The following is a 64,322-nucleotide window of genomic DNA, read 5'->3' on the forward strand; positions in this document are numbered from 1 at the left end:
ATGGAGACTTCCATGCCCACACATTTTGGGGAGATTGCAGATCTTAAAGCACTATAGAAATGTGAGTTGTTGGTATTATTTACTTATCTGTGCACAAGCGGTATCTCATGGTAGATCGTAATCACCTTGAGGGCAGCAGCTGCTTCATATTCATCTTTGTGTCTCCAGCACACTATTGGCATTTAATAAACACTTGCTGAACTGACTCTACAAAAGGAAGTTAACAACAACAACAACACTTGCCTGGCCCATCTCAGGGTTGTGGGGAGGGGGCATCGTGCATTGCAAAGATCATCCTGTACTTTGTACCCTTAAAAAGCTGCATGGCTAATGTTTTTATTGTAATTTTCCCCATACATAGCCTAAGAAGCCTGAGTGAATTATTCACTGGGAGAAGGTCCTAATAGGTTATTCTTACAACATTTCCTGAACAAATCTCAGGAGGTCAGCCCTTGGTGTTCTCAACCTTAAATCCTTGATGTAGGAAAAGTGCAGAAGGTAGATTTGCCCAAGAGGCCCCTAGGGAGATTTCTCACTGAACTCTGGAGGAGTCTGATTCCCCCTGTCATTCCTTTCTTCTTATGAGATGATATAAAGGAAAGGCCACCAGACTGGGACACAGGAGACCTGACTCTAGTCTAGTCTCTCACACTGCATAGCTGTGTGACCCCAGACACGGCTGCATCTCTCTGAATCTAAGCTTCCTCATCATGAAATATGAACTACTGGTCGACCTTAAAGCTCTAACATGCTAAGCCTAGTGCACAAGGATCTGCCACAAGGGGGTATGTGCTTTCCAGAAATGATCATGCCTTATCCTTTCCTCAGCTGTAAAGAAGATGAAGGACTCATTATAATCAGCTTCGTCTTTCCCAGTTTTTCAGTTTTATCTGTGCTGGACTGCATGATCTAACAATTTCACCATTGCTAAAAAACATGAGAGGAGACAGTTGAGATAGCAAGATTGGGTCTGATCTCTTATTTACCCATCAAGCAGTGGTGTAATGAGATGAATGTTGAATCTAGGGGCCAGAAGACCTGGGTTTGAATTAGCTGTGTGACCCTGGGAAAAATCACTTGACTTTTGTGGGACCCAGTTTCTCTATTAATAAAATGAAGGTATTGGATTAGATAGTTTCTGTCACTTTTAACTGTCTAAAATGATTCAAGAGCAATGTTTAAGAAACATGGCTCAAATATCACTTCCTGCTGTGAAGAGAGGACCCTAACCACTGAAGACAGTGCCATCTGGCTAAACAAGGTCATATTAGCCAATGCCAGAATAGCTAATAAAGGCAACTTAGAGCAGTGGTCCTCTCTGTCGGGGACAGAAACCTGGGCCTACATGGAGACTGAAGCTGATCTAGGGTGGCTGCTCTTGTGGTCTTAGGGGTTGGTGGTGTGATTGGGGGAGGGAAGGGGAGGGTAGGCAAATACTGTACTGATGGTGAGATTTGAAGAAAGAGGAAGGTGGGAGAGTTTTCTGCCTGTTGAAACCTGTGCAATGTGAGATTTCCAAAGAGATTTCCCTTACTTTTTAACCCTCATTACTCCCCCAAAACAAGGAGCAATCTTTTTCTCCTTAACTCACTTACAGTACTTTGTCTTAAACTCTCTTCTCCTTTGCACTTATTACTCAGGGCCTGGTGTTATAGCTACTTGTATATATGTATATATTTGTATATGTATATATAATATGTATATATTTCCCCTCCAGACTGTAAAACTACTTTAGAACAGTGACTGTATCATTTTTATCTTTGCACCTCCCCTGCTTCCCTGAGGGCCTAGCACAGCTTTTTGCTAGCACCTCCCCCACCCCACCCCAATTACCTTGTATTTACTTTAATCTTTTTCTGATCTTGTCAAGCTTTGGTGTTTTTGTTTGTTTTGTTTTGTTTAACCCCACTTTGATGCTATTAAGGAGAAGGGGTGCATTCATTTCTTGAGAGGCTAAAAGAGTTGGGGAAATTTTGGGTTTCCCAGTCGAGTTAGGGAGTGCTCTAACTGAACCCAAATCTACTCAGGCTGGGGGTGAGATGGTGGGGTGGCTTCTAGGAAATTTTTAGAAGTTCTTGGAAAGTGCATCGGACCTTTTTGTACAAAAATACTCAAAATAGCCCTTTTTGCGGAACCAAAGAATTGGAAACTCTGGGAGTGCCCATCAAATGGACAATGGCCAAACAAATTATATAGAATATGATGGAACACTATTGTGCTATCAGAAATGATGAAAGGGACACTATCAGGGAAACCTGGGAAGATTTGTATGAAGTGATACAGAGTGCAGTGAACAGAACCAGGAGAACAATTTCTACATTACAAAAATATTGTAAAGATAACTTTGAAGACTTGGGAACTCTGTTCAATGTAATGTTCAGTCATTTTCAGCCGTATCTAACTCTTCATGACCCCATTTGGGGTTTTCTTGGCAAAGATACTAGAGTGGTTGGCTGTTTCCTTCTTCAGCTCATTTTTACAGATGAGGAAACTGAGTCAGACAGGGTTAAGTGACTTGCCCAAGGGTCACACAGCTAGTAAATGTCTGAGGTCAGATTTGAACTCAGGAAGAGGAAAGTCTTCCCAGTTCCGAGCCTGACACTAGCCACTGCACCACCTAGCTGCGAGATCAATGTAATGGCCGATCACAATTCCGGAAAACATGATAGAACAGACTGTCTTCTCCTGAGAGAGGGGTAATGGACTCAGTGCAACTGAGACATATATTTTTAGACAAGCCCAGTGTTTTTCTTGACTATACATATTTGTACATGTTTGCATTTTTGATTTGTTTTTGTTTTGCTTTCTCAAGTGGAGGGGGAAAGGAATGCAAAAGGGACAAAAAATGAATCTTTGAAAATAAAATAAAATTTAATTAGAAAAAAAAAAGAAAATAGGTCTGGGATTCAGCTGGTCCCTACGATTTTCTAACTGTTCCAGAATCTTTCTTTCCAATGAGTCCTTTGGGGTGACATAACTCAGCCTAAGCAGAAAGAATCTGAGGATGTGCAATGTACCTGTCTCTCTGCTCCTGAGTCTGAATGTATGCAATGAAAACAAAACAAAACAAAACAAAACAAAAACTGAGTCAATCTGAATGTCATGGCAATAACTGGAATGGGAGAGATTTGGTCCAGAGTTGTATATTATGGCATGGTAGATAGAGAACAGGAAGACCTGAGTTTGAATTTGGCTTTAGACATTTACTAGCTGTGTGACTGTGGGCAAGTCACTTAACTGTTTGCCTCAGTTTCCTCATCTGTAAAAAGGGTTGGAGAAGAAAATTGCAAACTGTTCCAGTATCTTTGCTAAGAAAACCCTAAATGGGGTCATGAAGAGTTAGTTAGACATGGCAGAAAATGACCAAACAATAACAAAAGTGTCAAATATTATTTTCAACTACATCACCTTGTTTCTCATACAATGGGAGAAACTCTCTCCCACTTTGTAACCACAATGGACACCTTAGAGGAACCTCCGCTACTATTCCAGAGGGTGTAGACTCTCCCCTCTTCTCTCCCCTCCCATCTCTCATATCATATCCCGGCCCAAGAATCCACACTGAGTAAAGGTGATCCAAAGTTGCAATTTATGGAGGAGAATGATATGGGCTGGAAGGAGGCTGATCGCTTTGCATTCTGGTTTCTTTCTGATCTGGACTCCTCAGTTCCCCAAGGCCAGAGTCTGGGCCTTAGGTGGACTCTCCAAGGCCCACTTCCATCCCTAGGTAGCCTGGGACATTGCCAAGGCCTTCCTAAAGGGGCTAATAGTACCCTCCATTCTTGTTCTCTCTGCAGGTGAGGAGTCCATCAGTACCTTAGGTCTGATCCTTGGAGTGGGGCTGTCACTACTGGTAGTGTCCATACTTGGTTACAGTCTGGCCAAGTGGTATCAACACGGATACTGCTGGGAGGGTGAGTACATGCCAGCACCCTGGGACCTCTGCCCAGTCCCTTGGGGTTCACAGTCATCACAGCTGGGGTGGAGTAAGGGTGTAGGCTGGTTAAAGCAGCATGAGCTGTGCTCCTACCTGAGTAGAACACAAAAATATTTCCTGTGGTTGAAATGGTTGGAGATTTTGTCAGGCAGCTGACTGTTTGAAATGTGTGTGTGTGTGTGTGTGTGCGTACACAGAGGGATAAGGGAGGGTGATGAATGAGGGAGTCCAAGATTCTTGCTGCATCTTGGAAACATGCAACCTTCTGTTGTTCCTGTCAACCAGCAGTGCAAAAAAGTAGGGGCCTGTGGAACCTTGTGTAGGCTCTAAGGCAAAGGGCACTGTAGGGTGTATTCTATCACCCCCATCCTCCCAGTCAGTTAGGTGGGCATCTCCTTCCCTAGAAATTGGTCTCTGGATCCCCTCCTTGGCTGGCCAGCTCTTACAGATTCACTGGGAGTCTAGTGAAGTTCTTTGACAGGACTCCCAACTGCTGTGCGTATTCATATCTGGATACCCCGAGGACTGAAGTAGTTGAGTGCTTCTGGAATACATTGGGAATCAAAGAAGTAGGGTAAACCCTTCCCTTCCCCCCACTTCTCAGGATTGTAATGGATTTAGTTGATAAGCCTGAGCCCTCCCCATTTTAAGATGAATGTTTTATACTGGTGACAGTCACTCCACCAGGTAGAAAGGTTTCAGTGACTTAGTAAGCCTTTTACTCTGGGTGGCTCTGTCCCTGGGAAGATGGCTAACTCTAGGACAATGAGAAATATCCCACAGGATACAGATGAGGTTCAAAGAACCTGGGACATATCTACAACACAGCAGGAAATAAATTCCTTCCAGGACCTCAGTTTTCTCCCAAGATCCAACCTGTGAACTAAGACTATCCCAGTAGGTACATGCCTCCCTATGGATGGTGCTAATTCTCTGCTGTCTGTCTGTTTTGTCTTTCTAGGGCCCAACTTTGTGTTTAACCTATACCAGATCCGGTGAGTAGACTTCGTCTCTGAACAAGCCCAACTGGCAGGGACATTGCCAGTCAGGCTAGTACAATTACAGGCTCATGGGAACAAAAACTTGACTCTAGGAAGGATCTTGGAGGTTATGTAGATCTTCCCACTCATCTTAGAATGAGGAAATTTAGATTCATAGAATCTGAATGACTTGTCCTAGGATTTGAACCCAAGTTCTCTGACTCCAAATCTACTCTGTGGACCACACTGGCGGCCATCATGCTGTCCTGCCAATGAAAAAGAGAGTGTTCATGTTTTCCTCTTCCCTGACTACTCTCTCCTTTTTCTGCTCCTATACAACTTTAAGGGGTCATTTTTTTTTGTATTCCAAAGGAGGGCTAGATAGGGATCTTATTGTAGGGATCATTATAGCTCAATACTTGAAAATATCCCATTAATAAAAATTAGAACACAAACATACCTATGACAGGTCCTGATACCACTGACCCCTTTAGCACCCGAGGATCTCAGATAATCAGAAATATTCTTCTGTTAGGGCTCTACTGAGGTCATTAGCTTCTCTGGGCCATTATAGTTCCACCTGTAAAATGGGAGTAGGGTGGGGTTCAGTGGCCTGACTGAGGTCTCTTCTAGTATAAATCTATGATCCTAAGACCCATTCTGTCTTGCCTTCTTTCCCTTACCCTGATGGATTGAAGTTACTGTCTCGAAAGAAGATCTAGCAGTCAATTATCAGTATTAATCAAGCAAGCCCCCTGGGGATATACCCCCCCCCCCGCCTGAAATCGTCATGGGAGAACTACTCGTTACTCTTCCACACCCTGTCCCCTGCCCCCAACCCAGTGAGAGAGGATTCTTGGTGTCCAGACTTTCTCCCAGTTGTGTAACCTAACTGGCAGGGAACCCAAAGAAAGTCTGGGTTCCTGTGAAAGCCTTCTTCCCACCTAAGTTCTGCTCCTGCCCCTATTAACAGAGACTTTAGTGGAAAGAGCACTGGATTTGGGGTCAAAGGACCTGGCTTCCAAACCCCAAGTACTTTGATACTTATTAGGTGTGTTACTGAGTAAATTACCCTCTCCAGGACTTATTTTCCTCGTTTTTAAAAATGAGATGTTTGTATTAGAGGATCTCTAAATGTGTATTTAACTCGAAGTCCTAGGAACCTATGAATTAATGACAAGTTGTGTCTCTTATTCCCCAGCAACCTGAAATCTGGAGAGCTGGAGCTGGGTCCTCCCTTCACCATCAGTGGCCACCTCAGCAACACAGAAGGTGGCTATAAGCAGTTCTATGACAGGCCAGTCTGATGTAGGGGAATCCCCCAGTTCAGGGGCCTATGAGAGGTGAGTAGGGACCCACCTTCTGAGAGCAATGAATTTAACTTGCAAGCTCAGTGTGTGTGTGTGTGTGTGTGTGTGTTGTCTCAGGGCAAGGGGTCCTTCTGTTCTTCAGTGCTTGATTTCCTCCAGCATTTGGCCTGTTTGGTCTCCAGTGGGTTCATACCTCTTCCTTTTATCCTTGGAGAGAGAAATCCCTTCTGTTTTTATTTATTCAATAATGAAAACACCTTCCCTTCACAGTTTTTCCAAGTGTCCTCTCTACTTCTCCCTTTGTCTACCTTTACTTAGTTCTCCCAGCTTCATTTGCCATCTACTCCTCTCCAATTCCCCCAGCCTCTCTCCATCTACTCCTTGCCAAGTTTCTCAACTTCTTTTCATTTTCTCCTCCCCAGTCTCTCTCTGTTTTCTCTTCCCCAATATCTCCCGTCTCTTTTCCATCTATACCTCTCCACTCTGCCTAGCTTTTCTCCATCCCCCCCCTTCAATGCCTCTCACAATTTACTCCTGTTCTCTCTTGGACCCTCTTTCTGCCTTTCCTTTTCTCTCTCATAGGAAGGGAAGAGAAGAAGGGATAGTCAGCTAGGGAGGAATGCTGCAAACAGAGGCCTCCTACCTAACACCTTCCATCTCGATCCTTTAGGAAGAAGCTCATGCCTCAGCTACTGTCCTTGCCTGGGGGTTCTCCTCTCTCTTCAGCCTTCCAGCTCCCTATGACCGTGGGGGAATGGCCCTGGTACCCCTCACTGGGGAATATGACGAATCAATCCTCATCAGCTTGAAAGAGGAGCTGGGTCTTCTGACAACGTGGTATTGCTAGAGTTAAAGAGAAGACATCTACCCTTAGAGAGAACGGGTACCCCATGGGAGAACTGAGGACGAGTAGTGCTTCTTTTGGTGAATTCAGTCCACCTTTGCGCCAACAAACTCTAGCCTGACATGGGGCATTACCCATTAGATCTCTTTCTTTTGTTTTTTCCTTGGAATCCCCTTCTTAACCTTTTTTCTTCTCACTCTAAAGGAGAGGAGACACCCACCCAGAGAAGAATAAAGAGATAGGAACTCCACCCCAAAGCATCTTTCAACTTAATTCCCCCCAGCCTGAGAAATCACTAGTGCCTTTAACAAGAAGGACCAGCTCTGATCCTTGGCCTTCCTGGCAGGAGATGATGTGGTCCTGGATTTGGAGGTGGGGAACCTTAGTTTGAATCCTGCCATTTATGACTTGTGTGACCTTGGGCAAGTAATTTAATGCCTCTAGGCCTCAAGTTCACCACGTATAAAATGAAAGAGTTAGATTAGACCAAAAGATGCCTTCCATCTCTATACCTATGAACCTTTTATGGTGAGAAGACTCTGCTGGATCTTTCATCTACTCTGCTCATGTACTGTTAGGGCCACATTCAGAGGCAGCTGGGTGGTACAGTGGATGGAGTGCTAGACGCTTAATAGCTGTGTGACCTTGCAGCAAATCCTTTAACCTCAGTCTGCCTTAATCGTATCTGTAAAATGGGGATAATAGTCACACCTACCCCCCAGGGTTGTTGTGAGGATCAAATAAGATAATATTTGTAAAGTTCTTAGCCCAGTGCCTGACAAATAGTAGGGGCTTAATAAATGTTTAATTCATTCCATTCAACTGGTAGGGCTCAGTTCTCTGAACTGATGACTGGTTGCCTCAGGGAAACCATGCCACTCTATTAGTAGGTGAATTTATGAGTTTCTGTGATAAAAATAAAAATTCATCTTGTGATAACCAGGCTTCTGTTGATAAGCCTCCTCAAACTTAGCTAGGCTGTTCTTCCACCACCAGGCCCAGTCCCGAGCCTTTCTACCTGATAGGTCAGTTGTCACCTGACAGTCCTCTAGGATTCAGGATCACTGCTGCACCACAATGACACATCAGATGTCAGTGGCGCTGTTGATGTTTCCCTCCAAGTCCAACTCCTAACTATCTGCAGTGATGTAGATGGCTCATAACAAAGGCTAGTTTAAAACAATCTTTTCTTTGATTCTGAGGGGTTACAGATCAACTTTTCTAAGAATATTTTATATTCCCCGGGCACCCACTGCACCTCACACAGTGGCTAGAACATTGACCTTGGAGTCAGCAAGATCTGGTTTCTAAACCTGCCCCAGACACTTACTAGCTGTGTGACTCTGGGCAAGTAATTTAGCCTTTCTGGGTTGGCCTCAGTGTTCTCATCTGTAGAATGGGGGTTTCAAACTACATTGGCCTCTAGATTCTCTTGCATTTGTAAATCTATGATTCTATGATAATGATGCTACATGGTGGAAGGAGAATAGATATTCCACAAAGTGTGTAATTCATACATGGATAAGCCACAATCGGATGTAGGTCAAGTATTTGTACAAAAATATTTATAACAGCTCTTTTTGTGATGGCAAAGAATTGGAAATTGAGCAGACGTCCATCAAATGGGGAATGGCTGAACAAGTTGTGGCACATGATCTTAATGTGCAGTAAGAAATGACAAGCGGGATGATTTCAGAAAAACCTGGATTTAAAGACTTAAAAGAACTGATGCAAACTGAAATGAGCAAAACCAGGAAAACAATGTACACAGTGACAGCAATATTGTATGTTGATCACTTGCAAATGCTTAGCTATTCTTAGCAATACATTGATCCAAGACAGTTATGAAGGACTTATGAAGAAGCGCTATCCACCTCCAGAGAAAGAACTGATGGAGTCTGATATGCAGATCGAAGCATACTTATTACTAAAAAACACTTCACACTAAAAAAATTTTTACTTTATTTTTCTTGTGGGTTTTGTTTTGTTTTGGTCTGTGTTTTCTTTTGCAACATGACTAATATGGAAATCTGCTTTGCCTGACTGCACATGTATGATCTATATCAAATTGCTTGCTTCTTAAGGAGGGGGGAAGGGTAAGAGGGAGGGGAGAATTTGGAACTCAAAAGTTTAAAAATGAATGTTAAAAATTGTTTTTACATGTAATTGGAAAAAAATAAAAAATAAAAATTTTCAAAAAAGATTAATAGATAAGAAGCAAGTTTGTTTTGTGGGTGCTCCTTCTCTCTGTCTCATGAGGGCAGATGAAGGACCACCAGGAATGGAGGATACACTTTCCTGTTGCCTTTCAGGTTGTCTGAAGCAGTGCTGAAAAAGTGACTTTCCTGAAGTGCAGATCTGAGCTCTATCCCCACCCCCCCAATAAATCACAGTGGCTTCCTTCCTATTACCTCCAGGATCAAATATAAAATCCCCTGTTTGGATTTTGGCCCTATCCTTCCTTTCTAGTCTTAGGCTTTACTCCCCTCCATGTACTTTACAATCTTAATGTTCCTTGCAAACACTGCTCCATCTCCCATCTCCATGGCTGTTCCCCACATCTGGAATGTTCTCCCTACATACCTCTGCAGGAGGCCTTTCCCAGCCTCTCCCACAGTTAGTACCTTGTCACTGAGATCACCTTCTATCTAAATTCTGTATATCTTCTATCTACAATTGTTTTCATGTTGCCTTCCCCGTTAGAAAGTGAACTCCTTGAGACCAGGAACCATGCCTTTCTTGGTATCCCCAGAGTTTGAGGATAGTGCCTGGGGCAGAGTAAGTGCCTAATAAATGTTTGTTGAATGATTAACTGAAGTTTCACAGCTAGAATCTATTCCCTACCAGTCATTATCCCCAATACCAGCATCAGGAAATAGTTACTAAGCCCAGAAACTGAAGGAGCTACAGAGGAGGAAGGACCACACTCAAGAATGAAGGATAGGAATGGTAATATATTATCATCATTATTACGACTCTTGCTTCCCCCAATCTCTTTGACATTTTTGGGTCTGAAGAGCACTTTTCTCACTAGCGCTATCTGTCTTTACACCCTGAATTGGATCAAGAAGACTGGCCTCAGGGCCCTGGGGCTGGAGGGGTGGAGTGGGTGCAGAATTTTCTTCAAGACAATCAAATTTTTCTGTCTGGATGCCATATTTCATATTGAACTGAACCTCTGGATTCTGGATTCTCCATTACAGACTTATCTCCCTTGGCACTGGATAAGGAGTTGGGGCTGGAGTGGGGTAGGACAGGAGCTTCTTGTCTCCTCCTTTCCACTGGGGAAGTTGAACGGTTGAAGAGGGTGGGGTGGATGACGTTTGTGCCTTCATTTTCAGTTCGTTAAGGCTGGCTTCTCTGTCCTTTTTGAATTTTTGGCTCTAGTGAAACTCTCTGAAGTGTCCCAGCCTTTTCCTAAGTTTGGTTTGGATGTTATGGTCCATGGCAGGGACCATCCTGGCTCACAGGTCCTCAGGCTACTTGAAAAGGGTGGGGTGAGGGACTGTTGCACAGTCTCATTTGGGCTCCCTCCTAGGTTTCAAGGCCTAAGGAGAGGGATGCAGGAGGGCCTTGTTAGCACTGGGAAAAATGGAGAGTATTTCCCCTTAATCGGGGGAAGGAACTGAAACTAGGATCACTTCCTCTTCTTAAGGCCTTGCTGACACCCTCCCCATCTCTCTTCTTTTCCCAGTCCCCTAGGAATATCTACTCTCCTATAACTTTGGCTTAGTATGTCAGAGAATCATTTCCTCTATGCTTATGGAACCTGTGGCTAAGTGGCCCATACCCCATGACCTTTTCTATGGATTCCAAAGTACTACTTAGCATTTGACATTAAACTGGCAAATGATTTGTCCAGAGTCAAACATACAGTCCCCTCTATTACCCTCTTTGTTTTCTATCCAGGCCCTAACTCCCTTTTTTTCCTACAAGAAGTTTCCTGTTTATTTGGGGAGATAGGCACACTGAAAAACTGCTAGTTGGTCTCATAGGTCCCTTCAGTCTCTGAAATTTCAAGCTTCTATAAGTGCCAAAAATGAGCTGTATAAACATTAAAGCTATAGAAGGTCAGGGAAAGGAGAAAGAGACCCTTGTTGGTTAGGGTGATTGGTCTTGGCTGTAATTGGTTTTGGCTAGGTCTTTCTGGAAAACTGCCTGGCTGATGTCAGGAGGGGCAGTGGAGCCCAGATGAGCCTCTCTCATCTACTTCTCTTCCACATTCAGATAAGACCTTACAGCTCATCCAGGCCCGTCTTCTCATTGTGCCTCCAACAAACCGTCCTCATTTCTACGTCTTTGTTCATGATGTCCTCTCTCCCCACCCATTTTCTCCTCACCCCAGCTTGGAATATGATCTCTCTTTTCCTTTTATCTGATTCCTCTTTAAGGTATTTCAAGGTCAAGGTCAAGTCTCACCTCCTTCACAAAACCTCACTTGTTCACCAAGACCCTTAAGGATCTCTCCTTCCTTCCCCTGACCTTCTATACCTCTTAATGTCTGTATAGATCACTTTTGGCACTTAATTATGGAATTGTGAAACTTCAGAGTTCAAAGGGACCTACGAGATGACCTGTTATTTTTCCTGAGTGCATGCCCTATCTCCCTGAATAGGCTGGAAACTTCCTGTAAGTGGAGACCCTGTGTTATACTTCTTTTGTGTCTCTCACATACCGAAATGGTACCTGCTCAAAAATACTTGCTGCATTATGTGAAACTGGCATCCTGTGCTACTCAAAACTACATTGTCAGAAGCAGCTAGGTGGTACAGTGGTTAGATCACTGGCCCTGGAGTCAAGAAGATCCAAGTTCAAATCCAGTCTTAGACATTTGACACCAGCTGTGTGACCCTGGGTAAGTCATTTAACCCCAATTGCCACTCCACCCCAAACCAGCCAAAAAAAAACTGTATTGTCCTTCTTGTTAGAAAGGTGTGTGAGACCTGAGGAAGTAGAGTAGGAGCTGACAGTTGAGCAGACATGCCTCAGAAGCTGATTAGGCTGACACAGTTTCATTGACTGGATGTACTCTCAGCAGGTGGGTCTCAGGACACTGCTGCTTACTCCTCAGCCTAGAAAATGACAAATTTGATTTGGATGAGAGCAATCTGGAATTATGCCCGAAAGGTTATTAAGCTGTTACTACTACTTATCAGACTTATGGATAGGTGAACAATTTATGAATAAATAAGAGATAGAGAGCAGTGTGAGGTGTAAACTAGATAATTTCAATGACATTAAACTAAAAAGGGTTTGTACAAATAAAACAAATATAGCCAAGATCAAGAAGAAAGCAAAAAATTAGGGAAAAAATTTTATAGACAGATTTTCATTTGAAGGTCTCATACCTCAAATATATAAAAATTTTGTCAAATTTATAAGAATATGAATCATTCCCTAATTGATAAATGGTTAAAGGATATGAAGGCAGTTTCCTGATGAAGAAATCAAAGCAATTTATAATCATATGAAAAAATACTTTAAATCATTATTGATTAGGGAAATGCAGATTAAAACAACCTTGTGATATCATTTTATACCTATAAAATTGACTAAAATGATTGAAGGGGAAAGTGATGACTGTTGGAGGGAATGTGGAAAAATTGGGACACTAATTCACTGTTGGCGGAACTGTGAACTGATCCAATTGTAAACACATAGGTTCCTAGTTTCTTGGTCGACACGCTTTTCCCTAGTAGTCAGTGATATCCAAATTTTTGGATTGGTTGACGGGTTGTCAGCTAAGTTAGGGATGTGCTGGAAAACGTTTAATAACTGATTCTCTGGGGGGAAATGTACACAAACCACACTTTTAGGTTTAATCAGCTTTATTAACATCTACCTTGAAGTAGAAGGTTTATTGAAAGTGTAACTATCATTCACACAGACTAAAGTAACATAAGGAGATAGGGATTTCCACCTTGCCTTCATCCTATGGCCATAGTCTGGTCTTGGGAAATAGTCTGGTCCACATACATAAATGCTACCTAGGTAATAAGTTCTGTAGAATCTACTTGACCAACAAGGGTGGCTTAAGGCCCAAGCGCTATTTAATTTTATAGTGTGGCACATGAAGGAACCTGGAAACAATCTGTATCAATCAAGGGGAAACAGACAGCCCCCTCCCCCAGGTACATTTGAATGCATCAGTAACAAATAAGTCAGCTAAAGATAGACATAGGGACTAGAATCATTCCCCAATTGTCAAAGGCTTCCCTTAGAGATCCATCAGTCATTTTAGGTATTTCTACCTATGTTTCCTGCATCTTTCCTCTGGGAGAAGGGCCTAGTTTGAGCATCTTGCATCATTAGGTAACATAGTATTTTAGAGGGTATTTCCATAGGAACAATGTCATAGAATGGTGGCCTCAATTAGCATTTTGATCCTCTGTACCTTTCACCACAGATCTTATAGTTCACAGGATTTAGAGCTAGAAAGAGTTAGAAATCATAGTCCAACACACTCATTTTTTTAGTTTTAAAATTAATTAAATCTTTTTAATTAACAAAATTTTATCTCTTAACCCCCACTGAGAAAAAAAAAGAAAACAGAACCCCTGTAACAAGGCATAGTCAAGCAAAACAAATTTCAAAATTGGCCTTGTCCCCGCCCCCAAAAAAATCTTCACCCTAAAAATATCTCCTTTCTGTCAGGAGACAGGTAGCATGCTGCATCACTCAACCCACTCCTTTTACAGGGAGGCTGATGAAGTGCTTTGCTCAACATCACATAGATGGCAAGTAGAAGAACTGGGATTGGAACCCAGATGCCAATGCCAAATTCTGGGATGCATATTGTTATTGCCTAGTGTTGCATGTTTGCGTATGGGTCGTATCACCCCTACTAAATTGTAAGTTCCAGAAAGCACAGACCTTCATTACCTGATTATCTTTGCATCTTTCCCAGGGCCCAACACAGTGCCGCAAGCACGGTCATCCAGAAAATGGGGAAGTGAAGGGAATAGGCATTTATAAAGCTCCTAATAAGTGATAACCTTTTTTTTTATACACAAATGTCTAATTTGATCCTCACAGCAATATTGAGGATTTGGTGCTATTACTATCCCTGCTTTACAGTTTAAGTATCTGAGGCTGATTTTGAACTCAAACCAGTCTCAGGTCTGAGTGAGGTCTTTAAGTCAGGTCTTCTTGACTCTAAGCCCAGGGCTCTAACCACTGAGTCACTTAATTGCTACTGGCCAGATAGAGGAGTAATAAATATTTGCGGCTGATTGATTCTTGGTCCTTTTGAGATACCTGTACCTCCTGTTTTTTAGCTCGGTGCTTTGCATCCTTTAATTCAGTCTATATTTTCACTTCAATCATACACACTTGACACTCAATTCTTAGTTATACTATTACAACTACTACTAGTAGTAATAACAGTTAAAATTTTATAGCATTATAAAATTTTCAACAAACTATATATGTATATATATGTATACATACATGTATACATATATACCCACATATGCTATATGTGTGTATATATACATATATGTATATATACATATATGTATACATATATATATATACACACATATATATGAATCTTGGGGAATGGAGAAGTAACAGATTGTAGTGGTTAGATTGTTGGTCTTGGAGTCAGAAGACCTGTGTTAAAAATCTGGCCTCGATACTTGCTACCTGTGTGACCTTGGGAAAGTCACTTAATTTTTGTTTGACTCAATTTCTTTAACTGAAAAATTAGGATAATAATAGTATCTACCTGCCAGGTTGTTGTGAGAGTCAACCCTCACATAGATACAGAAAACATTTTGTGAGCCTTAAAATACTATATAAATGCCAGTTATCATTATAATAATCATATAAACACAGCTATATACATGGAATGAAATTCAATGAACATTATTAAATGTCTATTACATATAAGTCCCTTCGCAAAACATACCACCATCTGTGCCTGAAAGGAGCTAATAATTTAATAGGTGGAGGTAGGAGTGAGGAAAATATGGTGAGAAAAAGGGATAATACAGGGTAGATTCTATAAAAGGTTGAGAGGAGGTCTAGGCAAGATGCTATCAGAAATATGGATAGAGGAAGATTTCCTTCAGCTGGAGGAATGAGGTATGATTTCATGAAAGAAGTGGCAATCGAGATAAGCCTGGCAGGAAGAAGATTTTTACTGGTGGACGTGTGGAAGGGGTGTCTGCTTGAGCAAATACACAGTCGGAAGAGGGAAGGATGAGATTAGGGAAGAATGAATAGTACAGTTTGGCAGGAAATAGTGTGTGAAGGGTGGTAAAGTGAAGTAAGACTGTGAAGAAAGTTTGGGAATAGATTGTGGAGGGTCTTGAATGCCAGGTTAAGAAATTTTTACTTTACCCTTTAGTAATAGGGACCCATTGAAGATTTTTGCAAAAAGGAGTGACACAGTCAGACCTGTGTTAGGAAGATTATTTTGACAGCCACGTGAAGGATGGATTGGCAAGAGGGAGAAAACAGACAGAGAATCTATTCGAAGGAGGCTGTTAGAAATTTCAAAGCCAGTACTCCAGTGGTGGTAATGAGAGTGGAGACACATGAAAATTATGGCAGAGCAAGAATTGATAGGAGTTAGATAACTGACTGAATGTGGGAGCTGAAAGAGAGGTGGCTTTGAGGTTTTACACTTGAATGATTGGTAAAATGGTGGTGCCGTCAACGAAAATAGGAAAGGGGAAGTTTGGGGGAGCGCAGGTTTTGGGGAAGCTGACCAATTCAGTTTTGGAGAAATTGAATTTGAAATGCCAACAGGACAATCAGACAGTTGAAAACGTGAGACTAGAGCATTGGGTTGGAAATTCAGGGTAGATATATAGATCTGGGATTCACTGCTATACACATAAATAATTGAAATCATGAAAATGCATGATATTACTGAAAGAAAGTATAGAAAAGGTTGGTAATCCTTAATTAATTAATTGATTACTTAATTAATTAATCCAGGCATTATCTTGGACTCTTTTTTCTTGCTTATTCCACATATTTAATCATTTGCCAAATCTTGTAGTTTCTCCCTTAGTAACATTTCTCACATCCAACTGACTAAGCCCTTCTCTTGGCTCATACAACTACCACTTTAGTTCAGGCTCTTATCTCTTGCTTAGATTGTTATTACACAGCCCCCTAATTGGTCTCCTTGCCTCAAGTTCTCATTCCAGTCCATTCTACACACTGCTGCCTAAGTAATTCTCCTTAAGTACAGTCCTAACCGTGGGACTCTCTTACTCAGCTAAGTCTGGTGGTTCCACATTGTCCCTAGGGGAAAAAAAATCCCTTTGTTTAGCTTTTAAATTTCTTCTTGAATTTCCCTCTCTCCTCTCTTCCCATTCCTTCCAATTTTCCTGTTGAATTGAATGTATTTATATACCAGACTCTGTGCGTGGAGTGATTTGTGTATATTGTACCTTCTTTTCACCATATCAGATGAAAGTGAGGCTCAGGTGTCACCCATTTTTCCTACCCCTTCTTCTTTGTGTAGCCACTGCTTACCCCAGTTATGTTAAATGACTCCACATTCTCTTCCCCCATATTTCCTGGTATATTCCTTTCCCCTTCTTTTTCCTTTCTTCTTTTAAGATAATGAGAACATAACAAAACCACTCCCAGGCCCTCTGTCTTATTTAAATCCCTTTATGATCCCTGCTGACATTATGGTAATGAAGAAACACATGTCACTACCTTCTATTAGAATATGAAGACTTTCATCTGTGTTTAATCCTTTCCGGCTCTCATCTGTGTTTCATGTTTCTTTTGATTCCTGTGCTTGTATTTCAAATTTTCTACTCAGTTCTAGTATTTTAAGTCCTCTATTTTATTGGTGGTTCATTTTTTTACCCTATAGTATTATTTTTTTTACCCTATAGTATTATACTAAGTTTTGCTGGGTGAGTGATGCTTGATTATAAGCCTATATCTTTTTACATTTTGGAATACTATATTTCAAGGTCTTAATAGTAGCTAATAAATCTTGCTTGATCTTGACTGGCTTCTCAGCACTTGACCTCTTTCTGCTTGCAGTATTTTTGTTCTTTGGCTCAGGAGATTTTGATTATGTTTGTTATTGTTATTTGTCATGGTTATGTTATTTTTGTTCCTAGGAGTTTTCATTTTGAGATTTCTTTCTTTCTTTTTTTGGGGGGGGGGTAGGGAGGCAGTTGGCATTAAGTGACTTGCCCAGAGTCACACAGCGAGCAAGTGTCTGAGGCTGGATTTGAACTCAGTTCCTCCTGACTCCAGGGCCCGTGCTCTATCCACTGTACTACCTAACTGCCCCTATATTTTGGTATATCTTTCAGGAGTTATCTGGTGTATTTTTTCTATTTTCACTTTGCCCTCTGGTAGATCGGGGCAATTTTCTTTCATGATTTCTTGAAATGTGTCTGGATTATTTTTCTGGTCATGGTTTCCAGGTTATTCACTGATAGTTCCATGATCTCTCCTTGATCTGTTTTCTAGTGTACTTGTTGAAATGAGAGAGCTTATATTTTCTTCTATTTTTTTAGTCTTATGACTTTCTCTTAATATTTCTTTTCGTTTCATGGAGACATTAACTTCTGTTTGGCCAGTTTCTGTTTTTAAGGAGTCTGTTACTTGGGTAAGGTTTTGTATGTCTCGTACTAATCTGTTAGCTCTCCTTCCATGTCTTTCCTTCAGAGCTCTCATCTTTTTTTTTCAATTATCTCTTTTGGTATTCTGGTTTTATTTATAAAATCATTTAAAAACATTTGCTTAATTTCTTCCAGGAATTCTAGCAGACTTTGTGTTCAGGTTGTGTTCTTGTTTGAAACTCTCCTTGTAGAGATTTCAAAGTCATTCTCTCCTTTTGAATTTCTCTATCTTCATAATAGCTTTTTATGGTGAGAATCTTTTTGTTGTTGTTGTCATTTTTTTTTACTCCTCCCAGCCTTACTTCCCTAATTGGGACTTTGTGAAAGAATGGCTCTGCTCATTTCCAGAGGGTATGTTTGGGTCTTGTTTGGTCTTGCTTTGTATTCTGAGATCTTGCTGATGCTTTTTTTTTGGGGGGGGGTGAGTTCTATGTTCTTCAAAGATCTCAGGGATAGCTCAGGACAGGGACATACCAACCTTCAGTGCACCCACACAAAATGATCTGATCTAGGGTAAAATCTTTCTTCCTCATCTAAACTTTGCAAGCTCTTGCCCCTAGTTTGGATCTGGTTGACACACTTGCTCCTGTTTGGAGCCTAGTAGGCTGCTGTTGACCCTAACTCTTGTCAGTTAGCTGGAAGGCTCTACAGAGCTCAGAGCTACAGGAACTTCAGGCTTCCTCTTGGTCTGAGCTTCCTGCCCTGGTCACTCAGCTGCGTGCTTTAGACGGCCCAAATCTGAGACTTTGTTCTGGCAACAGAACCACATAGCTGCTGCTTCTTTCTGTTCTCTTTTCTTATCCAGTGCACAGCTTCAGACCATCAGCTAACTTCTCTTAATCCTGGTTAGCCACCTCAAGGCTCAGATCCTCTCTTCAGTCTACACTGTGTCTAGGACTGAACTCTCATACCAAAGCAATAGAGCAATTGGCTTTTATTCCTATGCCCTACACAGTGACAGGCCTATCCCTGCATTCATGACTGCTTTTTGTCCCAATATACAGCTGAATGCCCCAATTCAGTTCCCACTCTTGGAATTTCCACTTGTTGCCTTATTATGCTTAGTTCCCCCTGTTTACAAAATCATTTAAAACATTTGCTTCATTTCTTCCAGGAATTCTAGTTGACTTTGTGTTCAATTGTGTTCTTATTTGAAGCTTTACTTGTAGATGAATCTCTTCTGGATTTGTGTCTTGGGCATCTGTAGATGCCCATTTACTACTTATAGACTGTTTCTCTGTGCTGATCTGGGTTGGGAAAAGGACTCATTTTGTTTTCTCCTTGAATTTCCCAATCACCATTTGGTCTGGTGCTCCTTTTCGTCTTTGTTGGAGTAATTGTGGGAAAGAGCTGGGCTATATTTCTTCCTACTCCACTATCCTTGCTGGTTTAGCTCTGCTTATCTTTTTTTAATTAATTAATTTTTAGTTTTCAACATTTGCTTTTATAAGATTTTGAGTTCTAAATTTCCCTCCCCCCTCCACTCCTCCTCCCCAAGACAGCATGCAATCTGATACAGGCTATACACATATGATCATATTAAGCACATTTCCACATTAGTCATGTTACGAAAGAAGAATCAGAACAAGAGGGAAAAACCATGAAAAAGGAAAAACAAAAAACAACAAAGAAGGAAAAAATAGTATGCTTTGATATGCATTCAAACTCTGCGGTTCTTTCTCTAGATATGGACAGCATTTTCCATCATGAGTCTTTTGGAATTGTCTTAGATCATTGCGTTGCTGAGAAGAGCTAAGTCTAACAAAGGTGGTCATCGCACAATGTTGCTGTTGCTGTGTACAATGTTCTCCTGGTTCTGCTCACTTCACACAGCATCAATTCATGGAAGTCTTTCCAGGTCTTTCTGAAATCTGCCTGCTCACCATTTCTTATGGAATAATAGTATTCCATTACATTCATATACCACAACTTATTCAACTATTCCCCAATTGATGAGTATCCCCTCAATTTTCAATTCTTGGCCATCACAAAAAGAGTTGCTATAAATATTTTTGAAGGTGTGGGTCCTTTCTCCTTTTTATGATCTCTTTGGGATACAGATCTAGTAGTAGTATTGCTGGATCAAAGGGTATGCACAGTTTTATAGCCCTTTGGGCACAATTCCAAATTGTTCTCCAGAATGGTTGGATGAGTTAATGCATTAGTGTTCCAATTTTCCCACATCTTCTCCAACATTTATCATTTTTCTGTTTTGTCATATTAGCCAATCTGTTAGGCGTGATGTGGTACCTCAGAGTTGTTTTAATTTGCATTTCTCTAGTCAATAATGATTTAGAGAATTTTTTCACATGACTATAGATAGCTTTAATTTCTTCATCAGAAAACTGCCTATTCATATGCTTTGACCATTTATCATTTAGGGAATGACTTATATTCTTATAGATTTGATTCAGTTCTCTATATATTTTAGAAATGAAGTCTTTATCAGAGACACTGGCTGTAAAAATTGTTTCCCAGCTTTCTGTTTCCCTTCTAATCTTGGTTGCATTAACTTTCTTTGTGCAAAACTTTTAAATTTAATGTAATCAATTTTGCATTTCATAATGTTCTCTATCTCTTGTTTGGTTATAAATTCTTCCCTTCTCCATGGATCTAACAGGTAAACTATTCCTTTCTGCTTATCTTTTAAAGTCCTATCATAGCATGGCCTTAATCTATCTTTTCATTTTCACTGGATATTATTTCCTCTCCCATACTCTACAGTGCAGGCAAACTGTCCTCTCTGTTTCTTACACAGAATGCTCCATTTCCTATCTTCCTGCCTTTGCACTGGCCATCTTGCCTCTCTGGAATACCTTTTCTCACTACCTCTGCCTCACAGAGTCTCTCACTTCCTTTAAGATGAAATTCAAACACCATTTTTCTCGTGACACAAAGTCTTCCCTGAGTCTCCCAAATAGCTAGTGGCCATCCTCCTAAAGTACCTTGCATTCAGCTTCTTTGTATTATATTTGCATTTATTAACTTTGTATTTATACTATATGTATTGTAAGCTCCTTCTTTCATTCTTTGTGCTTGTGTCCCCAGCATCTAATAACACAGGGCCTGGAACATGGAAGGTGCTTAAGAAATATATATTGACTGATTGATTGAGAAGAGAAATGACTGAGGATAAAGCTTTGGGGATCCAGAGGAAGAAAGCAAACCATCAAAGGTGACTGAGAAGGAGCCATCAGATAGTCAGGAGAAAAGCAAAGAGAATTGTTACAGCATCAACGGGAAAAGAAAGTATCAAAAAGGAAATGGTGTTCAGCATGGCCATAGCTACAGAGAAGTCAAAGAAAGAGTCCATTGGATTTGACATTCAAGAGGGTATTGGCGACTTTGGAAAGAACCATTTGAATAGCACAGTGAGGGCAGAAGCCAGATTGAAGAACATTGAGGAGTATTTGGGTGATAAGGAAGGGGAGGTCGGGAATGTCAACTAGTCATTCTAGAAGTTTAACAAGGAAGGGAAAGAGAGAGAGATAGGGCAACAGATGGAAATGGTTTTTATACCCTTCAGGTAAGGTTTTTATTTGTTTGTTTAGGATAAGGGAGAAATGATCATATTTGTAAGCAGATGGAGAAATAGTCAACAGAAAAAAAGAGACATTGAAGATGAGAGAGGGAGAAAGAGAGGGAAGGAAATAGAGAGAGGGGGAGAGGGATGGAGAGAGGAAGAAAGAAACAGAGAGGGGTGCAGAAAAGGTGAGAGAGGAGAGATAGGGAGGAAGAAAGGAGGACAAATAGGAGGAAGGGGAAGAAGGAGAGAAAAAGTGAAAGAGAAAGAGAAGAGGATCCTAGAGATTATAAGAGAAGGAAGTAGAATCAAAAGACCTGGGTCTGAATTCTAGTTTTGCCATTTCCTGGCTATATAACCTTAATCTTTATGGGCCTCAGTGTTTTCATTTATAAAATAAGGATTTTAGACTAGATTATCTCTAAGGTCCCTTTCAGCTCCCAAAATTCCATGATTTCATGGACCAAAGGTACAAATGAAGAGGTTAGCCTAATGTATACTAAATATTTTGCTATTAAATAAACGCCACTTATTATTATCATCAATATTATTGTTACTATTTATTTCATTATTATTAGACTTGGCAAGGCAAAAGACCACCTTATTCTTTGAGACCAGAGGGCAGGAGAAGGTACCTAAGGAGTCAGGTTTTGAACCATGGAAGAAATGAAAGGAGGGAGCTCACCAAGATAGCCTCTTAGTGAGAAGGCACGGTCATTTACTGAGGTAGATGGAATGTGGGGTAGAGTTGGAAACTTGAGGATAAAGGAAAAAATTTGGATCATCTGCTTTGGGGAGTATGATAAGGAGTTACTCAGAAATGACTAAACAGTTTCCCACATATCCAAGGGACCCAAACTGAGATGAGATAGAATATATTTGTAGATTTATAGTGGATCCTGCCAACATGATTTCATGACTCTGCACGGATTATGCCATAGAAAAGCTCAGCAGTTCTGAGGTTGGAGTGTTGAAGGCAGATGGTGGGAGTATTCCAGGGCTGGGAATTAGCACAATTAAGAAGAAGAAGATAAGGAGTAAGAGTTTCCCGGGCAGAGGACGCTGCATTTCAAAAATGACAGTGACAAGAGAGAAATCAAACAAAGAAAAATAGTGAATGACTTGGAGAATGAGAAATGGTCATGGGACTGAGGGTTCCTAGGAGAGTGAAGAGCATGTTCACAAGCATTGGGATGGGACTTGTGATCAGACGAGAAAGTTTTGGAGCTCTGAATTTTTGAGATCGAGCAGTTACCAGTGATGGTGAGGTTTATGATGTGATCAGTGCAGCAGTTGACTGAAGGCGAGTGTGAAGGAGGTAAGAGGGGAAGAGGAAGTTGAGCACGACACCAGCTGTAGCCCAAGGAGATCAAAGCCAGAAAGAAAGTCTCTGGGTACGCCAAAATACTCATAGCAGCACTTCCTGTGGTAGCAAAGAGCTGGTAACAAAGCATATATCCATCAGTTGGAGAATGGTTAAGCAAACTGTGTCATGGAATATTACTGTGTCATAAAAAACAACAAACACAAAGAATTCAGAGGAACATGGGAAGGCTTGTTTATTTCCTATTTATCCTATGTGAAGCTTATTTGTAAACATTTGTCTGCTTGTCGTCTCCCCCATCAGATTGTGAGCTCCTTGAGGGCAAAGATTGTCTTTTGCCTCTTTTTGTATCTCCAGCACTTAACAGAATGCCTAGTGCGTAATAAATACTTGTTGACTGACAGATACAAATACAGAGTGAAGGAAGTAGAGCAAGGAAAACAATATACACAATGACTAGAATGACATAAATGGAAAGGACAACAACAAACTGAGAACTCTGACTGTGATTGTAATTGCCAAGCTGGGCCTTAGAGAAGAGATAAGAAATGTACTGCTCTTTCATCTTTGCAGAGGTGGAGACACTGTTGAACTGTGTGCACAGTCAGATTCTGCTGATGTGTTGATTAGTTTTTGCTGAACTGCTTTTTAAAATTATGCACTTTTTTATACTTTGTTACAAGGTTTGGCTCACCTCCGTGAGAGGAAAAGGGAAGGGATATATTTGGAAGTGAAGCAAAGTAAAAAAAACCCAAAAATATTAAAAAAATTAAAAAATTAAAGAGTACGTGGGGTAAGAGGGTTATGTGCATAAATATTGCTGATACCAAGGAAGATGGCAGGGAAAACATGGAGGGGAGGACTCTAAAGCAGGCATTTAAGTGGTCAGAAAGTTGGAGGAAGGTGCTACAGAAATGCTTGAGACTGGCTCGATCTAGGAGGATGTTCTGGAGGCTAGTAAATGACAGCTGCAAGGATTGTGACATAGTGATACAATCTGCCTGAGGGAACCTCAGAAGAGAAGGGATTGTTTTATGGTGGTGGTGGTGGTGGCATGCATCTGAAAGTGGCAGTGTGGGGCAGGTAGGACACAGATCACCTGTTCCTGTGAGTCAAGGAGTGGTCAGGCTTAAAGAGAATGGAATGGGACATGCCATCTTCCTGTTAATACCAAGAAGGGCACAGAGCTTGAGAGGAAGAGATGGAAGACAAAGGAGATCTGATGAACCATCAATCAGGGACTTCAAAGGGTGTGGTGGAAAAGGTGGGCAGGAGATAAAGGAGGGAAAGTGTTGATTTGCATAGGAGTGAGAGCATGAGGAGTATTAGCAGGGGAAAAGGAGTCTCATTTAGTTAAACCAGTGGTTTTTAGTGTCAGGGATCAGAGAAGCAAGTGGTTGGGGGTATACTAGCCATCATGAAGAGGGGAGTGCCAACTTGTAGGATAAATCAGTCCCAAGGTTCTAGAATGCTGCTGAGGGGAAATCTCCCCAGGTCCCATTAGTCAGGCATACATACACACATGCATATTTACATGCATACATATAAACATATCTGCATATATACATATATGTATCTAGTTTGGTGTCTGCATCTTGGCAAATGAGAAATTGATCAGAGCTCTGCAGCTACTTCACCTGTAATTCTGTGGGACAAAGAGAACAGTATTTTCACGTCATGAAAATGGGGAGATGATAAGCAAACAAATATTTACAAACAAGCAGCATATAGGACAAATAGGAAATAAATAAGCCTTCCCATGTTTCTCTGAATCTTTCATATTTATTGTTTTTTATGATGCAGTAATATTTCATGACACAGTTTGCTTAACCATTCCCCAATTCATGGATATTATGCTTTGTTTACAGCTTTTTGCTACCACAAAAATGTATGTTTTTATACATATGTATATTCACACCCACCCACATATGTGTATATTTACAGCTACTGTCAGAGTTAACGTATGGACATTGGCGAGGGGAAAGAGGACTTTCCTCTCTAGTAGGTTTACTGCAAAGCTGTGGAACCTCATTCAGGGTCAAACAACAGAGGGGCCACATGGGAAGGGGCTATGAACCCAGGTTCTGCCCTGTGCCCTCTTCTGCCTGAGGAGTCTTGAGATATAAGAGCAATGTTGGGGAGAACAAGAATAGGTACCATGGGTATTTAAAAATAAATTGTAAATGTGTTTCAAGAATGAAAACCACCCTACAGTTCTGTTCTAGGAACCAAAGTCTTACAAAACAGGAAGCTAGTGGTCTGTTGGGTTTTCACACCTTAGGGCCCAGAAATGGCAATATTCTTCACTTTGTCCCCAAGAACAGCAGGTGAAGCATCTGGAGGCCTCTGATCAGTTTCTCATTTGCCAAGGTTCAGGCACTGAACTAGATGCTACCTTGTCATCCCCTCTCCCACAACTCTCTCTCTGATACCAAGAATAAGATTTATTCTGTGCTATGAAAAGAGCTATGCAGGAAGTTTCAAGAAGCCTTAGATTTTTTGTTGTGATCTCACCTCCATTACTTGCCAGAGCTTCAGTTTTCCCCTCCGTAAAATGCAGTGGGAGGAATGTAGGATCACATTATCTCTAAGGTCCTGGTCATCTTCATGATTTTTAACTTCCAAGGTCTCTGTAGATCTTGTGTGGTCTGAGTTCTGAGGTGCTATTTGGTTTAGGAAGTGACCATCCCAACTAAGCTATGGGGCTGAAGATAAGGGGCAGCTTAGAGAGTGATGCCCTCTATTATAATTGATTCAGACTGGTTAGATCAACCTCTTCACCAGAAGAGAAATAGATAGAAAAAGCTACAGTGAGGGAAGAATACCAGCATAGTCCTTAAGTCCAACCCAAATGTTTAATTTTCTCTAATATACTCAAGATTGGAACATTTGTAAGAGGTGTCACTTGAAAAGGCTATGAGCCAAGACTAAAGTGGAGACTTGGTGTGTGACTTTTTGTTTGCAGATGATTGTGCACTCAATGCAGCCTCTGAAGCTGAGATGCAACAAAGAATGGATTGATTCTTTGCTGCTTGTGCTAATTTTGGCCTGACAATTAACACCAAGAAAACAGAGGCTCTCCACAAGCCAGCACCACACCATCCACCAGTAGAATCATTGGCTACAGCAAATGGAGAAATTTTGAATGCTGTGGATCAGTTCACTTGCCTTGACAGTATACTTTCCAGGGATATACACATAGATGAGGAGGTTGATTGACAGGGCTCTGAAAGAAAGTGTGGGAGAGAAGAGGTATTAGACTGATTACCAAACTGAAGGTCTACAGAGCTGTGCTGCTGACCTCGCTGTTGTATGCCTGTGAAATCTGGACAGTCTACCAGCGCCATGCCAGGAAACTAAATTGCTTCCATTTGAATTGTCTTAGGAAGATTCTAAAGACCATCTGACAGGATAAGGTACCAGACACTGAGGTCCTTTCCTGAGCTGAGCTGCCAAACATTCAAACTCTGCCTCAGAGAGTGCTACTCCAATAGGCTGGTCATGTTATTTGAATGTTGAATTAGGTTTGCCTAAAAGACTATTTTATGGAGAACTCACACAAGGCAAGCGTTCACATGGAGGTGGGAAGAAGTGATACAAAGACACTCTCAAGGTCTCTCTGAAGAACTTGACTGCCTAGTATGGCATGCCCACATCAAAAAAAGCACTATAAGCAAAGCAGAATTGCAGTAGTTGAAAGTGTGAAATAAGTAAATTTAGAGCCATCTCCATTCCAAATACTCATGTGGACTATTTGCATCCAATCAGTGGCTGAGCATTCCGAGCTCATATTGTTCTGGTCAGCCACAGTTGGACACACTATACCTTGAACCCGACATAGTGATGACATTTTGATCCTCTTTGAGTACAATTTTTTTTGGGGGTGGGGCTTAAATCAGTGTCAAACTGCATAGCCCCTAAAGTATGTGGGCCACTTAGGGCTGTACATTACCTCCTAGACAGCTGCCCCTCTAAGCAGTTACACATACAGTTGATCAATATCGATCAATCAATAGTAATTTATTAAGCACCTCTCCAGGATAGACAGAGAAAGGTGTATAAATGTCTTCTACCTTCCTTATACAAATATGTCCACATTGTGTAATATTCAATATGTCTCATCAATAGCTTTATAGTTTTTCTTGTTTTTAAATGAATTTTTATTATTATCTTTTGTTTTACTGCATCTAATTTTCCCCTAGTATCCCTCCTCCTCCTCCTCCTCCTCCTCCTCCTCCTCCTCCCAGAGGGCTATCTCATATAACAAAGCAAAATCTATACGATGAAATCTGCAAATATATGCAATCCTTCTCACTCATGGACCTCCCACCTCTACAAAGAAGATGTGTGTGTGTGTGTGTGTGTGCGCGCGCACACACACACGTTTGGTTTTTTTTTTTTTGAAATTTTGCAACATTCTCTTTCAATTGTTTTGTAGTTGTTCTTTAAATTTACATTGTCGTAGTCATTGTGTATATTTTTTTCTGGGTGCTACTCACTTCACTTTACATCAGTTCATATATGTCTTTCCATGCTTCTCTGCATGCATCATATTCAAAGTTTCTTATAGCCTGGTAATATTCCAGTATATATACGTACCACAATTTGTTTAGCCATTTCCCAATAAACAGAAATCTGCTTTGTTTCCAGTTCTTTGCTGCCCCCAAAAGTGCTGAAGTGAGCATTTTGGTGTATATGGAAAGCTTTACAATTTTTCAATAATCCTCTATACATTTAATCTCCTTTGATGCTCTCAAACATTCAATCATGTAGTTAGGTATTATCAATATTTTCATGTAACAGATGAAGAGATTGATACTAGAGAGGATGTGAGATACCCAGTGACCTAAATTCAGTTTAACAAGCCTTTATTAAATACCTCCACACTCATGATATTTGCTAGGTGCTAGCAGGGTTGGGGAATCTGCAGCCTCGAGAACAAATCTTCTGTGAAGTTTGGATTCAGTCAAAGGGCTGCACTTGAGAACCCAGAGGACCATGTGTGGCTTCAACGCCACAGGTTCCCCACATATGAGAGTTAAATATAAAACAGTCCCTCCTGTCAAGGACATTATAGTCTTTTGGGAAGATACAATATTTAGAGATAAAAGAATACGTTTTTATTTAAGAGGGGAGATAGCATTAATAACCACTCTCAGAGTTTCTTGTACTGGGTAGCACTTATTTAGAGAATAGAAAATAGGCCAATTTGGCTGGAATCTAGAGTGTGTAATGGGGAGCAATGCGAAACAAGGCTAGAACGATAAGCTAGAGTATCCCTGTAAAGGACATTAAATGTTGAGTTGGGGAGTAGGTGGGTGGGTGGGGGTCATGCTTGGCAGAACAAGCAGAATCTTAATCCCTTCCTAGGATATGGGGAATATAGAGGGGGTCACGGGGGCCTTTAGAAGAGGTGATGCCACAGTCATGAGATCTAGAGTATATTGGGTAGTAAGGGACCTGTAATGTGACTTGTTCTCTCTAAGTTACGCCGAGACCTCAAAAGGACTCTAGCATGGGGAGTGGGCCCATGCCCCACCTGGAGGCCATTCACCTACCCAGTTACTCCCCTTAAACTCAGAGTCAGGCAAATCACCAAACTACCTTCTCTCCCTGCTCTTTCAAACACTTGCAAAAGGCCAGGAGGACTCTGGGGCCCGACAGCAGGATGTGAACTCTTTGTCTTCAAGGAAAAACCACAGATTCAGCAACACCTGTGTGTAGGGTGACCTGAAGCCTTACTGAGGAGACTTGCCTAGCCAGGCTGGGGTCTGGATGACATGCTTCCACCCACAGACATGATTCTCACAAACATCAATATTCATCCTTTTGATTTCCCTTCTAGGCCAGAGCCTCAGAAGGGAAACTCCAGGGCTAGACGCTCTAACATTGGCTGCGTGACCTTCGGCAGGTAGCTCCAGTCTTCTGAACCTGTTTCCTTTCCCCATGCTCAGGCTTATAGTAACTGGTGAAATATGTTATAAGTCAAGCTAATGACGTCTGAATCCCTTTCACCTAAACTCCAGTCCCATAGAGGCAGCTGGGTGATGCAGCAGATAAAGTGTTGGGTCCAGAGTCAGGAAAATTCGAGTTAAAATCCAGCTTTAGATACTTACTGGCTGTCACTTAACCTCTGTTTCCCTCAGTTTCCTCAACTGTAAAACAGGGACAATAATAGTACCTCTCCTTGAGGGTTGTTGTGAGGATAAAATAAGATAATATTTGTAAAGCATTCAGTAAATGTAGCTATTATTATTATTATCTATATTTCCTTGGGACATTCCCACTTAAATGTGCTGGCGTTATCTCAATCTTAGAACTTCCAAAACTAAGTTAATCCATTGTGCCTCAAACCAACTCCATCCCCCAACTTCTGGTTTTGTAGTAAAATAGAAATCTTATAGCAAACAACATTACAGTGTCATAGACTGATAAAACATGACAGCCAGAAGAATCTTTGGATTTCATCTGTTCAAACCCTACCCCCCTCCTTTATTATAGCTATGGGCATTGAGGCTCAGTGAAATGAAATGATCTGCTCAAGTCACATAGCCAAGTCAACAAGCTTTTACTAGGCACCTACTGTGTGCAGGGTACTAAGCTAGGTGCTAGGGATACCAAGAAAGGTAGAAACGGTCCCTTCCCTCAAGGAGCTTACAATCTAGTGGAGGAGACAATATGCAGTCACCCCTGTACAAATGTCATATGTACAAGATAAATCGGAGATCTCAGAGGGGAGGTGCTAGCATTAAAGGGAGATCAGGATTAGGAAAGGCTTCTTGTAGGAGAAGGGAGGGTTTTAGCTATCTTGAAGGCAGCCAGGAGGTAGAAACAAGGAAGGTAGGCATTCCAGGCATGGGGGACACCCATGGAAATGGGCAGTTGGGAGATGGAATGCCTTGTGCAAGGAACAGCTGGGAGACCAGTGTCATTAGATCTCAGAGTATCTCATGGAGAGCAAGGTGTAAGAAGAATGGAAAGGTAGGGAGGAGCCAGGTTATGAAGGGCTTTAAAAGCCAAGCAGAGGATTTTATATTTGATCCTGGAGGTAATAGGGAGCCACTGGAGTGGGATGAATGAGGGGAGGGTGACCTGGTCAGACACAATTAGTTAATGGCACAGCTGAGAATAGAATGCAAGGTCTCCTGATACCTGTTTCTACTGTACCACCCTGCCTCCCTTTTCTCTGACTTATTGTCTCTTCCCTCTCTTTCACTCCCTAGAACTGATTAGACCTAAAAAGTCTTCCTTCAAAATATCTCCTACAACTATCCCTTCCTCTGCATTTCCATAGCCACTCCCTAGTACAGTTCACTCTTAAGAGGGCCTTGGGAATCCACTAAACCAGTTTCTCCACCTCCAGCATTCTCCTTTGCTCATCCTGAGCACTACTGCCAGATGATTGAGCTTTCTAAAGCACATCTCTGATCGTATCACTCCCTCACTCAGAAATCTTCAATGGCTCCTCAGTACCTTTTGTGGGGGGTGGGGTGGAGGGGTAAGGAGAGAAGACTGATAGGGAGGGCACATATATGAGGGCAGGGCAAATAATACAAATGCGTGCCTATTTCAAAATGTGGGTTTGATGAAAAAGACACCCTGAAACCCATTAACACTACAGGAAGCACATGAGTCAGGCCTCCCAGAGCAGCAGCTCATATATTGTAGGTTGGGACTTGATATTATCAACACTAACCACTTGTTGGTGTCTCTCATAGCTACCATGATGTTTAAAACAGCAATCCCCAGGAACCTTAGCCCAGCACATAGTTCCCTCTGCTTAGAAGCTCAGTGAAAAAAAGCATATTATCATACCTGGAAATTCATACCTGTCCCTAGAGAAAAGGCTCAGTGAATGTCCAACCCAGCTCTTCTTGGGAAGGGTGTGATGGACCATGACACTGATCTGCATGGATATAGACACATGCTTCTCCCCAAGTGGCCTTCACCTCAACACATAATGTGGGGAACACCATCTTGGGTGAATCCAGCTATTGCTTAATTGGGAAATTGTAGCATTCTACAGAATTTCCTCTTTGGCTGAGGTTGGTTCAGTTCCTCTCTCTCCTTACGCAAAGGAAGTTCCCTTCACTCATAGAATCATAGCAGAATCATTAATTTCTCAGCCTGAGAAAGTCCAACTAATTCAAGATGAGGACATCCTGGGCAGATGAAGGAGCTTCCGAGAGGGGCCTTGACAGTGTTCTGGAGAATGCTGCCTCTCTTAGATGCTGGCTATATAGAAATATTCCCTTTAAGCCCTTCCTCTGCTCTGTCCTCTGGGAGAAGTAGAGGGCGAATGGTAACCTGTCTTTTGATTCAAACTTCTTTTCAATTTGGATCATACATATGATCAATATAAGGAACCTATTTCTATTAACACAGATTCTGCAATTTGTAGATCATGGACCGTGGAATAAAAAATATTAGATTCTTCTTTGTTGTTGTTCAGTAGTGTCTGATTCTTTGGGATCCTATGGGGTTTTCTCAGCAAAGATACTGGCCATTTCCTACTCCAGCTCACTTTACAGATGAGGAAACTGAGGCAAACAGGGTTAAGAGACTTGCCCAGGGTCACACAGCTAAGGCCATATTTGAGCTCAGGAAGATGAATCTTCTTGACTTCAAACCCAGTGCTCTGTCCACTGTGCCACTTAGCTGGATAGAGTCCAACAGAGTTATAACTCAGGATTTTTTTCACCTGGGGCAAAAAAAATTAGAGGCAGAAGAGAAGAGTTTAATCACGGGTACAGCCTATAAGGACATAATAGGATCCTTCAAGGAATTGGGGGGAGAGGCAGACCTGGGTCAGGGAACTCTGATAGTGGCCAGGGGTCAACAGAAGACCACAAGGTGAGGTACCATGGGGAGGAAGCTTGTCTTCCTCATTGTAGTTGCTTTGGGACAAAACCCAGTTTGCTCCAAGCTAGTTATACCTCTGGGGTCTGATATCCTCATTTTACCCATGAAGAAGCCTGGAGTAATTAAGTTATCTCATAGTTTTCTCTCCTCCAAATTACAACATCCCAAATCCTTAAACTTCATCGCTCTTGTTCTCTTGCTCCTCCATTTGACTTCACTATTTCCGACAGTGGCACCACTCAGTCTCCAGTTTGAAACTTTGGCATTATATTTGAATCTTCCTTTGCCCTTCACCTCTTGTTCTCAACAATGTTGGCAGATATTTTGTACCTGTCTTCTCTCTATCAATCCGTCTTGCCAACGGTGAGTAAGGCTCTCATTGCCTCTTACCTGGTCTATCAAAAGAACCTCTCAACAGGTATTCTTCCATAGTCTCCCCACTTCAATCCATCCTTCACCCTGCTGCCCATATCCCTCTACCTCTTGAATGAATCTGCCCATGTCAATCCTTTATCCCAAACCCTTCAGTGGCTTTAGTGCCTACTGGGTAAAGTTTGAATTCCTTGTCCTGGTATTCAAGAACTTCCACAATCTGGTACCACTTTATCTTTTTTATACCGTTCCCCTCCCAGTGTTTTCTTTTTCCTTTTTGAAGGGGGAGGTGGAACGTGGAACTATGACTTAATCGTTTTAGAAAACTCCCAGTGTGGAAACTTCCCTGATGATGCAGAGGACAATTTGTACAACTCTTAGAGTTGCCTGGGGCCCCAAGAAGCTCAGTATCTAGTCCTTAGTCACCTAAGTCACACAGATAATATTTGTCTAGCAGTTAATCAATCAACAAGCATTATATTAAGCGCCTGCTAAGTACCAGGCATTGTGCTCAGCATGGTAGCTATAAAGACACAGATGAAATAGCCTCTGCCCTCAAGGATCTTACTTTCTATCACTAGAGGCAGGGCTTGAACTCAGGTCTTCCTAACTCCAAGGCAGGTCTTTTATCCATCATACTTTGATACCTCTCTCATGTACACTACACTCCAACTCCTTGTCCGTCTCAACCCCTGGCCCAAACAACCTTCACCTCCTACTGAATTCCTACTTACATTTAAAGACCAACTCAAATGCTACCTCATAGATTACTTTCTTGCACTTCAATAATAATGGATAATAATATTTCTATAGCACTTTATGGTTTTCAAAATGCTTTGCAAATATCATCTCTTTTGCTCCTCACAACCTCCCTTTGAGGTAGGTGGTATCATTATCTTTTTTTTTCAGGGGGAGGCAGTCAGGGTTAAGTGACTTGCCCAGGGTCACACAGCTGGTAAGTGTCTGAGGCAGGATTTGAACTCAGGTCCTCCTGACTCCAGGGCCAGTGCCACCTAACTGACCACCTATCATGCTTTTACAGATGAAGAAACTGAATCTCAATTTACGAGACTTGCCCATGGTCACACACAAGTAAATGTGTAGGATTCACACTCAGCTCTCATTTCCATCCAAGTCCAAGGCTCTTGCCCCTATATAACATAACTTTCTGTAATGTATTTATGCTTTATTGTGTATTACAGTTATCTGTATACAAGTCATAGCCTTCTATTATATTACTAACACTAGGGAGGCAACAGCTGAGTCTGACCTAAACCCTAACACTTAGATGCTCAGAACATAATCCTGGTTTGGTGATGTCTGAATTGAATTCTGTTTATCACCCTTGCTTCTTTTCTCTCTCCAAAGCAATTTCCTGATGACTTTGTGGGGAGGTGGGGGCTGCTTCAGAGAGCTGGGATTTCTGGGGATCCTTTTGGAGGAACAGAACCTACTGATCTACCCTGATTTCCTGGTCAAAGTGACAAACCCCAATTCCCTCCACACCCAATGATGGACAGCACCAGGAGGAAAATTCTGCTCAGGATGAAGATGGGGTGAGATTAATCAGCTTCTCTGAACACTGATTATCATCAGCACTTCCCCAGAAATGAGCATTTTCTTGGTGTCAAGGCAAAGGTTGTCTTAGAAAGAGAAGGAGGCATGAAGGTTAGCGCACATATAGGGGAAAGTAGATTATCAATGCATTAGGCTTCACCAAGACCTATCTGTATTGGAGGATGATCAGATGGACTGAAGTGACTCATTTCTTAGGCCCTGGGTTTTGCTTGACAACATTGGGTTCAGTTTAATGAGAAATTCAAACCCACAAAGAAAACTTGTGTTTCTTTAAATGACTTTGCTGGTTTCAAAATGGAGATTCAAATTACTTGGCCTCTCCTTGAAAAGTATACTTCCCAGTCCTGCCCAATCCAGTATAAGAATGCCAAAGTTGGAAGGGACACTCGAGATCCTTTACTGCATCCTCCACAATCCACACCCTCCTCCCATTCTAGAGCTAGGGAAATTAAGACCCTGAGAGTAAATTGATCTGCTGAACGCCAATCAGTTACCATGTGGCCAGGATTTCAATGTAGGCTTTCTGATTCCAAACCCAGAAGTCCTCGTAGCATCCCTTTTGATAGAGGGAAAGGAAAGGGAACAAGCATTTATAGAATGTCTACAATATTCTAGGCACTGTGTCAAGTCTTTATCTTCATCATCATCTTCTTCTTCTTCTTCTTCCTCCTCCTCCTCCTCCTCCTCCTTCACAAATATTTTAATAAATATTTTTATTTTAAACAAATATTATCTCATTTGATAGTACCAGTTGAATCAGATAATAGAACAGAAGTGGACCCAAACTGAGGTTTATCTTTCTACATGAAAGGAGCATTATTTCCAAAGGGCTTCTGGGTACATTCTCCTCCTGATTGGAATGATAGTTTTAAAGTTCTCACAATTCATATTTTTTTTGGAAGTGGAGGGTGGGAAACCCCCAGATTCTCTTTTTGGAATTTCCATCAAGTTTTCTTGGTGATCTGAAAGATGCTCTCACCCCTAGCTGGGATTTTTCTCCCATTTCTATGGAAGGCCTCTTATAGCTATATAGAATGTTAAGGTTTCCAAAGTGCTTCACAACCTCATAGTTCTCAAGACTGTCTGAGAGATGTAAATATGGGGTAGGGGCATCCCTTCACCCAGACTTGAATTTTCAGGTTATCTAGTTAGGTGTAATACATGGGGAGACTGATTGTCCGGCTGCTACTTCCTGGCTTCCTGGCACAAAAGCTAAGAAGGGGGCAGGAGGGAATAAGCATTGATAGAATACCTTCTATGTGCCAGGCACTGTGTTGTGTTGTTACAAATATTATCTCATTTAATCCTCCCATCAACTTGGGGAGGTAGGTGCTATTATTATCCATATTTTACAGATGAGAAAACTGAGGCTAAGAGGTTAAGTGACTTGCCCAGGATCACGCAGCTATTTGCAGCAGGTGAACTGAGCTTCTGTTTTCTCCTTTGTAAAATGGAGGTGAGGGGAGGTTGGAAGGTATGATCTCTAAGGTCCCTTTCACCTCTTAATCTAAGACCCCACAATTCTATGGATTCTCAACAACCCCACAAGGGAGGCAGGGTTGGTCTTTGATCAACATCCTATCTTACAAAGGTGAAATTGAGGCCCAGAGAGAGAATTGATCTGCTGAAGGTCATATGGCTACTTAGTAGTGAAGTTAGAATTAGAACTCAAGTCTTTTCTATTTTTCTTTTCCTTTCTTTTTTGGAGGCAATCGGGGTTAAGTGATTTGCCCAAGGTCACACAGCTTGTAAGTGTCTGAGGCATGATTTGAACTCAGGTCCTCCTGACTCCAGGGCTGGTTCTCTATCTCCTGCACTAGTTCTCCAGAACTCATATCTTTTTGAGTCCCTATCTAGGATTCCTTCTTCTGTAAAATAAATCCTCTCTAAAGAGTAAATAAGCTAGGCCTCAGCCCTTAGACAACAGAGGGAACTTTTCCCCCATGTGAGTTTTGAGAAGAGAGTTTTATACTTTTCATGCCCAGGCAACAGGGGAAACCAAGCCCATACATAGCTGAAGTAAAGTTTCCTCCCCCTCACGCTAAACTTGGAGGTGGTTTAAGGCAGACTGAAAGCAGAGGGAAATGGCCTACAGTTCTGGGTAAAATATTTGATGCGTAGGACAATTGTTGAGAAAAATCCTGAAAGAATAACAGTTTGGAGCTATAATAGGACATACAGAAATTTCTCCTAACCCCTTTCTACTGATCCTTAAAATAGTGAGTGGTGTGCATGTGTGCGTGTCCATGTGTGTAGAAATGAATTCCAATCCCTGCAAGCCCTGGTACTAAGATCTGGGGCAGAGCTCACTAACCCCTTAGTGTAACCTGCTTTCTGGGGACAACACTTGACATCATGGGAGTTCCCCTACAGGAATTCTTAACCTGGGGCCCCGGAAATTGTTTTGTTTTTAAAATATTTTGATAAATGTGTTTCAATAGTACTGGTTTCTACTTTAATCCTATGCATTTTATTTTATGCATTTAAAAACATTATTCTGAGATGGGATCTATTATAATCTTCACCAGACTGCCAAGCGGTCTATGCCATACAAAAAATTAGGAAACCCTGGACTTAGAGGCATGTCTGGTCTCTGGGTGAGGGATACCAGCTTCCTTAGGTCCGACTTTCTTCTGGCCTGGGAGTTTTTGGGTTACTGACAAGTTGACTCTAGAGAGTGATGATAAATGGTCTGGAACTCCCTTTTAACCCAGGCTAAAGCTAAAACAGGGCTACCTGGCATTGTCACCCAGTCTGCCAAGGCCAAGTCTGGTTCTGCCTCATAGTATAAGCAGAATGCTCTGGTCCAGCTCTCGGCCCCTTCCTGCCTAAACAATCTCAGAAGCAGGTGTCCAGGGCCAGAATTTTGACCAATTAAAGATAGACAGCTCCCAGGGATGCTCCCATCAACCAGTTTTGCTTCTCTTTCCCTGTCTGGACCCTCAGGGCTTTGAGTGCCTACATCATCAACAACTTTAATTTATTTCTGAGTAGGCAAACTAGGTCATCTTTTGCTTCATTTCTTATTGAGCCTTAAATCACTGAGTGGGTGTTGACTTGGATAAACTGAGACCCACTGCATCTAGGGTCATCTATGTCTTGCCATTGGACTCTGATGACCTGGAAGAGACAATGAGGCTGATGACTTTGAACAGTCCTGTCTCACTTAAATCCAAGTCATTTGCAAGTCAAGATGTCACCCTGCTGATGTCTTTGGGCCTCTTCAAGAATGAAGGATGAACGATGACAACAACATCAGTGGCTTACATTTTTATAGCCTCTTCCAGGTTTACGTGGCACTTTCCTCACAAGAATCTCATAAAATCGGTAGTATGAATGTGATGATTCCATTTTACAAAGGTGAAGGTACTTGCTTGTGGTTAGAAGTCTAATAAATATTGTAGCTGGGATCTTAGCCTGCTGAACCTATTGCTTTCTTCTAATGAGAAACTCAATTTTTCCACATCACTCAGCTATGCAGGGGGTGTGAAAAGCTTACTAAACTGCACTTATACTTTTGGGATGCCCTGAACATACATCTTCTCTACTTACTAGAGCATAAAATCAATGAGAATAGAGACCACATCTTATCTAAACTTTATAGTTCCCTAGTATAGAACACAGTGCCTTCTCTGCATGGTTGGTGTTTAATAAATGTTCAAATTGAGTTGGAATGAGAACTCCATAAATACTTATTAACATTAATAACAAAAATAATAGCTGATATTTACGAAAGACTTTAAAATTTGCAAAAGGCATTGTATACGTTATCTCATTTCAAACCCACATCAACTTTGTGAGGTAAGTATTTACAGGTATTATTGTTCCTATCTGACACATGAGAAAACTGAGGCCAATAGAGGTTAAATATCATGCGTCAACAGAGATAATAAGTAGGATTCAAGTTGACTGCCTCACTGCCCTGAGCTGCAACGGTTTGAATGGATTAGGTGGAAAAACCCTTCAGAGAGAAACCTTTTACGCTGGCTTATCCTTTTGGTTGCCTCTCCTCTTCCCCAAGCCCCACTGGTATTTTCCTCCCAGTCATGAACATGGACTGTCCCTGAGATGAAAGGCTAGCTTCCACCTTCTCTGTCCCTAGTAGAAACTGCCCCTCTTCTCCCCGAGCTAAACCTCTGAGGACAGAAACTCTTGCTCTAAAGCCATCCCCCACCCATGCAGCCCTGTCCATACTCATTCTTCTTCCTCCTTCCCCTGAGGCCCAAGTTAGAGGTGACATTAGGCAAGGCACCTACTACGGAGGTTCCCAAAGGTGGGAGAAGGAGCCATCCTTGCTATGCTCCCCTCAGTCCTTGCTAGGTCCCCCAGATCCCTGGTTCTGACAGTTGGGCCTGACAGGAGATACAGGGACATGTCAGTTAATGGGTTGTACTCTCCTCACCCTCCCAGATGGAGCCCCGCCCCAGCTCCCCAGCATCTCCAAGTGTCAGGGCTTATTATGGACCAGGCGTCTCTAAGGCAGATGAGGTAGTTTCTGATTGTGCAGAAGAGTGAGCTTATATTACTGTTTGTCTACTGCTCCCAGCACCGCCCCCTTGGGCCCCCTCCATTCTGGCCCAACATCGACTCTAGTGTTTGGGGTTGAGTGAGACTCTCCTACAGGAGTAACCCAAATCACTCATTGGTGTGTAAACTGGAGATCAAAGGCAAGGTTATTGGATCTGTATTCCAGATCCCTGGGGGAGTGGGAGCTGTGGAGAAGTTCAGAAGAGGGAGGTCAGGTGTATTGTCATGTTCAAATGTCAGTTCACAAGTGTTGACCAAACTCAGGAGGTTCCACTCCTCTGTTGGCTCAATCCACTGCCCAGGTGAAGCCCCTGGGACCCTAAGGCTCCGGCTTGGTAAACTCTGTTTAAGATAGCCCTTAGTCTGGGCCAGTGGGGGCCAGCCTGACTCCACATCCCTGTGGGTCCTGCATTTGTATCCTGGGCTGCCTATGAGGGAAGGGTCCTCCCCCAAGCTAGGGCCCCCCTCCTGGTTTTCGTCTGTGCATCTGGACTGCTGAAGGTAGCCTTGGAAGACCACGCTGGCTGCAGCCTCTTCCTCAGTCAGCTTGGGAGTGGAGCTTCCAAGTGGAGTACCTTCCAGAGCTGTGGAGGCCCTCTTGTGCTGGAGACACTGAGAGGAGCCCAATGTGGAGCTCTGGGGTAGGCCAATGCCACTGTCTTCCCGGTCCGGGCCCCTACTCCCTGGCTGCTGCTTCCATTCCTGCCCTGACTGTGGGCTCAGGGAGTAAACTCCACTGTCTGTGCTGGTGCTGCTGGAGCTGGTGCTGCTGGAGCTGGTGCTGCTGGAGCTGGAGCTGGTGCCGCTGCTGAAGCTGCTCTTTGGCTGCTGAGGGCCACTGGCCCCCTGGGTCCCACCTATTCTGGGGTCCAGCATAGGGAGGAGGAACTGAGGATCCTCGTTCTGCAGTGACTGTTTGGTGCTGCTGAAGCCACTGTCCGTGCTGCTATGGAGCTCTGAGTTCTTCAGCTCCAGGGATACCTTGGGGAAGGCTGCCTCATCAAGGGGGTGGATGATGTCTTGCTTCACTTTGAAGTTCTCTTTGCTCAGCATACCAGAACTTTTTTGTTTGGCAAGGGAGGCCTAGGGAAGAAGAGGGCAATGAAGGGTTAGGGGGAAGTCAAACAAGAAGGAAAAGTTTGGTTCAAAGTAGATCTACAAGATAGCTAACCTTCACAAAGGTTGTACCTAAAAGTGGGCTGTAGGAATGTATATGTGGAGTCCAAATTGGCTTGCATGCCATCTTGGGGAGGGAGGGGGAGAAAATTCAGAGGCTTGTGAAGGTGAATGTTGAAAACTGAAAATAAATAAATTAAATAAAAAAGTGGACTGTATTTGGCCTACTGAGGAACAACCTCAGCCCAGTTTTCATTTGTCTAACCAATGTAGAAGAAAGAACCCAGGGTCTGGAGTCAGAAAACTTGGCTTCTAATCCTGAAACTTCATAGCTGTGAAACCTTGACAAATCACTTAGTTTCTCTAGGTCTCTGTTTCCTCATCTGAAAAATGAGGCAGTGGGACTAGATGATCTCTAGGGGTCCTTTCAGTTTGAAATTCTATGAAAGGGAAGAGGCAATTAGATTAGGCCCAGGAAAGAACTTTTCTAGTATTCTGAACATGCCTATCTAGAATGTCAGACCTGGCAGGAACCTTAGTGGAAGAGCTGAGATGTGAATGTGGGTCTCTGAATTCTGCGTCCCTTGCCCTTGCCTCCCGTATCACGCTGCCACACTGGTATTCACTAACCTCTACCACTGAGTGCTACTGCAGGGAATTCTATTCACCCTCACTCAGGGGGAGGGGCACACCAGGTTCATCATCTCATTTCCTTCCTCTTGGTTGCCTTGTTGAGAAGAAACTAGTTTTTCCTCGCTAAATAATTTTCAATTTCTCCTTTTCATCTCCTGGCCAGAGTGAAGACCTGACTTTCTCCCTGACAAGCCCACATCATCTCTTGAAGCCCTCCTAGTTCTGAATATATGGAATCCCCCTCCCAGTCTGCCTGCTCCATTGTAAGCGCCATTTCTCCTCAATGACTTTTTAGCTTTCCAAAGTCCATCAAGCTCTTGGGAGGCAACATATCTTAGTGGAGAATGTGAGCTCCTAGGGAATAGGGATTATTCCAGTCTTCGTAATAGTATCCCCAATGCCTGGCATATGGTAGGCATTTTATAAATACTTGTTAAGCTTGACTGATCGAGAGCTGGCCTTGAAGTAAGGAAGACCTGGGTTCAAGTGGGGTCTCTAATATAAATATATTTATAATAATAAATGTAATATATTAAATATGTAAATATGTTATTATATATATTATATACTAAATAGAATATAAACTGGCTATGACCTTGGGCATTACCTAGTACCCTAGGCAATTCTAAAACAATAAATTGTGGAACAGTTGGTGACCTGAATTTGTAGACGGACCAGAAGTCCCAAACCATTGACACTGTAGGTCTGGACAAAAATAAACTACCCCTCCCCTCCAAAAAAAAAAAAAAAACCAACCCCAAAGTCAGCCAGTCATAGTGGAACCAGATAAGGGGGCTGGAGCAGCCATTCTTTGCTGTTAACAAGGCACAGAAAGGGGCCATGGTTCCTCATACTCACAGATGTTGCTTAACTCTCAAAAGCTGAACTTCAATAAAAATGCAATTCAAAGCATAATCTCAGCATCTTTTCAGTACTTTGGGGTATGATGAAATTTTTAATGGCATTTAGTAAATCGTCTCTCTTCCTCATGACTCTTCCTCATTTCTCACCCACTTCAACCCTTGCCTTTCCATTAAAACAAAAAGATTCACCTCTTGAGATTTCTGTTCCAAGTCTCTTGGAAGTCTAGAAACTAGATAACTTCAGTAACCTCGAATTCTTCCAAGTTTATTGGCAGCTCTGGAATGGCCAGGAGGAGGAGACCAGTGTAGTTGTCCTCACCTGGGGCAAAACATCGGCAGTAGGATCTGACTTACCAGGACTTCAGGTGGCTTCTTGGGTTTTCTTATGTAGAGTTGAATACCCAGGTAGCCAACAGCAAGGCAGACCATCAGAAGGGAGGCAAAGAAGGCACTGATGGTGGTCACTGTGAAATCTAAAGCAAGACCCACACAGGTTAATTCTCTTGGAGGGCTAGGCAGACTCCATGGAAATGATTGGCCCTTCATGGTTTTGTGGGGTGACCATCACACGGTATGGATTCTATGCCATGGTGCCTTCCTCTTCCAGATATGTCTCTGTTTGCTATGGCCCCTCTCTTGCCTATAAACTCATCTTTCCCAGGAAGTCTTTCCTGTTTAATCCAACCCAATTTAATCACTCTATTACTCTGCTTTCCTATAGCATTTTAAGCACACAAACTGCATTATTATAATTGGTCTGTTCTTGGAGAACCATGTTTACTAATTTTTTAGTGCTCTTCTCCCCACTTCCCCCCACTTCCCAATGCTTAGTTTAAGGAGAAATGAATCCTGCTGGCTCCATTGGTGACTTCTTCAGAGTGCAAGTAGGTGGCACAGGAGACAGAGTGCTAGACCTGGTGTCAGGAAGACATGAGTTCAAATTCAGCCTGAAATACTCACTAGCTGTCTGTTTCTGGGCAAGTCACTTAACCTCAACCTGTCTCAGTTTCCTCATCTGTAAAACAGGGATATTAATAGCACTTACTTCCTAGGGCTGTTGCGATGACAAAAATGAGATACTATTTGTAAAGTGCTTTGCAAACCTTAAAGCACCATATCAATTCTAGTTATTATTGGTGTTGCTGAACTCAGAACCTTGTGCATCATCACTACACAACTTGTTAGACACTGATCTTGCATCGTCCTTTATCTCCTCTTGTGGCTATGTCTTTTCCTCCCAGCAGACTGTAAGTATATTAAGGGCAATGGATAGACTGCATCTCTTTGTATCCCAGATAGCATCTTCTTATGCTAGAGTGCCTGGCACATAGTAAGAAGACACAATACCCAGTGGTTGCTTGGTTGGTTGATGGCATTTTAATGGGGCTTTATCATAGTTCTGATAAAAGAAACAGTGCAATTCGAGGGAGGGCAGGACAACAAGGAAGAATAGGGCTTCATAGAGGACACAGTGGAAATGGATGATGGATAAAAAAAGGCCAGCTTTGTTTCTGAGCCTATGTGAGGTCAGTCTATGAGCACCGAATAACATTTAGCCAGGCATTGTGCGAGGTGCTGGGGATAGATACAAAGCCAAAATGGAAGAGTCCCTGCTCTCAGGGATCTTCCAATCTACTGAGGGAAATAACATGAAGACATCTAAATATGTGCAAAACTGGTAACTTTTTTTATTGTCAGTGCAGGTAGGAGGAATTGAAAGGCTAGAGGAAAGCCTTATGCATTTTCGTTGTTTAGTCGTGTCTGATTCTTTGTGACCCCATTTGGGGTTTTCTTAGCAAAGACTTGCCATTTGCCAATTTCCTTCTCCAGCTTATTTTACAGATGAGGAAACTGAGGCAAACAGGATTAAGTGACTTGTCCAGGATCATACAGCTGAGGCTAGATTTGAACTCAGGAAGATGTGTCTTCCTAATTCCAGGCCTGGCACTCTATCTACTATGTCACTTATAATCCTTGTGTAGATGGTGGCATTTGAGCTGATCTTTAAAGGAAAATCTGGATTGAGGGGCAGGGGAGAGTGTATTTTAGGCATGGAAAGAGAGCCTGTGGAAAGGGAACCTGAGATGAGAGATGGAACAGAACCTTGCAAGAAAAGCAAGAAGGCCTGTTTGGCTGCACCTGAAAGTACGTGAAGGGGAATCATGCATAATGAGCCTGAGAACAGCTCTGGGCCAGGGAAGGGAATGCTCAGAGTTGGCTAACATCACAGAGAAATTAAGTGGCAGCCCTGGGATCCACTCTGAGGTCTTCCAACTCCCAATCCAGTGTCCTTTACATTACACCAGCATATCTCCTGTGGTATAAATGGGCTGCTATTTTCTATTTGCACCAAGGACACCTTAGGACATCTAGGTGGTGCAGCAGATAGAGTGCTGGGCCTAGATTCAGGAAGACCTGAGTTCAAATGGGGCTTGAGATATTTCCTAGCTGTGAGAAACTGGACAAGTCATTTAACCCTGTTTGCCTCAGTTTCCTCATCTGTAAAATGAACTGGGGCTTAAATGCTAAATAGAGGAACTTTCATTTGACCTCAAAGGGAATAGGGAGTTTATTGAACTTGGTCAAGACTTGGTCAGATTGACTTGGTCAGACTCCTGCTTCTGTTTTTTTTGAGGGAGTGGGAGGCAAGGCATTTGGGGTTAAGTGACTTGCCCAAGGTCACACAGCTAGTAAGCTTCAAGTGTCTGAGGCCGGATTTTGAACTCAGGTCCTCCTGACACCAGGGCTGGGTGCTCTATTCACTGTGCCACCTAGCTGCCCCAGACTCCTGCTTCTGATATCACCTTGTGACCTAGTTGAAAGATAGACAGGAGAGGTGAGAACTCTGGCTCTTCTCTTCCCACTCCAGGATGCTGGAGTCCTTCCCGAGTATGTTCCCTCCCCTCTTGAGTCTGAGACCTGACCTGCACTTACCTGGCTGAGGTATGGTGATGCACTTTGGCTCAGACCATATTCCCTCATTAGGCTGGGACTTGATGACAGGTTTTGCCCTGATGCAGACCTCCTCTCCTTCTGTGGCTGAGAAGTTATGTGTTTCATTGTATATCTTCGTGGAAATCTGAATGGGCTAAAAGAAACATTGTTTGGCTGTATGGTTGTGGACAATCTTTTGTTCTAGGCTGGCTTCCAACTTATCAATAAAGCCATGTGCTTTTGCAATGATTGTAACTTTAGGATCTATGGAGTAGTGAGGTAGATATTTGCAGGTGTTCAATTTCTGGCACTACTTTTCTGTGACATTGGGCAAGTCACTTAGGTTCTGTAAAGAAGGTGGATCAGATGACCTCCAAGATCTTTTCTTGCTCTAAATCTGTAGTGTTGGGATGATGAAGGGAAAAATGGCACTAGAATCAGATTTGAAGACCCTTCCAGAAGGTCAGGCCTCTAGTGCCCATGGGTTCCAGCCACTGGTGATCCCCACCCCCGCCCCAAGCTGCAAACAAAAAAGCACCAATGGGCAGGGACCAGCCCCCCACCTCCAGTTGGTCCTTTACCCCTACCCCAGGCCATTGGATAAATGATCTGTTTGTTACTCTTCCCAGTGTTTTGACCTACAATGAGTTTTTAAGATAGGCTTAATTGTTCATAGCCTATAGCCATGCCTCAGGAATTACCACCCCTACCTCTATTCTTCGGGTTCCCCTTACCTCACGATTTTCCAGCGTCTTGGTGATGCTAAGATCATATTCCCGGTAGTGTTTGAAGAGGTTTTTATAAGAAATATTTCCAGTGGCCCCTGGGGGCCTGGCAGGCAGGATTTCCAGCAGGACAGTGTTGCCACTCAACTGTAGCTTCAGCTGGTCTATCCTAAGAATTACTAGAAGCAAGAGGCAGAATCATGGCATCATTAGGCTAGAGAGGTCCTTACGGGTTCATGGAGTCCTCATAAACCTTTCTTTTCTGGAATAAATAACCCCTATTCCTCTCTCAAACCCTGAATTATTTTGGCATGATTTTGACGAGCTTTCTCTGAAAGGCAGCTTTCTAATAAGACCCTCCTGCCCCACTGTTCTACTTGGCTGGGGTTTGGGAAAGTCTTGAGAGTGTGGAACAGAGAAGAGCTCTAAATATGGGCTCCTGGTTGGAATGTATTTAGGCCAAGGGTAAGAAAAGTACCATCATCTTTAGAGAGTCGAGAATCCGTTCTGGTCCAATTAGACGTCTGGTGACCAGTGATAGCCCTTACGCGGGCATAGTAGCTCTGCTCATCAAGCTCTAGCGTTGCCAGGGTCAGATCACAGGAGAGATGTGGGGTCCTGTTGCAGTGGGGGACAGGATTCCAGGACTCCCCATACCTGGAGAAGAAATATTAAAGGTGTCTAAAGAGGAAGCATGGACTGTGTGATGCTGGCCAGAGGAGGAACCCAGTGTGAGTTAGGTGTCCTCTTCAATCTGAGTACTAGCCCTTTTGGACTCTTCTTCCCTTGGAGGGTTCTGCATTAGTCTTGGTTCACCCTCTATGGGATCTCCCTCTGTGGTTTCCCTCCCAGTCTTTCTGACTCCCAAGCCCCACCTCTTCTCTCTCACTCTATGACAGCAATCTCAGTCTGGTTCCTCCCTGGGGGGAGAGAGATCTCCCTCAACTGGGCCTCCTCCCAACAATGGGATTCCCCCACCCCAGACTCATCCCCACCCCCACCTCTGGACATCTTCCTGCAGTCTGGGGCTCCCCATCTGTAATGTCTTTCTTGGTGTGGCTAGTCAGCCAGTCAAGTCCCGCTTGTCCAATTCAATTCAACTCAATAAACATTTACTAAGCACCTACTATGTGCCAGGCACTGTGCTAAGCACTGGAGATACAAAAAGAAACAGAAGACATTTTCTCCTGGCCCGCAAGGAGCTTACAATCTAATGGTTATTGTACCTCACACTCATCCCTCTTTCTCTGAATTCTAATAGAGTTGCTTCCAGACTCCAATGAGACAATCAACTAAATGACCCATCGATAAAAAAAATATTTATTAAATACCTACTCTGCACCAAACACTGGGCTTTGCAGAACCTAAGGCCCTCTATTGATCTCAGTCCTCATAATTATTACCTGAATGTCTATTGTGTAACTAATGTCAGCATGTGCTTGCCTTACACTGTTTCTCGGGTTTTTGATTTGACTCTTCAATGATGCCATAAAGGCCTTGAAGGCAGGGGGCCTATCTTAATGCTGCTCCAGCACAGCCACAGTGCTAGGCATCTAGTAGATTCAAGAGTTACTCTTCGAATGGTACCATGGACAGCATTTCTATGACACACCTTAAGGTTTGTCATAGGCTCCGAGGTTAGAGTTGGAAGGGTCCTTAGAGGCCATCTAGTCCAACCAGTGGATAAAGTACAGGACCCGGAGTCAGGAAGACCTGAGTTCAAATCCACTCGCTGTGTAACCTTGGGCAAGTCACTAAACCTCTGTCTTAGCTTCCGCAGCTGTAAAATGGGGATGATAACAACACCTACCTCCCAGGGCTATTGCGAAGATCAAATGAGATAATATTTATAAAGCATGTTAATAAATGCCTTTCCTTTCCCCATGCCCACTTTATAGTTCAGGAAACTGAAACTTAGAGTGGTTAAGTGACTTGATGAGGTCACACAGCTATTAAGGGTCAGTGCCAGCATTTAGAACCCAGGTCCTTTGACCTGATCCCTGTGCCATGCTGTTTCTCTACAAAATTCTTCCTGTACACCAACTCTGGGAGTTAAAGCAAGTAATGTTATCCCCATCTTCATGATATGGAAACTGAGGTGCAGAGCAATCACTTGGCCTGGCCAAAATCATCCAACTAGTAAAGAGTGGAGGCAGAATTTAAACCAAAGACTCACTTCTAGACCAGGGCTCTTTCTGCTCTATGACACTGCCCATTCTGATGCCTAGTCTCACGTAATAAGTATGTGTCCCACATGTCTGTTTGGGGATGTTATGACAAGAGGGGACAGAATAGGGGCCCAGATGATCCCATCACTCCTACTTTCCACCCACACATGTCTTACCTCCTGTACTGCACTTCATAGTAGATGTTCTGGGTCTGATTCTGGCCTGGTTCCCAGTGGAGGATGTGGCAGAAAAGGATGGCTTTAAAGTGGACATTTTTGGGACTAGGCAGCTGTGTCTCATTGGGAGAGAAAGGGGCAGGCAGCTCAGGCACCGACATGGTCCAGAGAGTTTCCCCAGAAGGAGCAGTGCCTTTGGAGTAGAAAGACAGAGATACAGACTGATGTTTCATAGACAAGGAGGTGGTGGCCCCTGGTGAGACAGGAGAGCAGGTCTGTGACTGTTCAGGTGGATGTTGTCCTCTTACTGTGTGCACACTTCTGAGGGTGATAGTATTTTAGAACTAGAGGGAATTATAGACATTATCTAGTCCAGCTCCCCCACTCACAGAAGAGGGGATATTCAGAGCAGGGGATGGGAATTGGCTAACATCACAAAGAAATAAATGGCAGTACTGGGATCCACTCTGAGGTCTTCCAACTCCCAATCCAGTGTCCTTTACACTACACCACCCTACCTCCTCTGGTATAAATGGGTTGTTATTTTCTATTTGCATTGAAGACACATTAGGGCAGCTAGGTGGTGGAGTGGATAGAGCACTTCTTAGCTGTGTGACCCTGGTCAAGTCACTTAACTCTCTTTGCCTCAGTTTCCTCATCTGTAAGATGAACTGGAGAAGGAAATGGCAAACTACTCTAGCATCTTTGCCAAGAAAACCCCAAATAGGGTCATGACGTGATATTTAAAAGGGTTTGAGAAACATAGTTTCTGGGCAATTTAATCATTTTATTAATAAGGCCAGCAGGTTATTAATAAAAGAATGGTTATTTGGCCATCTCTCAGAAAAAAGACAACCATGGCAGCAGGCTCACGGTTTATATACCCTCAGAAGCAATGAGAGGATGCTAGTAACAACATGTCACCCTTAGACAGAGAAATTATCTCTACTCAGATTACCACAGCCTTGGGCTACCTAGACAAAAGCATTGATCTCCATCTAAGCTTGAGTAGAATGGGCTTCCCCACCTTAGATTAAATTCCTAGTAAAGTTGGGTGGGGTCTGACCAAGATCAGGGGTTAACACAATCTCATTATCAGTAATGTCCTTCAAAAAAAATTGAACTTAAAGTCAGGACTGAAAATTATTGAACAACGGGAGACTCCTTAGAGAAAATTTAGGTTAGGCTTTAGAAACAACTTCCTCACTGGACAAGAGGGATAGATGACTGAATCTCTTTTCCCGGAGATTTCTGAAGAATGGGCCACAGAGATGGCTTCCTGAGAAGGCCTGGGAGCAAGTGTGTGGACTGGGTGGCAACTCCAGTCTTTCTGAGCCTTATTGGCCTGTGAGCTGTTAAGCAATGTTAAGGGGTCCCCTGAACTTGTCTTTTTAAGTTGCCATATTTTCCAGAAATGCTGGACCCAGAGAATGCAGGAGGCCCTGAATGTGTCAAAGATGAAGCCCTTCCCCTTCCTTCTGGAGCTGACATAAATTGTTGTTTGCATCCCAAATTGGCCTCTCTGTTTGTCCTCAGGATGTAAGACAGGAGCCAGTCAGTCTGCGCTAGGCTGAGAAACTGCTTGTGCCCTGGGACCCTTGTAGATAAGCGGACCATCTTATTTTCATGGTCTAGCAGTTCCCGAGGGAAAAGAATGCTGCTTTTGCCATTGCCTTGTTCCTCCCCTTCAGGGGGAGGGGGTTTGTCCTTTTCCCACCTTTTCTGCACCTTTCCCCCTCCCATGCCAAGCCCCTGTAGGTGGAGATTTCTGGTACCCCCTCCTTCTTTTGTCCTGCTATTATAAAAATGCAGACTTCTGCATGGATTGTGAACTCTTTGGGTCCCACATGCATGTTCATTTCTCTTGTAATAAGCCTAGTTTCAAGGTAAGTTTCTCAAAGTTGTGATTGGCTGTTGACAGAGCCCGTCTAATAAAAGACTCCTTTGAAATGATTCACTGCAGGAAGAGAAAATGGTGATGGGCACTGCATGCTTTAGAAATCATTTAATTCAAGGGTTCTTAACATGGGGAGTGGGAACTTAAATTTTTTTCCAAAAAATACATTTTGGTAGCTATTTGAAAATAATTGGTTTCTTTTATAATCCTATGTAGTTCATTTTATGCATTTAAAAACATGCATTCTGAGAAGAGGACCACAGACTTCACTAGAATGTGACATGAGTCCATGACACCAAAAATGCTAAGAACCTCTGGTCTGGTCTAACTTCCTTATTTTACAGATGAAAAACTGAGGCCTAGAGGAGTTAAATGATTTGCCCAGTGATAGCTAGGAAGAGGCAGAGCTGCATTTTGCACATAAGCCCTTTTATTTTTTCCCCCACTATATCATGCTACTTTGTACAAAACTCCTGCTAAATTAATTCACAGTTGTTTCCTGATAAGTGCTGTTCTTGCTCAGTCATTTTTCAATCATTTCCAACATTGCGACCCCATTTGGGATTTTCTTGGCAAACATACTGGAGTGGTTCGCCTTTTCCTTCTCCAGTGGATTAAGGCAAACAGGGGTGAGTGACTTGCCCAGGGTCACGCAGCTAGGAAGTGTCTGAAGCCAGATTTGAACTGAACAGATTTGAAGGTCTTTCTGATTCTAGGCCAAGCACTCTATTCATTGTACCACTTAGCTTTCCTCTGTTTTCTTGCAGTCTCCTTTTGCCTATATTAGTCAGGGAGTCCCTTACTGGCAGGACCCTGTAGCTCTTTCCAACATTCTGTGGGAGGCTCTGCCCACTAGGAGAACTTATAATCACGAAATTTCAGAGCTGGAAGGAAGCTCTGAGGCCATCTAGTCCAACCCCTGGCTGAATAATAATTCCTACTAAAACATACCTAACAAGCAGTCATCCAGCTTCCACTTAAAGAACTCCAGCAATGCAGAGCTCACGGCCTTCCAAGTTAGCATATGTCACTTTTTCCTGACACGGAGCCTGAACTTTCTATGCAGCCTATACCCTATTGGGCCTAGTTTCGCCTCTGGGGCCAAACAAAGCAAGTCTGACTTCTCTTTCTATGATGGCCTTTCTATGATGATCTTTGAAGACTGCTGTTATTTGCCCTTCTCTCCTCCAAACTAAACATCTCTGATTCCTCGAACTAATCTTGTGACATGGACAAAGAGCCTAAATTTAGCAATTAGCTTGGATTGCTTTGGGAAAGTTTGCACAATAAGCAAACCTTATTGGATCTGCCCTGGTCTTAGTTTTGGATGTGGGGAATACACCTTTTGAGATCTTGTCCTCTTGGAGTCTGGGGTTTCGTGTGTGCTCCACTCACAGAAAATAGCATTCTTAAACATCGGGCATATGCTTTCTGGGCTGGGCACATGGTCTCTAGATCAGGGGTTCTGAGCTTGGGGTCCATAAACTTTCAAAAAAAATATTTTGATAACTATTTCAATATAATTAATTTCCTTTTAAACCTTACAAATATTATTTTATGTATTTAAATGTTATTCTAAGAAGAGTCCATAGGCTTCCTCAGATTTGCCAGAGGGCAAATGGCACAAACAAAATTAAGAAATCCTGGTATAGATGATTACAAGTTCTGCCTAGATATCCCTTTCACCTCTAATATTTATGATGTAATGCAGTATCACTCTCAGTCTCTTTTTATTTATTGTAAGTTTTAAACTTAAATATGAAATGAGAAAAGAAAAAAAAAACATTGCCTTATACATAGCAGACTATAAGAGAGGATTCAATATAAAACAACAAATTTCCATTTCAAGAAAACCTATTTAATAAATACTACATATTGTTTTCAAAACTGCCCAGCTTTGCTTCCTTGTTGGTTTTCTTTCGTTCTCCGCTGTGCACTTTTTACTTTACTTTTTTTCTCCTCTCTCCCTCTACCACCCTAAAAAAAGCTAAAATTAAAAGTGGATATATATATATATATATATATATATATATATATACACACACATGATACACAGATACAGAGATATCTATAAACACACACATGTATGTAAGTCCATACTACGCTTATTTCCTCCCATCATCTGTTTCTCTGAAGGTGGACGGCACCTTGATGAGTCCAAGTCTTTCTGTGTTTTTCTAAATCAACCAGCTCACCATTTCCTATAGCACGGCAATATTCCAGCCCAATCACATCCTATTTGAGAGATTGCCTATGAAAGTTGTCCCTCCACCCCCTCCATTTTCTGCATTCCTTCTACTCTTGGCTACACAGGTTTTATACAAGAAAACTTTAATTTAAAAAATTGAAATTACCCTTTTTACACTTCAACAATGCTCTCACCTTATAATAAGGTTTAAGGTCCTATACTGCTGAATCTACTTCCCTTACATCTTTTTGCCCTGGTTTCTTTGAAATTCCTGAACTTTTGTTCTTCCAAATCCTCAGTCTCTTTTGAAAATAAATGTCCTCTGTCCTTTTGGGTTTCAATTTTAGTTTCCCTCTGACAAAGGGCGACTCTTTTGTCTTGTATCTTCCCCTCTGACAATAAATCTTGTCTCTTTCTTGATCACTTTGCAATGTCTTTCCCTTTGAGTCTCTAGAAGAATTTTTGAATCTCTGAATCTTTGACTTTAGGGATGATAACTCCACAGGTGGAAAGTATCTTAGTCTTAGTCTATGTCCCTTAGTCCAGTCCCTTTATTTTATAGATGAGGAAACTGAGGTCTACCAGGTTAGGTGATCCCAAAGTATAAGAGGCAAGATTTGAACTTCTCTGTTGAACCAGAGTGTTTTCCTATGTGACCATACTGCTTTCGTATCTCAGCATTTCTCTGATAATACCCGTCTCTGATTATGTCTGTGTGCCTCTCGACTTCTGCCTCTGTCTCAGTCGTAATATTGTCCGTCTTCCTCTTTTAGTCTGTTTAGACAGTGCCTCAGTCCCTGCCTCGAATTCTTTCTGACACTGTTTTCCATCCTCCAGTCTTTGTGACTATGAAATGCCAAAACATCAGGATGAAAACTAACCCCAGACACTTGATTTGGGGCCTAACATCGAGCCTGATATTTGGCCAGGGAATAAATTGACAGCACCTAGGAATGTTAGTTGGGGAGAGGGAAAGGCAGTAACATTTTGGAACAAAATAAAATACACGAAATCTATTTTCATAAAGATAACTGCTAAACAAAATAAATATTTTGATACACAATTTGTTCACTGTTAATGTTTAGAGAGGAAAATGTCATGGGAAGGGCAGTGTTCCAGGAGAGCTACCTAGGTCATCTCAGGGGATACCAGGGTATATCAAAACAGTTTAGGAAATGATGGTCTGGGTAACTGAACTTGTTTGGTTGTTATGTGGAAATAATCCGCCTTTCTTTGCTCAGTCTAAACTGTTTATATTCTCTTCAGGGTTTACTGGTCCAAGTTGGAGAAACTCTTAGGGGCAGGGGAGTGGGTGTGTGTTGGGGAAGGTACCAGCAACTCATCAACTAGGGCCAAGGTACTGTACTGAGGGAGTAGTGGGTATGTTGGAGGATAGGGGATTATGAAGAGCTAGGGTCTTATTAGGGGTAAGCTGGGGGAGGGGAAGAGGAGTCAGGGTCACCTGTGTGTGTGAGTGGGGGGAGCTTGAGTGAGAAAAGCAGGGCTAGATGGCCATCAGTTAAATGGGGTGGGGGACGTAGAAATGGATGGGACGGAATTGAGTGGGGGCAAAGAGGATCTCTAAGGCCAAAGACACTGTTAAACTTACTGAATCCAGTCTGTCTGAGTCATGCAAATCCCATGAAAGGCACATAAGCAAATCTATTGAGACTTGATGGCCTAAGCAGAGTTGTAGTCACGGTTGGATGTGGGGGTGGAGTGAAGAGGAAAAGAGGGCATTTTCCTCTACCTGCCACCTCAAACCAACCTTAACCTTTCCCAGTTCCTCTTGGGAGGAAAGAGAAGGCTGCTGGGTTCAAGGTTCCATTAGGTTCCTCGAAGCTGCTCAGAGTGGGATGGATGGGAATCGGGTTGGGGAAGCCTTCAAGCTTTGTGGTAAGTGTGGACTATGGCCTCCCACGGGGGTGGGAGTGAGGGGTTTGGGGCCCCGTGTTTTTTGGGAGGTGGGAAGGGGAGAAGAGCCCTGTCCAAGGAGCTGGGTGTCAGGGGTTGCGCGCTTGGGCAGCCTTACCCGAGATCTGGAGACAGGAGAGGAGGAATAGTGAAGCCGTCCATGCTACCACCCAAGGCAGCATCATCCTGGAGCTGACAGCATTGTCTGCCGAGCGCTCCCTGTGTGCGCTGCCGCTCCGCAGTCAGCGACTAAAGCCTTTTCTTTCCCCGGCTCAGCTGAAACTGAGCACGAGAGGACTGACGTCTGTCCCGGTGGGCGTGGCCTCTCTTCTGCGCTGGTCTCCGCCTTAGCGAGTTGCCTGGCTCGGGGAGGCTTCCCCAGCACCTCGGCGAGCTGCAGTTGGCCCAGACTGCATTCCAAGATGCTGAATCAACCCTTTGCCAGTCGGGGACAGTTCCGGGATCTTGACTTTTTTAAATTTTAACTTTTATGGATATATTTTTACATCTTCTAGATTCTAATGCTACCCCCTTCCCCTCCTTGTAATGAAGAATAAAAAAAAAAAAAAGAGGAAGAAGAGAAAAAAAATTCCGCAGCGATCAACTGATCAACATCGAAAATTTGTGACGTTCTATGCAATGGTCCATACCATGAAGCTCCCTCCCTCCCCCGCCCCCCCCCCCCAACCCCGGCAAGGGGATGGAAGGGGGCAGGGCAGTGTGTGTGTGTCTTATCAGATTTCTTTTTCACGGCCAAGCTTGTCTTTATACTTTCGCAGCATTTAACCAAAGCCCAGACTAAATCTTCACACTTTTGGGGTTGGCGGAGAGGTTGCTAAGGGGAGGTGAGGGAGCTGGGATTTGGTCAATAGGGACATACCGACTTTTTCTGCAGAACAGATTGTCTTGAGGAACATTTGCACCCAGAGCCTGCCTTGTCTTTCCCCACTCGTATTTGTTTCCCCTTCAGCAGAAAAAAAGTTATAGACAGATCTTTTTGTTCAGTAATGGCGTAGGGATTGTGTTAATAGCAGAGCTGTGAGGATCAAATGAGATAACATTTGTAAAGTGCTTGGCACCACGCCTGGCACATAGTAGGCTTTTAATAAATGCTAATTTTATGATCTCCCTCTCCCCTTTTCTTTTTTTTTTTTTTCCTCTCCCCTTTTCTAAAAGAAAGCGGGAATTGGAGCAAGGCAGACAAATTTTCTTACTTTGTAGCGGGGTAGGAGATTGTATTTATAGTATAGAATAAATAGTATAGCATGGTATAGCACAATATACTATAGCTAGTAATATAGTAAATTTAAGAACTTTAAAAATTTTTTCCAATTACATGCAAAAACAATTTTTATTATTTGTTTTTTAAAATTGTGAGTTTCAAATTCTCTCCTCCACCCACCCCACCCATTGAAAAGGCGATAATTTGATATAGGTTACGTGTTCAGTTATGCAAAACAGATTTCCATATTAGTCATGTTGTGAAAGAAAACACAGATGCCCCCCCCCAAAAAAAGCCCAAGAAAAAAATTTAAAAGTATGCTTCAATATGTATTTAGACTCTATTAGCTCTTTCTCTAGAGATAGAATTTTTTCATCATAAGTCCTTTAGAATTGTCTTGGATCCCTGTATTGCTGAGAATAGCTAAGTCATTTGCAGTTGATAACTGGACAATATTGCTGTTTCTTTGTCAATGTCCTGGTTCCATTCACTTAACTTTGCATCAGTCATATAAGTCTTTCCAGGTTTTTCTGAAAGAATCCTGCTCGGTCCTTTCTTACAGCACAATAGTATCCCATTGCTATCATATACCACATGTTCAGCCATTCCCAGTTGATGAGTATCCCCTCCATTTCCAATTCTTCTGTATATATACATATATGTCCTTTTCCTTTTTTAAAGAGAGAACAATGTTTTTATAGATTTTGCCATATCAGATACTTAAAATTTCCAAGCTATGTGGAAAGAAAAGCTCTCAAAATAGAGATCTAGCCACGGACATCAAATTACAGGAGAATACTGTATTTCATCGCATAATCATCACCACTGCATAATCGTTGCACCCTGTTTTTTCAGCCCAAAAATTTGGTTTATACCTTTCATCGTGTACATCACATGGTATAATTCTGTTCCTTGCACCACTTAAAAAGTAAACAGAGGAGCAACATATTCACCAGTGGCATATAGATGCCCATTTATCTTTATTTATGGGAGCCACGAGCCTAGAATTCTCAGCACACCACACATTGTCAGTATTCAATTTTGAGGTATATTCATGACTATTCTGTGCATTCTAATCTTGCACCAAAGACAGTTTTGTAATAAATGATTTTTAAGTAATACTAGCACAATATTTTTCAAAAAGCTTCACATAATGGTCACACCCCACTTTTTTGCAAAAAAAAAAATTGGTATAAAAATCTGTGACAATTATGTTGTGAAATACAGTGTGGGAGGAGATGCATCTCATTCTCTGTTCCGTCTGCTATTGAAGTCGCTGCAAGGATGTTTTCAGTAAGTCTATCGAAGATGAGCTTATACCCTAATACTTTTATTCATTCCAAAAGTAGTTTTTTAATCCATCTGTGCAACAGTTTATAGAACACCGAATATAAAATTCAAAAAATAGTAGATTACCTACTTGTCCCAGGAGTTTCTCTCTGAATCCCAGCGAAAAACTTGAGAATGAAGTAATAATGAGATGACCATAGCCGGCACTTCTGTAGCAGATTTACAAAACATTTTACATACATTATCTCATTTGGTCCTCATAGTAAACCTATGAAGAAGATAATATATAATTAATTATAGAGATCCAAAGCAGTTATAGAGGGATTAAGTGGCTTGTCCAAGGTCATATATTTAATAACACAGATTTTCTGATTTCAAGGGCAGTCTCTCTTAACTACATTATAGTTCTCATTGCATATATGTGGCTTTCTGGATTTTTTGAGCATCAGCTGTCTGGAAATAATGCCCATCCTTCACCCCTCTCTGTCTCTCTTTCCCTGAGTTACTGCCCAGTCACCAACAGTTTTGGAGGGGCAAGGATTATACAAAGGAAAGAGTAAATGTGTATGAGTATGCGACTGTGCTGAATAGTTTCCCCCCCCCCTTTCTTTTTTATTCTTTCTTGCAAGGGATGGTTTTCTGGGTAGGGGAAGGGGGAAGATTATATGCAGATACGATGGTAATAAAAAAAACAAAAGATAGCAATAACATTTTTTAAAATAATAAGTCCCATGTATATGGTCATACATGTGCAAGGATGAGTCATGGTATACATGTGTATATATGATGTAAAGGGTTAGTCTTACTTGAAGATAGAATCATTAGTAATTTATTAGTTCCCAGGCTGACATTTACTGTGCGACTGTGTATCTTCTTTGATCTTTGCGGTTCTAATGTCAGTTTTCTCGATTCCTAGGAAGCCTCATGGGATATCTGTGCAGATTAGATAGATAGAATGTATGTAAAGGATAAGAATAGCAAGAGGACCTGTGATTTCATTGGCATGGGATTTTTGGCTACTCTTGGAAGCTTCCCCTATCAGTGCAGGGTGATTCCAGAATTCTAGAGGTAGAAAGAATCTCAGAGGTCATCAAGCCCACCACCTCTTTTTACAAATGAGGAAACTGAGTCTCAGAGAGATAAAGTACCCAAGATCACACAGCTAGCAGGTGCCTAATTAGCCTATATGTAAAGTACTATATAAATACGAGGTTTTTTGTTTGTTTGTTTTTTGTTTTTTTGGTGTATGTGCCTCTGATTTTATTGGTGTGGAGAATGCCTTGGTTGAAAACCTTCCACTGAAGTATTTTCTTGGTTGCCTAGAGGCACTGAGAAGTTAAGTGATTTGCCTAGGGTCCGGCAATTAGTATGCATCAGAGGTAGGACTTGAGCCCAGGTATTTCTGTCTCCAGGCACTGCCACTTACCTACTGTGCCTCATAGACTTTCACAGGCAAGTGGTTGTAATGGTGGTACTTTATTATTGAGGTACCTTGGTGTAACCGATAAAGGGCTAGCCTAAGTGTCTGGCTTTGGAGTCTGACGGTCCTGGGTTAAAATCCTACCTCTGACTGTTACTACCTATGTTAATGACCTTGGGCAAGTCACTTACCCCTTTTGGGCCTCAGTTTCTTCATCTGTAAAATTAGGGGGTTGATTGAGATGGACTCTGAAGTCACTTCCAGCTGTAAGTCTATAATTCTATGACCTTAGACAAACTACTTTCCCTTAATGATCTTTCATTTCCTCACCAGTAGAGCGAAAGGATTCGGACAAGATAGACCCTTCCAGCTATTGGACCTGCTAGGAGTGAGCCATTGGTCAGCCTTTGAGGCAGTCAGGCCTAGTGAGTTGGGGATCTGGCATTTTTTGGGAAATCCCCTTCTGATTAGACCAAAGAACATATCCTCTGTTAGCTAGTGTGTGGGAAAGCCCAGGACTACTGGTGAGATCTGACCAGAGGGGAAATAAAACCTGAGGAATGAACGGCTGGAGGCCTTGCTGACGTCTAACCCAGATATCTCCTCATTCTAATTATTTATTTTCCACATCCTAAGAAAGGTCCCTTCTAACTTTAACAGTCTATGATTCTAGGAAAGCTATCCAACAGCCTATCCCTGTTTCTTGTCCTCTGAAGCACATACACTGGTGTATGGTGCACATGTGGTATGGCAGATGAGTGAGTTAGTATGTCTGGGAAACCTAGCCTTTCAATGGTCCCACCCAATCTAGGAAGAATCAAGATTCAGATGAGCTACAAAGAGGGATGGGAAGCAGCTCAGAGGCTAAAAAAAAATAGGTTCTAGGTTGAAAGGATAAGGTCAGAGCCAAGAATAAGTAGAAAGAATAACTGACATTCATATAGTATTTCAAGGTTTGCAGAGTACAATGTATATATAAACTCTCAATTAACATTCACAATAACCCTGTGTATGATCATCTCCATTTTACAGATAAAGAAACTGAGTTTCAGAGCCACGGGCCCAAGGTCACCAGAGTGACTGGCTACTAAGTTTTGTTTGGCAAGTTTCTGTCAAGATCACCATGCTGAGACCACCCCTCTCTTTTTACTATTAGAAGATGCCCTTTCCCAGAGTTAAGGCCCATCAAACTTGGCATACCAACAATCCTTTGTGGCTCACCCTCTGGATGATCTCAGTCACAGCAGAATCCCAGAATTGTTTTACACCAGGACCAGGTGGTCTCTGAGTTTGGACCAGCACCTGTAGTACCCCTGTTCTGGTCATGAAGTCCTGCTATGAGTCAAACCTGTGTCATTGTTGCTGTTATCCCTCCATTGTCGGTGTTACAGCTCACTTCGTGGCCATTGGTATTAGTATTGAGATTTGTTCACACTAAAGTGAGTCTCTTACCAGGGGGTGCCCTGGCACATCTGTGCCTAGTTTCCTTCCTCCAATGGAATAAAGAAAGCTTTGCTCTTTGGTTTTATTTTGTTTTGTTTTATTTTTAGAGTTAACTGTGATTTTGACGATCTGTGTGAGCTCTCTGGGTATTTTTTTAGGGTTAACAGCAGTTGGCAGAGCTGCTGTGTCTCTTTGGTCATTTGGTCTGGGCTGACATTTCTCATGATGTTAAACTTCCTCCAGTATTGGGGCTAGAAGGAAGTCGGCTTGGTTGTACTCTCTGGGACTTCAGACATTCAGTTTCTTGGATCAGCATCCGAGATTTTTTGAGGTAGGTTGTGGGGTATTTTTTTTGTTGTCTTGGCTCTTGGGAGCAGTCACCCCCAGTGAGTGTCAAGGGAGGAGAAGAAGATCTGGAATAGGCAGGAAGCTGAAGTGAGAATGTAGCAATAAGCAAGGCTGTTTCTGTTCATGGGCCCAGCTAGTTGGGGAAGTTCCAGCCCCTTGTGATTGATGTGTCATAGCCACAAATAAATCCCATCGAGAGAGAACCAGAGATTGGGGGTACAGGAAGAGACTGTGAATGCTTAGCAGCCTTCTGGCTAATTGGATTCATGGAGAGAAGGAAGGACAGCCCCTCTCTCCTCTCCTCCAACTCTAGCACACTGCAGGTTACAAGGCAGGGTCCAGGGACTTAGGACACAGCTGCTCCCATCCTCAGTGAAAAGGTTCTGACTATCTCATGGTCCTCAAGACTGTTTGGGAGATGTGGATATGAGATAGGGTTATCCCTTTACCCAGACCCGAATTATCTACCTGAGTATAATACATGGGAAGATTGATTATCCCATTGCTACTCCCTGGCTTCCTGAGGCACAAAAGCTAAGAAGGGAGTGGGAAGGAATGAGCATTATTTTAGTACCTTCTGTATACTGCGTGCTATGCTGTGTATGTGTAGGTTTACGAATATTATCTCACTTGATCCTCACAGCAACTTTGGCAGGTAGGTGCTATTATTATCCCCATTTTACAGTTGAGGAAACTGAGGCAAAGGATAAGTGACTTGGCCAGAGTCACACAGCTAGTAAGTGTCTTAGGCTGGATTTGGACTCAGGTCTTCCTGACCAGGGTTTTGTCCACTGCATCACCAGCCATCTCCCTGCCTCCACCTCAGACTAAGGCTTATATTTAAGCAGAGAAAGCATGTATAGACTCTTGTTGGTTCTGGTATTTTGGGTTGGATAGATCTTAGAGATTGGTATGGGTGGACTTAGGAGCTGTCAATCAAATTTCAGGAAAATTTGAGCCTGTGTGGTGGCTGGGGGAATGACTCACAGTTCTTGCCCCACATGGCCCAGGCCTGATAAGATCAGGTTTAATAAATGCTCGTTGATTGATTGCTAAGGATTCCCAGGTGTGCAAGCCCATTGTACTTTTTAGACTTGTAATACTCTAGCAAAGCCCTCTGAGAGAGAGCCCCAAGGGAGGGGAAGAGGGAGCCCTGACTGATGGGGGAACTGCTGCTTTTGTCAAATTTGCAGTGGTGATCTTATGGCCAGGTGCCCCCCAGCTCATGGCCTCTGAAATTTTCTTGGAACACTTTCTCAGGCCTTTCCCCTGCCCATGTGTTCTGAGCTGTCCCTCTTTCATCATTCACACCACCTGATTCTACCAGTTGGCCTCCCCATCTCCATCAGAAGGAAAGGACTGCTTCCTGTGCCCCACCCAACTTCTTTCCGTCTTGCCCCCTCTTCTCCAGCCTTAGATGGGAAGCCAGTCAAGGGCAGAGGCTCTATCTGTCTCTGTGTGTTTTGGAGCCCAATACCCCATGAAGAGAGGTACTTTTTAAAAATATATGCTCTGATAATGTGGATAGAGTGCCACTGTCCCTAAGGTCTGACCTAGCAGACATCTTTCTGTGGTTTTGGGAAGGGGGGAATAAGGTAAGAGGTACTCCAGGGTGATGGGTTAATCTCAGCCACTTTCAAGAGGCAGCTGTATCTTCCTAGCCAGAAGACTTCCTTTCTATTCCTTGGGCCAAGTAGCCTAGGTTGGCTATGTGTCAACCTGAAAGTTTGGTTAAAGGAGGCAAACAGGCTAGGTGATATGTCAATCCACATTGTTTATTCCTTTAAAGCTAGCAGCATACATACATGTATGGAGCAGATGAAATCTGACTGTTTGAACAAAAGAATGAGAAGGCTTATATGCATTTCAGAACAGTGCCAATTCAGCATGTCTGTGTCACTCAAATTTATGATTTCCATGTATGTTTAATCACAGTATAAGAAAGGAATTTCTTAATTGGATAGGATTGTAAATACAATAAGGTGAGAGTTGACAAAGTGTCAATTGAAATTACGATCCAGGACATCTGTATTTTCTTTATCATTAACATACCATAACATAGTATATGTCCATAAAATATTAAGATAAGAAAAAGTCGCATTATTCAAGACAGTGTTTTGGGTTAAGGGTTGGTTGCAACAATTCGGCTAGCAGCTGCTGTGGGAGTGAAAGATCAACACAAGCCCAACAACAAGAACGCTGCCAGCACAGATTCTTTTGATCTGTTTTACTAAGGAAAGCAATGTTAAGGGGTTAACAATCTTATTTCAATCCAACATATACATATATCATCCACTTAGTTCAGGGAGAAAAGCCAGCTCCCTGAACTTCAGAGCAAATACAAACAAATTACAAACACACATTATAAACAGACCAAATACAATTCATAGTTACCAAGAAACCATCAACATCTGGGTTGATGGGAGGCTCTTACAGCGGCTGCCCAGAGTCCCACACCAACATTCCTCCAGGAGTGATAGCCTCCCACAAATAGCTCTGTTCTCTCTTTTTATACACTCTTTAGCCATCATCAAATGTCATCTGAGTGACCAGAACTTAGGCTCCTACTATTGGCTCTGGTCTTAGCAACTCCCCTTAGGACCCTGAAGGCTTCATGCCCATATAGACTTAGCATCTAGTAATTAGGGGTTTGGGCCTGGGGCTTTGCACCTAGTAAGGCTCAATCAAAGAGACTTAATTAATTTATCATTCTAAAACAGTAAGAAAGTCCCAACTTAATTAATATTACAGGGTCTCATCCTTAATGGCCATGAACAGAGGAAAGAATGTTCTTAAGTCAGCCCCTTCTGGGCTTGTTGACTTAAGAAGAGGTATTCTCTGAGTTTACGCAGAGAATAGAGAAATTGTTAGGTCCAGGCTCTTCTTCTGGTTGATTATTAGTTCAGGCTCCGGCCCTTAATTAAGTTACTAAATTGATATTAAATGATTGTCAAATGAAACATAGCCCTCTGCCTCTAGTCTTTTCCTTGTCTCCTAGTGGAACACATTTGCTCCTCTGTTCTGGCACCATGGAGGACTGACTGGCTGGAATTCTTGACCTGGAAAAAACCACAGAGGTTACCATATCCATGCCCCTGTCTTTGGGCCAAAACTCTTTCCAAGCTGTATTATTAAAGAATCATTTTCTTTTTAGTGGAAGTGGAAAATAAATATAAGAAATAATAACTAGGAGTTAGGTGAGGAAGTTAAGGGTATGTGAAAATGGTTGGGGGAGGAGGGAAGGTTCTCAAGTGGATTGAAACATCTTGAAATTTAGAAGAAAATGAAAGTTAGAGGGGCCAAGGACTCATTCAGAAAATGACAGCTTTACACTCCCCCAAACCATCCCCAGGTGTGTGGCTTCTTGACATTTTGGGGAATAATACTCATCTACTTGCCCCTTAACATTTCTGTGAAACTCGGTGACTGTCGCAACTAACCTTTGGGTAATCTCCCCAAGAGCCAGTCCAAGTTAGTACTTGTAGAAACAGAATTCCTTGCCTCTACATCTTCCTTTGATCATCTGAGGCTGTTGCTTACACCTAGAATAGTGGAAAGAGTCTTAGATTTGAAATCAAAAAACTTGGGTTCTGATCCCAGCAATGTCACCTGTGTGACCCCGTGTGAGTCATTTTATGTCACTTGGTTTCAATTTATTAAGCACTTACTCTTCTTAACTGTAAAACAAGTGATTAGATCAGGAGTTCTTAACCTATTTTGTGATATGGACCCCCTTTGGCAGTCTGGTGAAGTCTATGGACCCCTTCTCGGAATAATTGTTTTAAATGCATAAAATAGAATACAGAGAACTACAAAGAAAACCAAAGGTTAGTGAAAATAAAGATGTAGTATTTTCCCATAAAAGTTTCCAGACCCCCCAAATTTATTCATGGATCCTTTGGGGTCTTTGGACCCCAGATTAAGAATTCCTAGATTAGATGATATGTAAAGTTTCTTCTAGTTCCAAAATCTTGTGATCCTGGGTTGGTGGATAGAGAGGTCTCCTCTTACTTTATCCTCACCTCTTACCCCTATGTCTCTTCTCATAATAAGCCATCATAACAGGAACCATGTTCTCAGGCTATTTAAACTAGTGTGATAAAAACAGTTTTTTGCTATAAGTGAATTCAACAGATTTGTTCAATGCCTACTGTCGTTGGAGGTGATGCAAAGTTTCAACAAGACAATGTTCTAGCCTTCATTGAGTTTCCAATCTAATAAATAACCCATGATGTACAATTACATCATACAATATTACATGAAAAAAACACAAGAGGAAATATGTAACACAGTGTTATGGTTCTGCATTGGGGTGGGAGTGGTCATTATTCACTGGGGGAAACCAGTGAAGATCTCATGAATTGAACTTTAAAAGACAATAGTAATTCAACAGCTGAAGATGGGGAAGGTGTGATATTATAGGCATAAGAAACATCATGAATAAAAGTTTTGAGGCAGGAGAACTCTGAAAGTATTCAGGGGAAAGTCAGTTCATTTTGGTTGCAGAGTGGAGCATATGGAAGAGAGTATGAAATCAGGGTCAAAAGGTAAGGTGGTGCCAGATTGTGTAAGGCCTTGAATGTCAAGCAAAGAAATGTGAACTTTTAGTCTACAGACAATAGAAAACCATTGATGATTTTTGAGATGGGGAATGGTATAACCCTATGTATGGGTAAGGTGAGACTGGTAGCCATATGAAGATCAGGAAGATTGGATTGGAAAATTAAGAGGATGGAGGTGGGAAAACTTGTAAGGAGCTTTTTACAATATTGTGAGTGAGTGGTAAGAGGCAATGCCTGTGTGACCTTGAGGCAGCTAGGTGTAGAAATAGGTAGAGCTCTGGGCCTAGAGTCAAGAAGACCTGAATTCAAGTCTAGCCTCTGATACTTACCGTCTGTGTGATTCTGGGCAAGTCACTGACTCTCTGTCTGCCTCAGCTTCTTCATCTATACAATGGAGATAATTATAGTATCTAGCTCCCATGGTTATTATGAGGATCAAATGACATAATAATATTCATAAAGTGCTTAGCACAGTGCCAGGCCCTTAACAAACATTTGTTTCCTACCTTTGTCTATAGGAGAGTGGTGGAAGTGGAAAATAGAGTGATATTGGATGCAAGATGTATTGAGTTTGTGTGGTGAGGGAGAAAGAAGGGTCAAAAGTTATGAACCCAGTCGATGGAATGAATGGTCATGTAATCATAAATTCAGGAAGGAAAGTGAATTTTAGGGAAAAGATATTCCTGGTTTTGGATTCATTGACCTTGAGGTGTTGGGCCCTCCAGGTGGAGATGTCTTCTGGATAGGTTCACATGAAGGTCTGCCAGGAAGAGGAAGAAAGACTGAAAGAGCTGTTAGGCATATAGAGGAGAAGTAAGATCGTAGGGTCTCTGAGGACAAGCTAGAGAAAAGCATTTGCTGGTAGGGGAGAAATCAGCATTGTAAAATGCTGCAGAAATGTCAGTGAGGTAGAAGATGGGGGGCACATTAGATCTGGTTGTTAGATGGTTACTGGTGACCTTTGAGAGAGCAATTGTTTAGAAAATGTTATCTTTACTCACATCCTCTTCTGTCTCACTCAACACCCACTCAACCCCTTGCAATCTGACCTCTGACCACATCACTATGGAAATGTTTCCTCAATGATCATTTCTTAACTGCTAAATCCAATGGCCATTTCTCAGTCTTCAGCCTCTGTGACCCAACTCTCTGCCACTTTTGTACTTCCCTCGGTTGATTATTTCCTATTTATCTTGTATGTGGCTTGTTTGTACATAGCTATTGCACGTTGTCTCCCCCATGAGCTTCTTGAGGAGAGGGGCTATCTTTTTCCATTCTTTTCCCCCCAGAACTTAGCACAGCACCTAGCAAATAGTAAGCACTTAATAAATGTTTATTGACTGACCGACTGTGGACCACCCCTTCATCTTGAATACTTTTAGCTTTCATAATGCTGCTCCCTTCCTCTGGCTCTTTTTTTAAAACTGCCTGATTGCTCCTCCTCAGTTCCCTTTATTGAATCATCATCCAAATACAATCCTCTCCCTTCTCCCCTCCTCCCTCCTAAGCCACAGGGCTTGGGCTTTCCTCTCTCTACGTTCTCTCCTTTGGCG

General features: G+C 42.4%; 2 protein-coding genes across 2 annotated transcripts in view; one reads left to right on the plus strand and one right to left on the minus strand.

The window, feature by feature from the left end:
* Positions 1-6,224, plus strand: part of SMIM35 (small integral membrane protein 35) — a 28,712-nt gene extending 22,488 nt beyond the window's left edge. The window contains exons 2-4 of the mRNA XM_036744058.1: positions 3,798-3,914; positions 4,899-4,932; positions 6,119-6,224. Of these exons, the coding sequence (XP_036599953.1) occupies positions 3,798-3,914; positions 4,899-4,932; positions 6,119-6,224 (257 nt within the window). The remainder of the gene's footprint in view (positions 1-3,797; positions 3,915-4,898; positions 4,933-6,118) is intronic.
* A 30,704-nt stretch (positions 6,225-36,928) lies between these two features.
* IL10RA (interleukin 10 receptor subunit alpha) lies at positions 36,929-52,758 on the minus strand. Its single transcript, XM_036747666.1, has 7 exons — positions 52,603-52,758; positions 46,486-46,678; positions 44,620-44,798; positions 44,151-44,320; positions 43,417-43,570; positions 40,837-40,955; positions 36,929-38,953 (listed from the first exon to the last, which is right to left on the minus strand). The coding sequence occupies exons 1-7, from the start codon at positions 52,667-52,669 to the stop codon at positions 37,979-37,981; spliced, it is 1,857 nt and encodes a 618-aa protein (XP_036603561.1). The 5' UTR covers positions 52,670-52,758; the 3' UTR covers positions 36,929-37,978.
* Between the last annotated feature and the right edge of the window lie 11,564 nt (positions 52,759-64,322).

The sequence above is a fragment of the Trichosurus vulpecula genome, chromosome 2, assembly GCF_011100635.1.
Source record: "Trichosurus vulpecula isolate mTriVul1 chromosome 2, mTriVul1.pri, whole genome shotgun sequence".
Taxonomy (NCBI): Eukaryota; Metazoa; Chordata; class Mammalia; order Diprotodontia; family Phalangeridae; genus Trichosurus; species Trichosurus vulpecula.

What these genes read in the sequence shown, in the direction of transcription:
- IL10RA (XM_036747666.1), bottom strand. Translation starts at nt 52,669, where the DNA reads ATGATGCTGCCTTGGGTGGTAGCATGGACGGCTTCACTATTCCTCCTC. An exon ending in CTCCTGTCTCCAGATCTCGG is followed by an intron (nt 46,679 to 52,602) that starts GTAAGGCTGCCC and finishes TCTACTCCAAAG; the next exon opens with GCACTGCTCCTTCTGGGGAA. An exon ending in CATCACCATACCTCAGCCAG is followed by an intron (nt 40,956 to 43,416) that starts GTAAGTGCAGGT and finishes GTCTTGCTTTAG; the next exon opens with ATTTCACAGTGACCACCATC.